The sequence below is a fragment of the Cornus florida genome, unplaced genomic scaffold (assembly GCF_030987335.1).
Source record: "Cornus florida cultivar Cherokee Brave unplaced genomic scaffold, ASM3098733v1 CherokeeBrave_3.0.0_Hap2_Chr11, whole genome shotgun sequence".
In the NCBI taxonomy this organism is placed as follows: domain Eukaryota; kingdom Viridiplantae; phylum Streptophyta; class Magnoliopsida; order Cornales; family Cornaceae; genus Cornus; species Cornus florida.
Genome location: NW_026775581.1, coordinates 49,672,620 through 49,744,708, shown reverse-complemented (window position 1 = coordinate 49,744,708; position 72,089 = coordinate 49,672,620). Strand labels below are relative to the sequence as shown.

The following is a 72,089-nucleotide window of genomic DNA, read 5'->3' as shown; positions in this document are numbered from 1 at the left end:
AAATACAAAATAAATACAAGTAGCAATGATGCAAATATTGAAAATATAACTTTTTAACTATTAATTACATAATTACCTAAAGTGACGGTCTATAGATTCCAAAGATTTCGTCGAATAAATTAAAGTAATTACTAATTAGTAAAAGAATCTATATTTCTCTCATGCTTAAGAGTCAAACACTACAAGAATTCTGGGCAACAGGGACGGACAATTAGGGACAGTTTCAAATTTGTCCCAAAAAGGTAGTTTATTTGGGACGGAAGGGGCAGTTTGTCCCAAATTACCCAAAAAAGCCTAAAATACCAAAAAAAAAAAAAAAAAAAATTCCCCCGTCTCCAATTTGTTAGCGCGAAAATTTAGCGCCATATTTATATTTTTTTTAATAAAAAAATTATGAAAATGGCCTTTTGGGACGGTAAACGTACCGTCCTTGATTACTTACCAGGTAATTTTACAAAACTATCCTTCTAAAACGACGTAGTTTCGATCAATTAGCATATATATATTTTGCCCACAAGGGAGACACTTGCGCAGAACCCTCTCAATTATATTAAACTTGTTCTGCCCTCTTTCTGAAGGATTGCCCTAGCTAGCTCTTCTCCTTCCGTCTTCTATCTCAGACGATGATGATCCCTCTGCCTTTACATGACATCTAGTGCTGAAAAACTTGTATGGTCTTCCCCAATATCGATCTCTTTCTTTTCAATTCAAGTCATTGCGAACTAATTTTCTCTTTCGCAAAAGTGGGTATCAACATGGAGGTCTTGAAGAGCCCAACAACAACAGCAGCCGGAAACGATCTTTCTTGATATCCTCTGCTCTCCTATCGACGAGTCCTCTAACACTCTCTGCCGTCTTCAACATTAATCCCACCGCCGGTAATTTTCACTCCTCAATTCCCTTATTTCCCAATTAATGAACCCTAACTGCGTATACATTCACTATATACACATATATACACATGCATATAATTAACATAAATGTTTTAGATGCACAAAACTTGAGTGTTCGCTTTATTGTTCACTGCTTAACAACCATATTTGTACTGAAAATGAAATTAAGGAAAAAAAAAATGTAACAAAAAGGAAAACGGGGGGTGGGTTCAAAGATCAATATTTAATTTGGTAAGTAGTCATGCATGGAACTCTGTATTTGGATTAGGATCAAGTTATGATTAACTTTGAATATTAAATTTTTGGTGAAAATGAGACAGAAAAATTAAAAAAGAAGAATTGTAAAGGTCTTCTTTGAATTTTTATTTTGATTTAGAATTGTGGAATGCTGGAGAAGATTTTTAAAACTTGAAATCAGAAGATAAGTTCTTGTCGCGCTCATCCTTCCAAATTGTACATTAAGCGCATTAATTTGGACTTCAATTTTCAATTTTCTTATGGTATTACATTAGGAATTTCCTTATGGTAGACGTGCTTTATGTCCCAGTTGGTGGGAAGCCGTACAGTTGGTGTGTGAGCTTCTGTTGGAGTCGCTTACTTACCCTCTAACTTCTAATCAAACTTCAACCAATTTCCAGGCTAAAAATATATATTCCTTCTGCAGTTAAGTTTTCTAAATTTTCTCAAACATATGATTGTAATGCAAAACATAAACTTTACTTTTAAAATAGTGGCACTTTTTTACCTTTCAAAATAGAAGATCTAGGTTTAAATCCCTTAAAAGAAAAAAGTGGAATGTAAGAGTGAGTTTCTATTAAAAAAAATTATTAAATAAAATAAAATATAAAATAAAATAGAATAAATTTTCTTATATATATATTTTGAAGGAGTTATGCTATATATTGCTATTATGAAGTAAAATAGACAATTGTCTTCACTTCTTTTTCTTTTTAATCCATTGAGGAACCTGATATCTCGCGTACTTTGAGAATAATATAAAATTTCATAATTCGTATAAGAGTAGATTCTTTGCACAATCTATAAACTAAGCTACTTCATTAATATAATTTTCTTGCTAGAAAGTCGATCCTTTTTTGTGGGTTTTGTTGATTGATCTTAGTAATATATAATTTGCAGTTTATTGGCTTCTTCTTTGTCTAATTGGGTGAACATCTAATTCATTTTAATTGGGAGGCAGCAAAGTCAGTCCATCAATGGTGGACAAAGCTTCTTCTTCCTTCTTTGTATTCTGATCTCACCCACTTTCCTACTCTAGATACTCCCTGCAACAGGTCCGTCATCTTCTCACAAACCCAACTTTTTCATTTTTTAATATTCTTCTTATGGCTTTGGAAATATTTTAATTTTGCATTAACCTAAATGGTACTGATGGGTTTTAACGTTTTTTTTTTTTTTGGAAAAAAAAAAATCTTCCAAAAAAAAAATCATAACAAACTAAATTTAGTAGTATTATAAATTATTGGCCTGAGTTGTATCCATCTTCTTTTGGAACTAAATTTTTAAAAAGTTTTATTGGACAAGAAAACAGAATGTATAAACAAGACTTTATATCCCATTGATCTTCTTATCCACAAGTAGAGTGCAAGTTAGTTGTAAAGCTAATTAATTGATAACTATAGCCAACAAAACAAAACAATTTTTTTTTTTTTGATAACTAGAGTGTATCATGTAGATAAGAAGAAGTGCAAAGTAATTGTCCAAGGACAAATGTTATTTTGAAACTGTACAGCTTAATCCATCACTTTGCCTTTTCCAGTTCTGCAGACTTGGTTCTAGCTTCACAAGATGTTTAAGAGAGGGTTTTGTTTTGTTTGTTTGTTTTTGTTTTTTTTTTTCTTCTTTCATTTTTTAGTTAGTATTATATAAAAAATATATGTATATATATATATATATTTATCTGACAAGGAGAAGGTGTCACGCCCTGTCTTGGTGCGCACGAATTGGTTAGAGTGGTGCTGAAAGTCACACCAACTAGGAGAGTGCCTCCCAGGTCACCGCAAATTGATCCAATATCTGGGACTTTTTCCCTAATTATGCTTGACTCACTAGCTATTTATTAAATTGTTATTTGTCACTAAATTGTTTCTTGGGGATTTTTTTTCCTATAACACTTTAAATTCAACAAGTGACTCGATGATCCCTATTATTTTGTATTGCTAATCTTACAGTTTTAAAAATACCAAATTCAAGCTTTATTTTTCAAAAGATTACTGAGCTATTTTAACAATTTTTTGGTAACCAATTGTTATAGAATGCAACAGTACTTGTGTATTGTGTATTTAAGAAAATCTCTAATCCCCAGCATTACTGATCCACTTGAGCAGCCAAAAATGTTATCAATTCAATGGATTTGTAAATTTTGCATTAGCTCAAAATGTTTAGTTGAACGCATAAAGTGCCCATCCTTTATATTTTTGGAATACCCCATCCATTTGTCTCAGTTGATTGGATTGATAGCTTGGAATGTTTTCTATCATTTGCTTCTTTGCTTCGTGCTGTAGATCTTCTCTATAAGGATTACCAGAGCGACTAGAAGTTCAGTGTCACTACTTACTCTTCTACGGGTGTTGGAAGTGTATTTTATTTTCTATATTTAATTTTTTTTTCCCGTTGCTTTTTAGATTTGTATATTTGCTTTTTGGCTTGGTGAGGCTAGAGTTATCTCTTTATTTATTGTTTTGTGTGTATGGTGTAATTTGTTGAGTATTTTTATATCTAACTCAATGTGCTTTGTTCAAAAAGTAAAAGAAACCAGTTCAATAGATTTAACACACATGTTTTTTATGGCTTTATATATACATATATGTGTGTGTGTGTGAGTATTTGTATTAGTTCACATCTAGATAATGAAGTACTAGGAAATGGGGCTTTTGTTTTTGATCTCTTAGGTTTTGGTTTCGTCTAACATTGTGATATATAGTTGAAGTTATGGACAAAACTCTATGATTTTGTTTTGTATTCTATACAGATCTGTTCATGTGTTGCCCAAAAATAAAAACTTGTTTGAATTAAATCTGGGAAAAAATTATCTTTAGGAAAAAAAATAATTATTATGTTCCTTCATTTTCTGGTTGTTTGGGAGGCTATAACAGATTTTTTTATTTTTATTTTTATATTCCTGGACACAATTGTAGTCATGTTAATTCTTTCAACTATTGGAAGTTTCAAGGCTTTATACATAATTGGATTCTCCAATATGAAATTGACCTAGAGCGGGTACATAGATCAGCTTTGCTCAATTTCCAAATTTTACTTTTATACAAGACTACGAGTATACTGATCAGAATTCATGCCAAAATTTAGAAGTAAAAAAGCAAACCCAAAGACACCATTTTTTATGTTGCGTAGATGTGTTCTGTCCCACATGGGATGTAAATTAGGTGATCTTGTGATTTTGTAATTAAACAGTCCAATTTTCAATGTCTTGTGATTTCTTAATTTCCTGTTCTATTTGTTTCAGTAAATTTGTCTCCATGTGTTTTGATTAGATTTTAAGTCTACTTTTTTTTTTTTTGAATATCTTGTTTCTATATACATGTGGTTTTGTTTGGCTTTGGATTTGAACTAAATAGTGTTGTTTTATCCTCCTTTTGGTTCAGATTTAGTGATTTTTCATTAGAAATTAGTTCACATCTAGATAATGAAGTGCTAGGAAATGAGGCTTTTGTTTTTGATCTCTTAGGTTTTGGCTTCGTCTTAACATTGTGATATATAGTTGAATCTGTGGACAGAACTATATGATTTTGTTTTGTATTTTAAAAGAATTGTTTGTTCATGTTTTGATTGATGTTATTTTTAAGCTTCATTGTTTTCTTCAATTTAATTTGTTTAAATGAAAGGTTCTCTTATAAATATGTTTGAATTTAATCCGGGTAGATATTATATTTAGGAAAAATAATAATTATTATGTTCCTTCATTTTTTGGTTGTTTGGGAGGCTATAACATTTTTTGTCCTGAACATACTTGTACATAATGTGTTCAAAATAAAGTTGTTCCTTACATATATATATGTTTATAACACATTTCGACATAATTGAAATACAAAATAATGTGTTAAAAATTAATAAATGTATTTCCACACAATTGCATTTATTTTAATACATTATTCATGTTTCTATTTAATGGGATAGGACCATGGATGAGGAAATTGAAAGAGTTATACATACACATATATATTCAATATGCATCAATTCTATTGTATCCATAATTGATTTTGTTTTTGATGAACCAGTTACATGGATAAGTCTTGGATTCATCATCATGCTAAGGGTAGTGAAGGGTACAATAGAGGCATAAGAAACTTCATAAAGTTGGCTAACAGACATAAAGATGGGCAGGGTAGGATCAGATGTCCGTGTCGTTTGTGCAAAAATACTGTGTATAAGCCAATTAAGGAGGTTGAAAAACATCTATTTCAGTGTGGGATGTACAAGTCGTATACTAATTGGATATGGCACGGGGAGGGTACTGTTAACATCACTAGTACTGTTAATACAGAATATGATGTTAATACCGACAATGGGGATAATGCCGATGAGGGACGTGGAAACGAAGACAATGTATTTGAACTGCTGGATAATGTACGAATGGGAACATTCACTAATGCAGAACAAGCAGAAGATCCACTTGAAGTTGATGTGGGAGACGAAAGATTTAAGAAATTGCTAAATGACGCACAATGTGAATTGTGGCCAGGTTGTCAGAAAAACTCTAAGTTGTCAGCAATATTAAAGTTGTTCCATATGAAAGTTGTAGGCCGAATGACTAACAAAAGTTTTGACATGTTGCTTAAGTTGCTAAAAGAGGAGTTGCTTCCTGATGACAACACGTTGCCAAAGTCATATTACGAGACTAAAAGCTTGTTACGTGACTTGGGTCTCGGATACGATTCCATCCATGCATGTAAAAATGATTGTGCTCTATTCTGGAAGGAGAATGAAGGTAAAGAATGTTGTCCACAGTGTGGTGAGTCAAGGTATAAATCTCGCGAAGGTAAAGGTAAGAAAATTCCTCAAAAAGTTCTACGATACTTTCCTTTGAAACACAGGCTTCAACAATTGTTTATGTCAAGGGATACAGCCGTAGACATGCGGTGGCATAAGGAGAAACGCGTCAAAGAGACAAATGTGTTAAGACATCCAGCTGATTCAAAAGCTTGGGAGGAATTTGACAATAAGCATAGTTGGTTTGCTGCCGATCCTCGTAATGTTCGTCTCGGGTTAGCATGTGATGGTTTTAATCCATTTGGTAACATGAGCAATGCTTATAGTATGTGGCCTGTAATTATTGTGCCTTACAATTTGCCACCTTGGATATGTATGAAGGAACCATATATGTTTATGTCATTGCTTATTCCTGGTCCTAAATCACCTGGTAATGACATTGATGTGTACCTGCTACCGTTGATCGATGAGTTGAAAGAATTGTGGATGGATGGTGTGATGACATATGATGCCTATAGCAAATCTCACTTTAACATGCATGCGGGGTTGATTTGGACTATACATGATTTTCCGGCCTATGCGATGACATCCGGATAGATGACAAAGGGTTATATGGCATGTCCAAATTGTAACAAACACACATGTTCTTGTTATTTGAGTCATGGAAAGAAGATATGTTACTTGGGAGCTCGTATTTTTTTGTCATCCGAACACGCTTATAGGAAGCGTTATAAGCAATTTAATGGTGAGAAGGAAGAAAGACAGCCACCAAAGCAGTTGACTGGTGATGATATTCTAGAACAACTTAATCTCATACCCGAGGTTAGATTCAGAAAAGGACCAAACAATAAGAAGCGGACTCGTGGGAAGGAGGAACTTAATTGGACAAAAAAGAGTATATTCTTTGAATTGCCTTATTGGAGAACACTTTTGTTGCGGCACAACTTGGATGTTATGCACATAGAGAAAAACATATGTGATAACGTATTGGGGACATTAATGAACATTGAAGGAAAGACGAAAGATACGTTCAAAAGTCGGATGGATTTAGAAGAAATGGGTATTAGAAAAGAACTTCATCTTAGGCGTAATGGTGAGAAATTTGAGATGCCACCTGCGCGTTACATATTGTCAAAGGATGAAAAAAGGCAATTGTGTGATTGGTTAAAGTCGGTGAAATTCCCAGATGGTTATGCGTCGAACATAAGCCGTTGTGTGAATGTCAATGAATGTAAGATATCTGGATTGAAAAGTCATGATTCACATATTCTCTTACAGCGTCTCCTCCCTCTAGCTATACGGGGATTGTTACCCGTTGATATTTGTAATGCGATAGCAGAGCTTGGTTTATTCTTTAAGGAGATGTGTTGTCGGACCCTTAAAATGGATGTCTTAGAGGCATTAGAAAGGGACATTGCTATTATAATATGCAAGTTAGAGATGATATTTCCTCCATCATTTTTTGACATAATGGTGCACTTAGCTATGCATTTGCCACGTGAGGCTATCATCGCAGGACCTGCCCAATATCGGTGGATGTATCCCATTGAAAGGTGATGTATATTTCTAATAAATAAAATGTTTTGGGGGCATTACATGATATTTAATTATGTATAAGTATTTTGATGTGTATGCAGGTTTTTACATACTCTTAAGTCTTATGTGCGTAATAAGGCACGTCCTGAAGGGTCCATTGCCGAAGCTTATGTGGACAATGAATGTGTTACATTTTTCTCAAGGTTTCTTCAAAGGATTGAGACACGATTTAATCGAGAAGAAAGAAATCACGAGGGCGACTATCGTACCAATTGGTCCACTTTTTCACAGCTAAGGCAAGTGGTTCGTCCTTTAGGGTCTGGAAGTTTAGAAATATTTGACATTGCAAGCATACAAAAGGCTCGATTCTACGTGTTAAATAATTGTCCAGAAATTGAGTCATACGCACTGTAAGTTATATATTGTATTATTATTTTTTTTTAAAATTATCTACTTGTAAATTATAAAATGCATATATTAATATCACATAATTATTTAGTGCACACAAGGCTACACTTGAGCAAGAAAACACGGTTAATGTACAATCCAGACACGCAAAAGAATTTCCCAGATGGTTGGAAACACTGGTAAGTCTATAATGTGCTTGACATACCTACCATTTCTTTTAGATGTTGTGTCCTTGTGCATTAGTTTAACACTCTACAAATTTTTCATAGATAAAAGAAGAGCATTATCATAACAAGTCAACAATTAATGATGACCTTTATTCATTAGCGTGTGGACCTGAATCTCGGATACATCGATATTCTGGTTGCATTGTAAACGGAGTTAGGTTCCATACAAAGGAAAGGGAGAGAAATCGAAGAACACAAAATAGTGGTGTGTCAGTCAAAACAGAGGACCTTGATTACTATGGCGTCTTGACAGATATCATTGAGTTACAATACCCTTTGAAAAGGCGGGTTGTCCTATTTAAATGCGATTGGTTCAACACAAAGACTGGTATTAAGAGTGATACTTATTTTAGGAGCATAAACATAGCCCGTAAATGGTACAAAGATGAGCCTTTTGTGTTGGCTAATCAAGCTAAACAAGCCTTCTTCGTCAAAGCAGCAAATTACGAGGGACGTGGGAGGTCATTCAAGATATAACACATAGAAGCTCCTATGATGTTCCTGAAATGGAGGATGATAGCAAACTTACAGCTGAAATGTGTACTGCAGCATATCAAGAGGATGAACCATGTATTGTGGATAGGGTTATTGAGGCGGCAAACTTTGACATGGATCCACTCCCTTTGAATAGGGATGGCTTGGAGGTTGAAAGTATTGATGCTGAAATAATTCTTAAAACTAGTCAAGAATCACGTTATGACTTTGACTTTCTTGAAGACAATGATGAAATCTCCATTGAAGACAATTCAGACGAGGAAGAAGAATTGCTTAGTGAAGATGATACTGATTTGGATGACATGTGATGAGTTTTATTTTTATTCATTTTTTGTTGAACACATGCAAATTTGAAGTTAAATTGTCTTCAGTACTTGAACATTAAGTTTTAGAATATGTATTGTTTTTATCTTTTTGTCTTATTATTACTTCTTTTTTTCCATTCACATTATCTATTATTTTTCTTTATATTAATTTTCTGTTGTCTTGTTATTTTAATACTTCTCCCTCTTACTTAATTGTTACTCTCTAATCTATCGATTTTTTGATTCGTTATAAAGATTTTATTCGCCTTTTGCTGTAATATACCATGGCATCCAATGAACCTCGTCGCTCTTTGAGATCTAACAATGAACTCACCCAAAATGCTCCTGCATCGTCCCAGCCACAACCAATAGTGGAAGGTGATATTTTCTAATCTTTACATTTACTACACTTGGTCTTTGAATTTACTAAAAGTAGGTCTCAAAATACTTTTACAAGTTACTTTCATGTCTTTTATTTTTCAAGTTCTTCAAGAGAATTCCCGAAGCGTGGAAAAGCTGTAAACAAAAAAAAATATAAAATCAAAAATTACAATGGGGGTATCATTCCGATTAAGTTTAACGACGATTATTCAAAACCGGTGGAGGAACATTCAGATTTATGGGAGAGAGAGCTTGGGATCATTGCTCGTGATTACATTCCACTATGCTATAACAATTGGCTGAAGATTCCGAAATCTCATAAACAGTTCTTATATTGTAAAATAAAGGTTTGCCTTAATTAATGCATATCTTTGTGTGGGATTTCTTTGTATATTTAGATGATATGAAAAATAATTTGTAATTTTTCCTTTTTTAGCTTTCCAAAATCAGGATTCTGTTATTTTTCCTTCTTTAAAATGATATTTATTTATGGCTTATTCATGTGAAAAACTACAAGAAGAATTCGGAGTTGATTGTGAAAAGGATTCAAAAGCTAAGGAATGCGCAGATAACGCATTAGCCATTGCTCATAGGAAGTATAGGTACCGTTTGAAAGAACATTTTAACCAATTCGAAACAGAAGAAAGTGCACGCCGCAACACACATCCTGAAGTAACTTACGAGGACTGGCAGATCTTGTGCAATAGGTGGATGTCAAAAAAATTTCAAGTTAAGTTTACTACATTTTTTTCTATTTATATCGTTTTCCAAAGATTTCAACGTTTCATTCTTTCCTTCATTTGTTGTGTCATTTTTCAATTATTTTGTAGGAAATTAGTGCCCATAACAAAGAAAACAGGTCAAAGAATGATGTGATACATTATGCTGGGTCAAAGTCGTTTGCCAAAATGCATTATGAAGAGGTATGTAATATCTAACACTATACTTAGATTTCTTTATTTTTTTTTCTTTCAACAACCATACCTTATAATATATAAAAATAATTAATGAAGAAACAAAAGGAAGCTACTTTAAATGATGAAGATAGTGATGAAGAGAATGAGGATCGTATCGTAGGACCTGCCATCAAAATGTACAAGAATGCACATTTCAAGGAAGGGACTGGATGGACTAATGATGATGCTCGCAAAGCATATGTAAGTTATGAAATCTTTTTTTTTTTTTTTCATAGAAGTTAAATCATCTAACTTAACATGAAGATTCGCCAATTTTCATGGTCTTCTCTATGTCTCTATCTCTCTGCATACACATATATATAATAATGATTAGGAGTTTTGGATTTTTTTTCATAAATCTAGGTGTGACATTTTAATATTAATCTCCGTGTCACCCCTTATCCCTAGAAATCTTCTCTGTTGTTAAAACTTAGAAGTGGCTGGGAAATATGGGAATGATTTTTGTTTTTCTATAAATATTTTTTTTTGGGTAAGTGATCCAATATGATCAACAAACAAGGGTACTTGCTTCATTTGAAAAGCATTGGTCTGGTTATATAATTTGAACATTGGCTTAGTAGGTGTTTAGTGTACAACTTTGAAGTTGTGTATAGAATCACTAGACTAGTTATATAATTTGAACATTGGCTTAGATAAAAATTGCATTGACTTTTTCCCCAAAGAACATATTGTGGTTATGTTATGACTGCATATTTCTTTGTCCCTAATTTGTACTATTTCGAGAATTATTTTGACCATCTTCCGTCATAAATGATAACTGAAAGAGTTAACTAGATAGCAAGTTATATCATGTGTTACTTTTTCAGTGTACTGGACATAGATTATTTGCGTTTAGATGTGGAGATTAACTGTAAATTTGCTTGTCGGTAATGCATTTGGGCATACACAATATCTAGTATTGGTTTGAATTAACTGCCCTTGTCGGTAAATTTGCTTCCACTTGCTTTGCTGGCAAACTTTATGAATACAAGTAGTTGTGAATCTGTTTTGATTCTGTTAATGTTTTGTATTATTTGTTCCTATTTGATTCTCTATACTTTTAAATTTGACTTGACTTAAATTTAATTAATTATAAATTAATTGATTTTGGGTATAGCTTTTCTGAATTATTGTTTCAAGCTTGGCTAGTTGTGTGTTGCGTCTTTTAATAAAATACTTGCTCAACTTGCAAGGGAGAATATGTAAAAGCCTCTTTCATTTAATCAAAGTGAAAAGCCCTCATTCCATCAGTCTATTCATAGCCTCATCCCCCTACCCTATCCCCCACTTTCCAAGCTAGTTTAGTGCCTTTTTAGTCTTTTCCCTTGAAAAGGGCTCACTTCAGATAAAGATAGAAACCATTAAGTCCAAGTGTCAAAAATTCATATCTAATCATTTTATACACCAACTCTCTGGGAAGAATATACCCTCCTGTTGAAGGGGTCCAGTAAAAAACTCTCTCTCTCTCTCTCTCTCTCTCTCTCTCTCTTGCACACATTTTTCAGAGCATTGTTGACACTAATATTATTTAAACTTTAAGGGTCAAAGTTGCAGACTCTTTGTTAGCCTTTTAAGTCTCAGTCCCAAAATTATAGAGGGCTTGGGAAAACAAAATCAACATAGGGAGAAACAATTTTATGTAAATCACAGCACTCAAATGGCTTGAACTCAACTAACCTTAGCTTTTAGGGTTTTGTGTGCGTATAGCACTAATTCAATTTCAGTCCTGTACCACCAACAGTTGTCACAGCTTTGTCTTCATAAAATACACTTGCTGGTGCATAAAAAATTCTTAAAGCAGCAAGGTAAATCAATTTGCAGCTCACAAACAGAACTGAAAAACTCACAGCAGGCTCAAAACAACAGCATTGAATTAACATTAATATGAAGGGGTAAAACTGGTATTTTGCCTACACACCTCTGAAAGCTTAGGTCCACGGCTCTGTTTCCTCACCTTACACTTGCTCAGATTAACCACCACACGAACACAGCAATTAATATTCAAGAAATAGCTCACAAACTGTCCTCAGCTACAGTTTCTGCAGAATTGCTTGACTGAAGTGTATTTCTGGAATTTCGTATAATCTCAGGCCTGAATTGAGTTCTCACAAACTAGAACCATCATTACACATATGCTCTGATGTAGAACACACTAACTGAGGCATAACACTTTAATTTTAGTTTTGTGATCTCAGTGTATTAAGTTTAAAACCCTTGCTTATGAGGTTTAAGATGTCAAAACAAGCACTGACCACTTTTTAGGAAATAAACCAACTTCAACAGCTTATAATCATTAACACAATCATGTTCCAAGGGTACACAATCAACTCACACCATGATTTGTATATATATAACTCAGTTCTGTTACTTAAACCAAAAATCAGCAACAATAAAGAAGAATGGGACCTCAAATTTAGCTACAGCACTTATATGCTTAAGAACAGGTTTTTTGCAGCTTTAAATAGATAGAATATACTTGCCTTAACCTGTACAAACCTCTGAACTGTCCTTCATAGATGGTGAGGCTCTGAATCACTCTTTTACACCAGAAAATCAGCAACACAAGCCCTCCTTTCTGTTCAACACATCTACAGCTTCTTTATGAGGATTTCAGTGAATAAAATAGACTTGGATAAACCTGAAATCACCCATTAAACACTCACTATATTCAGCTTCGAGCCCCTTTTGCATTGCAGCCTATTTTAGCTCAATATTCCTCTCTTGGCTGTCTTTTTTGCAGGCTACTATAAGGATGCTTTATACCAACTTTTTGTCACACTGAAAAACCCTAGTATAGCGGATAAGGATGGCTAGATCCACCAATAGCATTAGAGAAAGTATTATCCTGACATTTTCCAGCATATAGAGGGACCTCAATACCCATTGACACATCACACATTCTTGTCTTCTAGTGCACTCACATTTTACAACAAATATGTATATACTGTATACTCTAGCTCAGGATAATGCAAGATTGTTAATTAGCTTTCACTTTGATAAATTAGATACTTGGGTTCTCTATGCTAGATGACACCAAATTGCTATTTAGGCTGAGATCTTAGCTCTTTTGGAAATTGTCAAGGTTGTTTTGAATGTGGGGCTTTGGCAATGTTTGATATAAAAAGATTCTAATATTGTTTTTATCTTTAATTATAATTGATTCATCCATTCCTCTTAAAAAAGGAAAATGCAATAATATTATTTACACAATTTTTTTTTTCCATGAAACCAATGGTTTTACTTGCCTAATAACTGTATGGAAGACTTAACAAAAGGTTTTTTCTTTTGCAGTTGTTGTAGTTGAAAATTGCTATTACTAAATGATTTCTGACTTGGAAAATGTGGAGGGAATTATATTGAAAAATATTGATTCACTTTCAGAGATAATGCTTTAAATTTTGATGCTCTAAAGTCTTCTTCTCATCTTGTTGTATAGATATGAAAAATGTCGTCCTATGTCCATTTATCTTTAGGTCCTGCTATTTGTAATTCTCTTTTTTATAACATTTAAGTAATTGAATATGGTATTCTTTATTTTCTCAAATAATGGTATGCTTACCTATTTGATTTATTTAGGTCTTTTTTCTCTTAAATGTGTTTACTAGTGGGTATAAATGTAGCCTGCAGTTTGACAGAACCTTGCATATTATATTTAGTAAAGACACAACCCATGAATCAAATAAACAGTGACTTAGGCCTTTAATTTTTTTGCCATGATTGACCTCTTTGTGTTTGTGTAACTCTGTTTTTGTGTTAGTGATGTTGTTACTGGAGGAATTTTTACCATTGCATAGCAAACTTATCACTCTTTTCAATTATTTGAACTAAAATTCTCATCATCCTTAAAGTTAAGAGTGCTTCAGTTTTGCCTTAATTCCAAAATAAAATTGGTTTTCCTGATGAAAGCAATATAAATTATTACTTATCTAGGTTACATCAATTTCTCTATTAAATTACTTCATTGACATTTCAAAATACAAGATAATATGGTTGCCCAATCAAAGGAATTTATTAATGTGGATGCTAGTAGTCCAATTCCAGTGGATGAGCAGATATTAGAGAATTGTCTTGGAAAAGGAAAAGGTACTTATTTCCGCGGGTTTGGTCATGGAAAGAAGGCTCCACGAGGACGTAAAAGGAATGCCAATATTGCAGAATTGGTGGCAGAATTAGAAGCTGAGAGGAGGAGGGCTGATAGAGCTGAAGATTCCATAAATGATTTGAAGGCAACTGTGGCTAGTCTTGCAGAGAATCAAAACAGAATGTCTTCTCAACTTATGTTCACACAATTTGGCACACATCGACCTTCGTTTGGTAGCCCACAGCAGCAGCAACAGCCTTCAACTGATGGACCATTTGGCTGTCTATTGAATAGTCCTCAGCCACCAATGTTTGGGGCATTTGGTCATCCGTACCAACCATTTCAATCCGAGCCTGCAATACATGATCAATGATTTCAGACATTGAAGTTTAGAAACTAAGTTTTTGATAACATTTCCTAATAGCTAGGCACACAAATAGGTGGCATCTGCTGCACCTCTTCTAAAGGCAGTATAAGAAAGTCAAGTGTAAGGCTAAGAAAGTTTTTGATTAGAAACTAATTTTTTGGGATTACATATGATGTTTTTTTGGTACAGTTTTTAGAATTGCTAGAAGTGTAATTTAAACAACCTATATATATTTTAATTATATATTGACATTAACTTTAGTTTGTGTAGAAGCAGATTATGAATGCAGATTATGAATATATATAGCAGGCAGATTATGAATGCAGATTATGAATATATATAGCAGGCAGATTATGAATGCAGATTATGAATGGATGAAGATATGAATCAAATCACTGATCAAAGGTAGAGGAGTTTCAGGTTGTCAACAGCGGATGGGAAATAAGAACAGATGTGAAAGAGTCCGAGGCGCCAAAAAAAAAAAAAAAAAAATACATCAATTTAATTCCGTCCCTAATGCTCAATTGGGACAGAATAAAACTTTGTCCCTAATGCTCAATTGGGACAGAATAAAGCTCTGTCCTTAATGCTCAATTGGGACAGAATTTAAGTCCGTCCCTAATGCTTAATTGGGACAGAATAAAACTCTGTCCCTAATGATCAATTGGGACAGAATTTAAGTCCGTCCCTAATGCTCAATTGGGACGGAATTTAATTCCGTCCCTAATGCTCAATTGAGACGGATAAACAAATTCAGTCCCTAATGCTCAATTGGGACGGAGTTTTATTCCGTCCCAATTAGTCCGTCCCTAAAACCCTTTTAGGACGCTGCATATAGAGACAGTTGCATCATCCGTCCCAAAAAGGTATTGGGGACAGTTTGGGCACCTATAGGGACAGTTTTTTTTGTCCCTAATAGCACCATTTCTTGTAGTGAAATGCCATGACAATGATAGGGAGCAATTGCATACAACGGCTCTTACAATATATCTCAACCTAACGTGGATTCAGTTCAAGTCTTAGTTAATAATGACTCCATCCATAATTACCGACTATGAACTATTTATGATTACTATTTATGTTTATGTATTGATCGTCATCACATACATATATAAATATCTATTGTAATCAAGTAGACTCTATCAATTCCATAATGAATCGAAACATAATACATTGATTTCACCAATTGTATAAATCATAAATATTTCAGATATGTTAGGACATATAAATCCCAACAGCTCCCACTTGCCCTTATAGCCAATTCTAATTGCATCTAACTCTAATGTTATTCAGGTGACGATCAAAACTATTGATCGATAACACCTTTATTAATGGATCAACAAAGCTGTGTTCCAATGCAATGTTCTAGCCACGAGAACATTTTCTTACCAGACAATATCATGTAGGACATGATACTTCCTCTCAGTGTACCTTATTCCTCTATGGAACCTTGGGTCATTGGTTTGGACTACTTCTGAACTATTGTTGCAATATAACTCGATAGGCAGGCTAGTATGCTCCACAACTTCTAAATCAGTGAGATCAAAAGGCTTTCTTTGCTGCCTTTAAGGCTGCAATCTACTCCACCTTCAGGTTTGAGTTAGCAGTTAAAATCTGCTTAACAATCTACCAACTGATTTCCCTTCCATTGAGTGAACATACACCAATTCATGAACCTCATAGTATCTACATCTGATTTAAAATCAGAATCAGCATACCTGACTAGGACTATATCATCACATCCATAAATGAGTATGAGATTATTGGTTCTCCTAAGGTGCTTTATTATGTTTTTCACAATAGACCAGTTATCAAGTCCGGGATTGGACTGATATCAACTGACTATCCCTACATTGTAGCAGATGTCTTGTATGGTATAAACCATGGCATTTATGAGACTCCCACATGCCGAAGCATATTATTCCTGTCTCATTTGCTCAATCTCCTGTGCTAGTCGTGGAAAACTACTTACTAGAGAGAGCAATCCATATCAATAAAACAACAACTCATTCTCTAAGTTTTGTATACCAAACCTAGTCAAAACTTTATCAATGTAGGATTATTAAGATAAGCCTATTTTCCTTTTAACTTGATCTTGCTAAAAGCTTGATCCTAAGATTATAGCTTATATCGTGAAGATCCTTTATTTCAAAGTAATTGAACAACTACCTCTTTACTGATGACAAAACTTCCACATCATTAAAAATGAGTAGGATGCCATCAATATATAGAATTAGAAAACATAATGACATTACCTTGTACACACATGGTTCATTCACTAAGAAATCTTCTGGTATCCTTTTGTAGATTAACTTGCCTTCCAAAGGTATCACTCTACTAGAAAGTTCTACAAGATCCCAGATTTTATTAGAATAAATAGATTCCAACTCTGATTTTATAGCAACTTGCCAAAACGATCTGTATCCATATCGGTTCACGCTTCCGTGTAGCTTACTGGGTCCAACTCATGTTTAACAATGATATCCATAAAAGTCTCACCAAAAAACATGATTTTTTCATATTGGATAATAATCCTCCTACTACAATAATGTACCGATGCAGGAATCTGTGTACTAGATGATGATGACGCATCAATAGGGAATTCATATATAATTCTTAATCTCTATAATAAGTGTGTTTATATATGGTTCATCTAGTACTCATACCATATTCTTTAACATTATGCTACCAGGTATGTGATTCATAATATGATCCTCCTATAAATAAACAGTAAGTGTAAACAATCAACTTTTATCATTGAGATCATAAAATAATCCATCCCAGTGCCTTTAGAGTAGCCATCAAATCAAGTATGCCTATGGTTTGCTTATAACTTACTTGTCCATATCAAGCGCACATGTGCAAGACTACCCCATATATGCATGTGATTAAAACTAAAATTTAGTCAAAAACACAACTCAAAAGGTATATCCTTGAGATAGACTAAAATGGAATGTAGCTTATAATGTGCATAAATATTGTTAAGGCTAAACTCTAAAATGAAAGAGATAATGTAGCATAACTGATCATAGATTTAACCATGTTAAGCATAATTCTGTTATTCTTATTTAACACCTCAATTCATTGAGCGTCAATTGTGAAAAATTGGTACACAACACCCTCATTGACCATATAGTTTTTGCACTATCTCAAGAAATACTCATATCCACGATCAGATCGAAGTGTTTTAATAAGTTTACCTAATCTGTGTTACACATCAGTCTTGACACTCTCGGAATATACCAAAAGTTTAAGACTTGTGTCGCATCAGGTAAATGTATCCAAAACATGAGTAGTCTTGCATAGATGTTCATAAGACCACATATGTCAGTGTGTACTGACTCTAATTATTCTTTAAGTCTATTTCATTTGGCTGATAAAGCCCTTAGGGATATTTATCATTCAATACAAGATTTACAGGTTGGTTTAGGCTCTCTTGTCTCACTAGGTAATAAACATTCTTTGACCAATATTTGAATCTCATTTTGACTGATTATAACCCATTAATAGACACTAAAATACAATGAGTCAAGTAACAAATATTCTCTTAACATTCAATCTAGAAGATACAACATTATTTTCTACATCACGCAAATATTAAGTGCTAGTGGTTATAGTATAATAACCATCTTTCAATGCACTAGAAGCAATCACACATTTATTCAATTTTATAAAAGCAGTTTTATCAAAAGTAATAACACAGTTTTTATAAACCAAAAGTAAAACAAGAATAAGATTGTATCTAACATCTGTGCATAAAGATAATTCTCTAATACTAATATCCTCATACTCTCTAATTTCATATGTAATACTCCCACTGACTTAGCTACAACCTTGGTATCAGGTCAAAAAATAAATATATGTCCATATCATCGAGGCTTCTGGATTCCTGAAATCCTTGCAACGAATTACAAACATGTTTAGTGGCTCCAGAATCTATCCATCTGGAATTAATATATACAACCACGTAACATGGCTCAATGATTAAATATACATTTAACTATGCCACGTCATTACTTAGACAGTTCATCCTTGAGTGTCTTAGTTAGCCACAAAAGAAACAATTGCCTTTGCCTTCAACATACACTGCTGTATATCCTTTAACCTTTTGGATGCCCATGTTTTGTGCTATCGTAGTCATATTATTATCCTTCTTCTTTTCCTTTGCCCTTCCATTTGGGCCAAGAAGAAGATGGTATGAACTAGGTTAGATTGATAGGAATGCCCATACTTTTGATTATACCTTTATATGTTACTAACTCTATAAGAATATCAGCGAGTGTGAACTCAAATTGGTTCTTTATTTATTTCACTTAAAAGAGTCGAACGAGTTTGGTAACAAGGCAATAATCATGTCAATTTGAAACTTACCACTCAAGTAAGCCTTATTGACTTCCAGTTAATTTTTAAATAATAAACAATCATTTTCAAAATACGATCTTTTACTAGAGTTCCTTAAGCTATCTCAATGGTATTCAAGTATAACACATTACCAAGGCATACACTCTATCTAATCTCACCAAAATATCTCATTGACATTTAACATGATGCTTGAAGAAAATAAAATAATACAAATGTTAGCTTTGGAGCGTATTCGAGATAAACTCTAGAATATTGCACCAAGTCATATCATTTGTCTTATTTCACTTATTAAAAGCATTAATGTCAAATTGAGTATCTTAAAGTAAAAAGTATTAGTTATAGGAGTAGTAAATACATTTTGTACCCTTACGTTGTGAGTAAAATATCTAAATTCCTTTTTTTAGTCCGTATAAATAAGGCCCAGTTGCATTGAATATGTTAGTAAGCAGATAAAATGGATTAGACACAATATCTAAATATAAATGTATTCATACAATAAGCAAGGTGAATTATTAATACTATCATGCATATTTAAAATTAAAATGAGTTTGTCAACCACATAGTATAATAAATCTCAATAGAATAAGAGTTCATTATCACTATTGGTGAACAATCCCTTTTAATTAATGTGGATCCCTCAACTTCGTAGCATAATAAATTAAACAATTAATACGTCAATAACTTATCCTGATTGAGGAGTTTATTATTACTATTGTTGAGCTTTATTTGCTATTAGGTGAACACTTCCATTAAAATAATATGCGGGTCTCTTAACCACTGTATGACAAATTGGATAACCAATACGCTAATAATTTATTTGGTAGGCGAAGTTCATCATTGATATTGGTAGGCAAATCCCATCATTTCTATATCTCTTAAGACAATGCCTTGTCTATATATATATGAAATGATTCTCGATTTTGTTTAGCCTTTCTAAAATCACCTAGTGTGGACCACTCCGTTGGGGAGGTAACACTATTGATTTTAGATTGAGTGTATAACGTTATTAATGCTCCAACGAAAAATAAAACATTAAATAACTTGTCATTATAATCTAGACTTTTTAAATCATGCGTAGAGTCTTATTTTTAAAGATCTAATTACAATGAATATTTAATATTTTTATTTTCATGAAACAACCATTCTTGTAATTCTTAGACTCTTCAAATCATGCGTGGAGCTTTATTTTTGAAGATCTAATTACAATGGTAATAATAACGAAGGCCATGGTGTAATGTATAAAAATTCCCTCTCCCACTCAAGTTTTAATCATTCATAAGTAGGGTTTTTCATTTATTCACATACATGATGCATGCAAAATACCTTGATTTTAATCCAATTAAATTTAAAAAACAGTTGGACATTAAATGATTCACTAATATTTAATTTGTGGCAAACCTTTTAAAAAATAAAATAATTTTTCAAAAATAATTTTTCATTTTCCCTTAAGTGCCCTCTAAATAATTAGTAATCAAATCCAATTAATTTTCATAATTTAATTAATACTTCCTCCGTCCCACTTTAATTGCCGCCTTCTGGAACCGTGACTCACAAAATATGTGAGTCACGGTTCCCGATGGCGACAATTAAACTGGGATGGAGGTAGTATAAATCAAGTCATTTAAATAAATATCATAAATCTAATGCATGAACAATAATTAATTAACAATTATTTATTCAATGCATTTCATACATCACATAAATAAATATATGACATAGCCAATAGATTTAGCTTTTAACATTCAAAATTAAATAATTATTAAGTGCTATAATTATTGCACCCAATTAAACTCCCACTATCTTTAAATAATAGAAAATAATGTTAAAATTCACTTTAGGGTAATAATTCACTCTTTAATGAGTAAAAATAACACAAAATAATTATTAAGTGCTATAATTATAGTGGACCTCTAGACTTGTTTTAGGATTATTTTGTGCTATTTTCCCTCATTAAAGAGTGAATTATTGCCCCAAAGTAGATTTTAATATTATTCTCCATTATTTAAAGATAGTGGGAGTTTAATGGGGTGAAATAATTATAGTACTTAATAATTATTTAGTTTTTAATGTTAAAAGCTAAATCCATTGGCCATGTCATTTATTTATTTATGTGATGTATGAAATTCATGAAATAGATAATTGTTAATTAATTATTGTTCATGCATTAGATTCATGATATTTATTTAAATGAATTGATTTATATTAATTAAATTATAAAAATTAATTGGATTTGATTACTAATTAATTAGAGGACACTTAAGGGGAAATAGAAAATCATTTTTGAAAAATTATTTTATTTTTTAAAAGGTATGTCTCAAATTAAATATTAGTGAATCATTTAATATTCAAATATTCCTGCACGCACTTGTGGAAGTTGGCAGCGCGTGGCACACGCTGCTACTAGCCATGTGGCGCTGGCTTGCCTAGCACGTGTTCCTCACGCACCATATGGTTGGTGTGCATGAAGCGCGCCATGAGCCCTGCCGCACCATATCTATTTTACTCGCCATCTTTGATCCAAGGTTGGTTGGTGCGGGCGCATGTGGACCGCGCCGCACCGAATCCCTCGGCCACCTACTCCGGCACTGCCTTGTCAGCGGTGGCGCTCTGGCCGCCTAAAAAACGCCGAAAATTCTAGAAAAAAATTTTAAAAATTCCAGAAATCATAATTTGGGCTAAAAAATTCCAGAAAAATTCTAAAAAATTCCAGAAAATTCCTAAAGCCAAATTAAACCCTCTTGGATCTTCTTGAAGCTTTATAGCACTCTTTGATGAAGATTACATGACTTTAAATAAATTTTACAATTTGAAATATAATGAAAAAAAAATTAAATTACATCGTCGAACTTTCAAATGGCTAAATCAAAGCCTTAATTATATTCATCCAAAGATAAATTTTCATTTAATTAACCTATAAGCTTCATCCATGGCCTAAACATCCATCAATATCATCCAATCACGAATATATATACATCATGATCATATATTAATATGTACATATGCATATATAAATTTGGATCCATGAATAATGATTTTCTTTAATAAAAAATATGAACTCTATACATAAATCAAATCTATCTCTAATACCACTGTTGGGAAAACATAAGTTTTTTTAAATTTTATGAGGGATTTTTAAATAAAGATCTTGATTCATGTGTAAAGATCGACAAGTTTTTGTGCATGAAAAACATGATGATACATTCAATTTAGGAATTGAAAACTTACATCAAGGTTTGAGTAAATCTTAAATCTCTCCTCTAAAGTGAATGTTCTCACTTATTGTAGATCCCTTTGCTAGATGCCTTCTCCTTGGATCTCTATCTTCTTGGTAATAATCTTGCCTTTAGGAATCACCTATAAGCCTCCATAAATGACCTTAGAAAGTTAGGCTTATGGGAGCCTCTATTAGATGAGAACACTAACCCTAAAATTCTAGAGAGAGAAAATATTTTTTTGTCTTCTAAAATTATTTTACAAAGCGTAACCTAAAATATATATGAACTCCGTATATATACAAGCAACATAAAAATAATAATTAAAGATACTATGTTTTTCTCAATCTCTAAAATTAACGTGATATCTCAAATCTAATAAGTCTCCAATATTAAGTTGGGCTAGGATTGAGAATCCTTTGGGCTTATTATTTTCTAGGCTATAATGAATTAATAATTGGTCCGGTTTATGAACCCAATTAAATTAATTCATTAATTAATTTCTACTCCACAAAAAGAAATTAATTGAACACCAATTAAATAATAAATAACCTCTAAATCAATATTGCACTTTAACCCCTTTATACATAATTAGTTATTGGATAAATAAATCAATCAATCTGACTACTTAATTAATATATTTATTTTGGTACCTTTAATTATTTTCGGCTCGATCACAATAAAACATTTGTTTGACAAAAATAATAATTTAAATAAATAAATATATAATAAATCATTTTGTCTAAAAACACACGAAGGCCTTCGAATTTACTTTGTGATCAATCATAATCAATACAAAATAAATACAAGTAGCAATGATGCAAATATTGAAAATATAACCTTCTAACTATTAATTATATAATTACCCAAAGTGATGGTCTACTGATTTCGAAGATTTTGCCGAACAAATCAAAATAATTACTAATTATTAATAGAGTCTATACTTCTCTCATACTTAAGAGTCAAATGTCATGATAATGATACGGAGCAATTGTATATGACGACTCTCGCAATATATATCTCAATCTAACGCGGATTTAGTTCAAATCTTAGTAAAAAATGAGTCGATTATAAACAATTTATGATTACTATTTATGTTTATGTATTGATTGTCATCACATACATATATAAATATCTATTGTAATCAAGAGGATTCTATCAATTTCATAATAAATCGAAACATAATACATTGAATTCACTAATTATCTAAATCATAAATATTTCAGATATGTCAAAAACATATGTCCCATTAATTCAAATAAAAATTTGCTATGGTAGCCATATAAATCCCAAGATCAAGAAAGAAGTTTTCTGTTTTTGGTCCACGTACGAATACTGTCGCTAGCTTTTCCGGTTTGGGTCTCGGTTTGCTCTAAACAGGAACTGAAACATGCGGGACCGGTACTCCCTGCTGGGTCAGACCAAGTTTGCCGGAAGAGGATGGACAGAGCTCGCCGTTTGTTCACCAGAGTCACATGCATGTCTTGGAGCTCACTGGATGGTCATCGAAATGGGTCGCGCTGTTCTGGGTTTCACAGAAATTGCATTCATAGCTTGCCGGATTGTTTTGCTACTATAGCTCTGTCACCGGAATTGTTGTTCACCTCGCTGGGTTGTTCGGTCATTGATTGCAGCTCACCGGACTTGTTGCTGTGGAATGAAGATCACGGGAAAAGCTGGATGCTTCTGAACTGGAGTGCACTGGTTCAATCGTCGTCACCGGAGCTAGTAGTTGTAGTTTTCGAGCTCACGATTGTGTCGCGGTCACTAGAATGGGTATGTCTTCAGTCTTCGCAAGAGTTTGCACCGACTGAAGTAAGCTTTCTCTATATTTGCACATACAAGATATCACCCGAACCGTGGTTCATCTTAACTAAAACTTGGGTGGGCAGGTTGCTATTGGGTCTTCGACCAGTCCACCGATTCAGTTGACAATTTGGGTAGGTGAGTCCCCGGTTGTGGCGGCGGCAATGTACCCAGGGTTAGGGCAATTTTGGAAGTATAAAGGTTATTTTGGAGTTTTCAGTTCATAAAATGGTCATGTGTCTGGTATGTGACTATTAAACGGCCCTTTACCACCGGAAAGTTGATCGGAGGCCTTCCTTGCAACATTTTTACATTTAACATGGATTCATATATACAAAATAAATTTCAGGAATGTGATTCGCACAAAATCAAAACGATAGAGGTGATTTAACCGTTAGAGAAAGAAGAGGGGTTTGGGATTGTTGGTTGCAATCATTAATTTTTTTTAATGAAATAATAATTGCTACAGTGAACACTTTTTTATGGAATAATAATTGCTACCGCTACAGTAGGAAAATAATTCCTATAAACAGTGGATAAATCATAGAAAACATATTTTTATTACTTTTTGTTTCCTTTGTTAAATTTGAAGTACTTTCTAAATGACCAAAAGTAAAATTAGATCAGTAACTTTTGATTCTCGGTTTTAGGAATTGATAGTAAATATATATATATATATATATATATTTTAACCCTATTAGTAAACAGGCTCTTATAGGCTTCATTTGCAAACTACCCTATCAAAATTTTATTTTCTTTATTTCTTATCTGTATAGTTGAGTCTATACATTCTAGTGGTTCAAGTTCAAATGTTTGGCTTAAGTCCGAATCATTTTGAGTGAGTCCAAGTTGTGTTAGAGAGACTATAACATGGTGGTGGTTCGGTGGATTTTTTGGTTTGAAGTGTTACTATCAATGAAGAATTTTTTGGTTTGAAGTGTTACTATCAATGAAGAAAAGATCATTATATCTTGAAAGCCGTACAGCTCCTTGTAAGACATAATTTGTCCTAAGGACATAGAATTTAATATTTATTTTATAATTCTAGTTTTGCATGTTGGTATAATTCTTGTCGGATGTGAAATAGTAACATATAAGAATATTATTTTCTCGCCGATAATAGTGATATTTTCCAAATTAAATTCAAAGGTGGTGTTTGTTATTATGTTCTTTTAAGACCATTTGTGGGTGTGACCGACACTAAGTGATGCACTTTTTTTTTGATAGTTAGCACATAGCTTTGAGCACAGCTTTGAGCAGAGTCACATACAAGTATATATACTTTAAACAGTTCGGATTCGGATTGATCATTCAATCTGAATTCGATAAGGCTTGATCTAATTCGAGTAGATTTGAATTTGAAGAATATTTTGATTCAATAGTCTAATTCGATAAGGATATAGTTTGCATTTTTTTTTTTTAAAAGAAATTAATGTCAAAAAGAATGACAAGCAATGATTATAATAAGAGAAATGATAGGTTTTTCGATTACAATTGACGATTCATCCTTCAAATATAATGTGGTTGGATGACATTGGAACTCTTAAAATAAAATCCCGTGAACATCTCTTTCTTTTCGACTCATTCCCAACCACGTTGTAATCGGAGAATGAGTCGTCAATTGTGGTCGAAAGACATATCACTTCTCTTATAATAAATATGATAGAAAGTCAAAGATAAATAAAATATGGAAGAAGAAGTAAAAAGATAATACGGAGAAGCTCATTTACTCTTTTGATAAAGAATAAAAAGTAGGAGGAGGAAAAAATAGAGAGGGAAGAAGAAAAGGAGAAAATAATGATAAAATGTAAATTTTATGTATATTGTAAATTTGACATATTATAATATATTTATGAAGGATCGGATTATTATTGGATTGAAGTTACTCTATTTGATTTGAATCGCTAACGGTTTATCGGATTAAATCATCAATTCATATTCGAATTATCAGATCAGATTCAGAACGATCCATCGGATTAAATTATCAATCCATAACTAACAGGCCAGTGATCTAGCAGTATCAAGCTCTTACTTTCTAAAGTGAGGTTAATGGTTCAAATCTCGATGAAGGCATCTGTGTGCAATTACCAACTAAAAAAAAAAAATTATCAATCCATATTCGAATTATCAGATCAGATTCAGAACAATCTATCATATTAAATTATCAATCCATATCGGAGTTAACGAATCAAATTAGGATCAGATTTCAGATTAAAAACTTATCTGATCACTAATATTTAAAGTTTAAAAAGTTATGAATGTATGTAAACTGCCGCATGTTAATGTATTGATAATTCAATTTGTGATAATTTAAAGAACTTTCAAGTTAGAGGATTCTCATCAATCAAATACAGATTGATCTGAAATATTATACAAATCTAATATAGAATCTATGAGTACATAAGATATGTATTGAATAAATATTTTTTTTAATGGAACTTCAAATGTAGAAGTCAAATGAATCTAATAGGAAGGGGTAATACAAGAAAATATACAATCAACTAACATTTGTCAAATTTTGAAAAAGAGACCAGAGAAATGACTTGATTTCCTTTTGGGGAACCCTTCAGTAATGGTTGAAAAAACAATCACTCCACATCCCATAACTGTCACTAACACTAATCTATCCTTTTTATTTAATATATTTTTCTAATTAATTAGCTTAGTTGTTCTTACAAAACTAAAATTGAGGGATTCAATCATTTCAATCAATATTTATCCCCCCTTATAGACTCATTCACTATTGAGCATAGGGCTATAAACGAATCGAATCGAGTCGAGTAATGGGATATTCGAGCTTAGCTTGGTCAGGCAATAGGGTTGTTCAAGCTCGGCTTAAGTTCAAATCCAACCCACAAAATTAATTCTGAGCTCAACTTACCTATGTTGACAAGGCTAGAGCTCGGCTCGATAGTTTGTTTACCTCATTTATTTGTTTTATTTTTTTCTTATTACTTTGCATCTAATAGATCTGGAACAAAAGAGATGTTTGAGAGGCAAATAAATTTTCAGCAGTAAAAAGAGCAAAGTTTGAAAGAGAGAGAGATAAAAAATGATAAATTTGGTTGGAAATTAACGTATTAGAGTTGATTCAATTTCCATGGAAGATGTTGCACAAGGAATGGGGGTTATCTTGAATCCACAAATATAGGGTACCTTGAATTCACAAAGTTTGAATAAAAATTACAAAGCAATTAAAATATTATTGATAAAATTGAATGATGCAGTACATGTTTTTATAATAAAATAAAATTCTAAAACTTTAAAGGAAATTAATTCCTATAGGAAAATAGAAATACAAGGGAAAAAAAAATTAAAAATATAAAATAAAAATAAATAAATAAACTTAATTTTAAAAAATATTAAAATCTGTCACACATCAGTCTCCTCTATTTTAAAAAAATCTCCCCTCGAGTTTAATTATATATGAGTATGAACAAAATTTTATATTACTGGGGACTTAATCTTGAGACTTGGTAAAATTGTTGAGTCATGGTAGCAAAAAATATTCAAATTTGAAAAATAACATGGTCTATACATGAGCATCCCAATTTATGGGCATAGAATTTCCACCTTTTTAACATCCACACAACAACTGCCCCACTCCATTGAAGTCAATTGTTTTGTAGTAGCTCCCGTGAGTGAATATTTACTTGGCAACGAAGCTTCTTTCATGGGATTACACCGAAGCAGCACCTTTCATCTCCGTTGGCTCAGATAACCACTTAATCATCAACTAACCCACCTTTCAAATCTTGCTCTTCTGTTGCCATATTAAAGTCTTTTCCATCATCTCTTTTTTCGCATTGAATTCCTTAATTGCATCAACTTCAACTACAAGAGGTGGGACAACAAAATTTGTTCACAATCAATCTCTACGTGAGAATCATTGATTGCTCCAATAAAATTACCATCATCCTTGATGTGGTCATTGACACTGGTATACTTCGCATGGGCCGGAAGCTCACGTGAAGGTACAGGAATGTTAATCATGTTTGGTTGGCCGTGTGAAACACTATCAGCGTGAACTCAAATTGGTTTACAATCCTGTTTGTCAATAATCCCAAGTTCAATGAATCTTTGTTGAATTTGCAATGTCATAGGCTCCATCCGATCCAACTGTTGTCCTTGAGTCTTCGTAGCTGCCCAAAAGGGCTTGCACTCCCTGATCATTGTCGTGAGGGCGGTTGTTACCAAAACGACCAACCACCATCAGATCAGGGTACGACGAGGCTATGATACCAACTGAGTAAGGATTAGATGTTCACATGAAATGGGGGTTATCTTGAATCTACAAGATAGGGTACCTTAAATTCATAAGGTGGTAACTTTGAATCCTCAAAGTTGAATAAAAATTGCAAAGTAATTAAATTATTATTGATAAAATTGAATGATTGATTTTATATCTCTATTATTGCATTACATGTTTTTATAATAAAATAAAATTCTAAAACTTTAAAAATTCTTATAGGAAAATAAAAATACAAGTAAACAAAACTAAAAATATAAAGAAATTATCTAAAATTAAAAACTCTCTAAAAATATAAAATAAAAATAAATAAATAAACCTAATTAAAAAAAAAAAAAAAAACTAAAATCTGTTCTACATCAACAACTATCAACAATAAGCTCCAAAATCTATAAACAATAAGCCCCAAAAATCAATTTGAATGAAATCCAATTGAACGAAGGAAACAAATGAATTTTTGGGAGAGAGATGTCATCGGAAAAAATGGCCATCGCTGGCCATTGAAATAGAAATGCTAGGGCTAGATAGATAGATGTACACATATATAATATGTGTGTAAGGAAAGGCAAGAATAAAAATCAGAAGATTGAAATGCTAGGGTTACATAGATATATGTACATATATGTAATATATGACGGGTGTTGCCAGGAAAAACAAAAACAAAATAATATATATGATGGGCTTGGTCATCTTGGGCTTCACTTAAATGGGGTTCTGTTTTGTAATACAAAGAAAATTGTTTGGGTTGGGTTGGGTTTCATAACAGATTTTGTTTTGTAAATGGAACAAAATATATACACACATGTATATATAATACATTTTATAATATATATATATATATATGTATACATACACATGTATATATAATACATTTTCACAGGCCTTAATCGAGCTTTGTTAACGATTGTGTTCACGGACAAGCGAGTCAGGTAGTGATATGTTTGAGCTTAACTTATTTATTAATCGATTTAAAAAAATCTGTTTGAATTTAATTTATTTATTAAACAAACTAATATGAACTGAATTTTTAGCTCAAACTGTTTGTAAAAAATTTGATTCATTTACTGTCCTGATTCGACACTAGTCCGAAAATAGGAGAATATGTCACTTGAGTCGGCACATCCATAAATGTAATTTTTTTTTTTTTCTCTTTTTAAAATTGTTTACTTTTTAAAAGTATTTATCATTTTGTAAATTGAATAGGACAACACTTGTCCCAAACTACCACACAAAGGGTAGGCCAAGAAGACAAGAGTCAAAGTGGCTTTTCAGATTACAGAACAGGCAAGCGTGAAGACAGAGACACCCGTCCTAATGTAACATACGGTACATTTGCTCGCTGATTGCAAAGAGAGAGCTTGACCGATAACTAGTAGGGCCCAAATGCAACTTGTCTAATGATGGCCTTTCGAACTCTCCAAAGAGCCCACCCCCTCCAACCTTTAACAGAAAATTCTCAACTTCTCATTTCTCTGTGTCTATATATGCACACATATAGACAGAGAAGTGATAGAATTTAAGAGATGGGCATGCAAGCCCATACATGTTATCACCATCATCAGTTTATGAAACCACTAGCATTACCATTACCATCATCATCATCGTCATCAATTTCAGTACGGTCAAATTGTTACAGTGACTTCAATGGCGGGAAGAGGGAAATTGATCAGAAGAAAGCCTTTGGAGTACTAGTTGAGAGATGTACTGGGTTCTGCTGTAGTGTTGATTTGAGGGTGAGAAGAAGAAAAAAAGAAATTGGTATTGTTGCATCATCATCCACCAATGTGGCTGATGGTTGGAAACCCCAGAAGGGCTCTAAAGCTCCTCTCCTCAGCGACGTCGTTTGGCCTTCCGCAGGTAACTCAATGTCATTGGAGAGAGAGCTAGGAACGTCTAATTTTGATATATGTTGGGCTTAATTGCACAAAATCTCTTCAATTATAAGGAAATTAGGAGAAAACTATTTGTAAATTAATATTTGGCAGCGTTGAACCCACGGCTCAGAATTTATATATATATATATTCTAAACCGACGATTCAATACTCCCAATGCAATATATAAGATTTGATGTATGTTTGATAAAGTTGTGATTTGGAAAACAGGGGCATTTGCGGCAATGGCGATATTGGGAAAGATGGACCAGATGTTGGCAACGAAAGGCCTCTCAATGACAATAGCACCTGTAGGAGCTGTTTGCGCTGTCCTATTTGCTACTTCCTCCGCCCCTGCTGCTCGGGTACCTACTGTCTCTCTCCTTTCTTGTGTCTATATATTTATATACAGGTATATATATATATATTCTTAGTTAAATATATATATATATATAAATATATATATATATATATTTATTTTAACTGTATATATATATATTTATATACAGTTAAAATTTGGTATTTAATACTGTAAAATTTGCAGCAAGGTCATTTTGGGGGCAAAACTGAAATAATGCATTTACTTTATGCCACAAAGTGGTTTGAGTTAAGACAATAAAGGGCTAGTCCCATAGGCAATCACCAATGCAAGATTTAGAAATGGTTAAATGTATCTATGGATGTTTCGAATTTAAATCCGCAACTTCCGGTCACATTTCCTGGTTCCTGCATTTGGTGAATTTCATTGCTGTAACGGTAAAATCAATAATGTGAAATTGTTACCGGAGAGGATTTGGTCCATCACAATACTAGCCATTTGAACTGGATTCAAATTCAATGGTGAATTTTATACATTGTGATTTTATCGGAATACCCCCGGTTTCAATGTAGAAGCAGAGACTGTTAAAATAAAAATGAAAAACGTCGTACTGTTTATAAAGGTAGGGTTACTGGATATATAAAGGCATTGTAAGCTATTTGACTACAATTGAAGGATGTTGTTGAGGAATAATCTCTCTCTTCCTCTTTATTTATTTATTTATTTTTTTTTTTTTAAAGGTAATTTGAAGGGATTACATACATTAATAATGTGGAATTGCATTGACAAATAAGCAATAGTATAAGATTACTATTAAAGCAGTCATTTGCCCAAAGAAAGAAAAAATTAGTGAAGAAATTCTTTGTCCATCCACTATGATGATGATGTGCACAATACTTAGACCAAAAGCATACATAGTTGGTATGCTGAGTGGATTCCTTGCAAACTGAATGTTGATTGTACTGGGCAACAGTGAAGTGGCTTATAACTTTATAATTATCCCAAAATTTATTTATGTTATGCTTACGAGCGTAAACCTTTTCTTGACTGGCCATTGCGGCTCAATTTTGGTTATTTATTGATGATTGCCGCTTTTACATGGAAGCTGTTTCATGTTCTTCCAATTGCTTAATAAGTTGCCTTTTCCCCTATTTATGTGAATCACATTGTGGCTCTGGAGAGAAGAGAAAGACTGGACGATGAGCTTTTGCGAGAATTGGTTTAAAGAAGGATAGGCTTATGGTCCATTAAAATATTCAAAGTTCTATAAATCTGACTAAAGAACTCATGTCATGCTAGGTTGAAGCACAGAATCATAAAATCCTTCATGGTGTCTTGGTGGTGAAAACTTAAGACGATTGTCACACTTTGTAATTTTAGTCCATTTTATATAATGACCAACACCACTAGAGAAACAAGCAAAGGCCTTATAGGCACTTGGTGATGATTAAATCAGATTGTTTTAGTTTTAGTTTGTGTTTTTGATGATTGAAACAGATTTTATGTCAGCAACAGGAAGGAGACATCTTGTAGTAACAAGTTTAGCAACCTCAGAAAATTTCCCGCGATAATCAAGATGCTCAGTTTATCTTAATTCTTTGGTGACCAGACAGGCAGGATGGAAAGAGGTGAAGTGCCATTATGCTCATGGGCAGCAATTTCAGTTTCCATAAAAACTCTTAAATATGGTACTCCTAAAACAAGAGAAAATGATATTTGGCGAAGTGTAGAATCATTGACAAGAAGGAATGATTTTTGAGATGAAAGCTTACTATCTGATCGAAATTGATTAAGAGGGTATATTGTACTTCAGAAGTAGGAGAACACAAGGCAGTAGGTGCATGAGTCGCAAAGGAACAGTAACAGTTCTGAAAATGAAAAAATGGTAGACAATGATGAGATCAAGTTGCCCAATTCAGAGTTGAATTAGTTAATCAAAGGAGATGATGGCTTAGTAAGAATGGCATTGGTGTTGTGTCAGGTGCTATTAGGTATGAGATAGGGGAAGAAGCCGGTTCAGTTTGCTAGGGAGAAGTCAGGATTGGGATTAATGAGATGAAAAAATGAGGCATTTAGCAATTGTAAGTTCGGGTTGGTGGGGAAGAGTTTTATATCAACACAGGAAAGTGGACTCCTGGAAAAAGATGCTCCAACGGTGGTAAACCGTCATAAGTATCAAGTTGGATATTGGATTTGTATTTATATACAGGCATTTGAAAACCATTATAGCAGTTTAATTTGTCAGGTTTAGCATTTAATAGAACTTAGGGTGGATTTTTCTCAAAGAGAATGGGAGTGGAAATTTGTAATAAAAAAAAGATGCAGTGAGTGAGAAGATACTCACAGCCCAAATGAGAGGTAAGTTGGCCTGTGTTGTACAGTATTGTATGAGTTATCATGTTGTACCGTATTGTATGAGTTGTCATGTTGTATGTTGTACAGTATTGTATGAGTTGTCACATGTGTACAGTTAGTATTGTATAAGTTTTCACCTACCCTTCATTGCCATATATAGAATTACCATGTATAGGGTTTACTCGTTCTCCACTCATCTACTCTCGTAGCTTCTCCTATATAAACACCATTGTATTATTATATTACTCACTCAATAAGATATACATTTTCATATATTCTCTTTCTCTCTCTCTCTCTCTCTCTCTCAACATGGTACCACAGCGAAAATCGATCCCTCTTTTATTTTATTTTTTTTTAGTCTTATTCAGACTGCGATCTTGATTCCCTCTCGGTTTTCTCTCAGCAATCGCTTCTCAGCTATCTCTGCTTGGTGATCTCAGTTCTCGTCTCAACAATCTCTCTCGGATCCCTCCTCGGCATTCTCTCAGCAATCTCTTCTCGACGATCACTCCTCGGTGATCTCAGTTCTCGTCTCGGCAATCTCTCTCAGCTCCCTCCTCGGCTTTCTCCTCGATAATTTATCTTGGGTTCATCTCGGCTAAATCTCGGTTCCCTCTCGCTACTATATCTCATTTGTTCGGCAGCTCTTGTGATGGATACTAAGGAATCTCATCTACTTGGGTCAATCACCAACACCAAACTGAAGGGCTCAAACTACCTTTAATGGTCTCGAGCCGTAAAGGTGTTCTTACGGGCTCGAGGAAAACTGTAATATCTTAAAATCAACCAAACGCAGGTTGATAATTCTATATATGGTAATGAGGGGTAGGTGACAACTCATATAATACTAACTGTACACGTGTGACAACTCATACAATATTGTATAACAGCCTTTAAGGTTAGAAAGATGTGTAGGCCATTTTGCATTCTAGCAAGTCCAGTCCTTTTCTTCATGGATTGGTCTTGAATGAAGGAAATGTCAGAAAGAGAAAAAGAAATGACAAAACACTTGAAAATCGATGATCTATGAATGAGGCAAGATACAGAAGAACTTTAGATCTGAGATTGGCCATAAAATTGGAGGTCCCAAGAGAACAATGCTAGAGGTTGTTGAAGTTACTGCTCATTGAATTAGAGCTAACCTTTTTCTTGATTCAGAGAGTTACCATATTTCTTATAGCGATTTTCTTTGGTACAGGCACTGTGACTACAAAAGATATAATGAGGATGAGGGCAAAGCTGATGGTGAGGGTCAAGTCATCCGCAAAGTTGGAATAAATATTAAAAACGAATTGATATAAATATTAAAAACCTTGGTACCACTTTATACAAAACGATCAATTCAGTTTTACTTTACCAATTGATGAAGTAATTGAATTAACTCTATAAAAACAAACTAACTAACTAACTAGGAAAAAAATAATAATAATAAACAAACTTACAAGCTTGATGGATTTTATAGTATGTAATTCAACGTTCAAAACATTCAATCATACATGATAAAATAAACAGACCCATCATCATGAATAAATAAAGTAATATAAAGTGCCATGAGTAAGGTTAAAATGCACACCATATTTTACGTGGAAAAACCTACCCAACTGGTAAATCAAAAAATAATGGAGGATTTAGTCCAACAAATTAATCCACTACTAAGAAAGAGATGCAACCCTTGATCTGTTCAATACACATGAACTCTATTCTATCTTGATTCATAGGCTCACTTTCCATATAAGTGAATAAGGAAATTACTTAACGACTAAGAATTCCAAAACTGCCTTTTTTGTCTCTATCGATCGACACTTGTAGAGAGGTCTATTGATGAAGGTATAACGGCATATCTATTGAACCCTACTAGAGCAATATTGGTTGATGCTACATTTAAATGTTGATCGATCGAAGCTACCTCTGTTGTAGATTAACAATAAAAGCACAATATGTTGGAGATAAGGCATCATAGGATACAAACCAAGATATGGGATGTTTTATACAACTATGAACACTCTTACTTTAGGCAGTAGGGACATCAAGATCAACATGAATGCTATTGGGAAAATAATAAGGAGTATCAATATCATCTAAGGAATTGCCTGGATCGAGGGAGGCTTCCTGGTCCTAGGGTGATTCAATGACTTGTTTTGCCCTCCTAGGGTAGACAATTGGCTGCTTTCCTACTACAAATCATTAGTGTCAGGAGGACTAGACATAGGCACCTCAGTCAGAAACTCCCCCTTGAATAGGAACATGCAAAGAAAGGGGGCATTCTCCATGAATGGACAACGGATTCTCTACCTGTATAGGAGTCTCTCCTTATGGAGAATCCCAAGCAGTGGAAAAAAAAAAAAAAAAAAAAAAAAGGAACAGACTCAAAGAATATAACATCCATGGAGACAAAACGATGACGACTGGTAGGGTTATAACACCGATACCCTTTCTAAGTGGCAAAGTATCCAAGAAAGACACATTGGATTGCCTTAGGGTCCATTTTGTCCTTTCGATGATGAGTGTGAACATAACCAACACAACCAAACACTTTCGAAGGAACAGTAAACAAGGCAGTGTCATCGTGTAAGACAGAGAAAAGGGATTGATAGCCAAGAACCTTAGAAGGCATGCGATTGATAAGGTATGTAGTTGTTAAGGTTGCATCAACCCAATAACTTTTAGGCACTCCCACCCCATTTAGAAGAGAACAGGTCACCTTCATAATATGACGATGTTTTCTTTCAGCTACACCGTTCTGCTGTGGTGTATCGACATAAGAGGTTTGATGGACAATCCCATTATCAGCAAAAAAGGAGGCAAGACCATCATACATAAACTCACCTCCATTATCAAATCGAAGGATTTTGAGGGAACAACCAAACTGAGTACATATCATCCTATGAAAGGTTTTAAAAAAGGAATGAAATTCATCTTTGGTTTTCATAAGATACAGCCAAGTATATCGACTAAAGTCATCATGTTTGTAGGTTTCTTTTCTTTCTTTAGTATTACCAGTTGCTAGTCATGTATTTTGCAGTTGAAAGGCATTTCATCGAATTCTTTTGTCCATTCTACTTTTGGAACTTGTTGCAAATAATAAAATATAAGTGAAGAGAGAAATGGAACAAGAAGAACACAAAGATATTACGTGATTCTGCCACTAGGGCCTACATTCACTGTACAAAGAGCCCAAAGGGCTACATCAATTTTATAATATTCTTTCTTAATCGTTGTATACATTGATCACCTCTATATACATGTGAAGGAATACAAACATGTGATTAATATGATATTGAAAATATTTCTAAAATCACTCTCATGATTCACTCATATCAATATTCTGTCAAGAAGTAATTTAAGGACTTAATTCACTCCGATAATGATATTCTCCAAAAACAACACCTTCCAACACTCCCTCTCAAGCTGGAGCATGTATGAAAATAATGCTCAGCTTGCATATCAAATCATAAAACGGATTTTTTCCCAATGATTTGGAAAAAGACAACAAAACTGTTGAAGACACGATGAAGGCAAAAAACAATGCTACCGAACACACCGGCATCCCAAATAAGTAATAAATAGCATCAAGAGACCCTTAGCACGTTTCGGACACTAAGGGAATATGGAAAAATATGGGTCCAAACCTAGGAAGAGATCCTCCCTACATAGTCGCACACACCAGGAGAGTACTCTAGTGTTTTTCTGTACCTAGGCAGTTGCGACAATAAAGAAGAGATAAACTAGGCTCTGATACCATGTTTTAAATAATAAAATATAAGTAAAGAAAGAAATGAAACAAGAAGACACAAAGATATTACGTGGTTCACGGCGAAGGCGAAGAACAATGCTACTGAACACATTGACAGCCTAAACAAGTCACAAATATCACCGAGAGACCTTTAGCACATTTCAGCGACACCAAGGGAATATTCCAAAATAAGGTTCAGAACCTAGGAAGAAATCCTCCCTACACTGTCGCACACACCAAGAGACTACCTTAGGGTTTTTATGTATCTAGATAGTCGTAGCGAGAGAGAAGAGAGAAACTAGGCTTTGATACAATATTGTAAATAATACAATATAAGTAAAAAGAGAAATGAAACAAAAAGAGCACAAATATATTACGTAGTTCACAACGAAGGCAAAGAATAACGCTTTCAAACATACCGGCAGCTCAAACAAGTCACAAATAGCACCGAGAAACCCTTGCACATTTTTGACACTAAGGGAATTTACCCCAAAATAGGGGTCTGAACCTATGAAGATATCGTCCCTACAATGTCGCACACACGAAGAGACTACCCTAGGTCTATACACAGTCGTAGCAATAGAGAAGAGCGAAAGTAGGCTCTAATACCATGTTGTAAACAATAAAATATAAGTGAAGAGAGAAATGAATCAAGAAGAACACAAAGATATTACGTGGGTTTATATCCACGACACAAAGAAGCCAGAGGGCTACATCACTTTTATAATATTCTCTCTTAATCTTTATATACAACAATCACATCTATTTATAGGTGAAAGAATACAAACATAGGATTAATATGATACAGGAAAGATTCCTAAAATCACTCCCATGATTCACTCCTATATTCATATTCTCAAAAATAAAATCTTCCAACACAACTGGCTAATGAATAACAATACCTTTACATTCAAAATTGCTTAACTCTGAATTCTTGGCAGTTGCAGAACAAAATGAAATTCAAATGCTCTTTAAAATATTTTTAACTAAACAATATTCTCTATATCCTCTATGAGCAAAATTTGCAGTCCATTGTAGATCTCTGGTGAGTATACACTGTTTGAAAGATTCTTGTCTACAACTAAGTTAAGGAAGAAAAACACTGTAGTCCAACCATTTCAAAAGCAGGCATTTAAAATTGTTCATTTTCACATTGTAAATTACCAAGGGCTATAGTCTAGTGGTATTTCCTCGCCTTCCAAAGTAAAAGGTCTGATGGTCCAAGTCCCCCATGGGGACAAAACGGGTGTGTGAGTGTGTTTCTTGCCTAGTAAAAAAAAAAATATATATATGTGAAGTTCTCAAAACAACACAAAAAATAACGTGTTTTCGACCACCTAAAAACAAACACAGGTTTTCTCAACAAGCTCTAGGGTATTGGTTCATTTTTATATTTTTGCTTGTTTATGCCAAGATCTGCACTACTACTTTGCAGAAGTACAACATGTTTATGGCTCAAATCGGATGTGCAGCAATTGGTGTTTTGGCATTATCAATTTTTGGACCAGGTTGGCTTGCTCGAAGCACTGGCCTTGCTGCAGCCATAGCTTTCATGATTTGCACACATTCCATACATCCACCAGGTAATAGCTTTTGCTGCATAGTTCTGACATTATGGATTTCATATTTGAAGTACTAAAATGCAGATTGTAATATCATTGTGCAGCTGCAAGTTTGGTATTGCTTTTCATCGATGGAGCAAAGTGTCACCACTTGAATTTTTGGTATGCATTGTTCCCTGGTGCCACTGGATGCATTCTCCTCTCTTTGATTGTAAGTTTCGCCCCCTCTCTGGTCCTTGTATTCTCGATTTAATGGCCAACATTAATTAGGAAAAGCAGAGCAAATTTAAAAATGTCGTAACCACCATCCACCATTCCAACCTTGTTCCAAGATTTGAACTTTCATTTCTTTTCCTATGAATTCTCAGCAACCAAATGGAGTGTGATGTTCTTTTCTCTGATGTATGTGGAAGTAACTTAAAGAATGAATGAGATATATGTTGCAAATTTTATAAATAGTACTCTAAATTAAAATCATACTGAACATTATTAGATTCTTCTAAGTTATGTACCATTTGATCATCCTTGGAAATTTCATGGCATTTCCCTCAACAAGCATATAACAGTTAATTTCCAGGATAAATAAAACTGGTCTAATACAGAGAGAATTTTCATTCCTCTTTTATTTATTTAAAAAAAATTTTTATTGAATTTTTTTTTTTTTAATCTTTAATTGTTGCAGCAAGAGGTGGTCTGTTATTTGAAGGACAATTTCAAATTTTGACATGTTACAAATGCATATAAAGCCCTATTAAGCATTGTTCAGTCTTTCATGCACAAAGGGAACATCCACTAGAATGCGATGGAGCAACTACCCGGTGTAAAAGTGACTAATCTCAACAAGACAGTGAAATCCTAATCACGAATATAGTTGTACTGAAGGAGGTTCTACACCGATGAATGTGAAATTGTATTGTCATCCACAAGAGCAATGCTGACCATGGGAGAGTAATCGCTCTCTAGAAGTTGGAGCAGTATAGAAAATGATTTTTTTTCCTGCAGATGTGTGGTTTGTATTGCATTCAAGTTTCATTGCCATACATGAACATCCAAAATGTATATTCTTTCTTGTCAAATCTATTCATCATGTCAGATGTTAAGCCAAGTTAGGCTATTGGCAATACAGTTTCTGTTCTATTTGTTGTTACATACGGTGTGAATAGAGAAGTTTATACACACACACACACACACACTTCAGTTATGTATGCAACTCTCACACTTGCAAATTGTAATTGTGAGACAATTGGCATGAAATTAATGTACTTGCTAAGCATTACATCAAGATTACCCCTGTAATGCATCAAAACATGAAATGTCTTCCTTGTGTGCATTTTGAATTATCCAAACAAACTAGGAAGAAAAAATTACCCAAACAACACCTATACATAGGGTTGCTCAATGTGGATCAATTTGGTATCTTATTACTTTTCTTTTTTCTTTTCTTTTCTTTATCTTTTTCATATTTAATTAATTAGCTTTTCTAGTGGACTGTCTTTTTCGAAATCCAGATTGCAAGTCTTAAAGCAGTAACACCTTAGAAAACTCTTTTTCATTTTTGTGGGGTTTGCTTTGGTATTCACTATTCACTTCACAAAAAATGGGCCAGTGGTTGCATATCCAAGTACCAACTTGTGTATCATTGAAAAGTAATCACAAATTCAATGGACCATACAACCACAATGCACTTTGATACTGACAAAGTCCATTCCCTTCTCAGGGATAGCTAAATATATATATATATATATATATATATATATATATATATGTTGTGTGTGTTTGATCTCTTGTTGTGTTTTCTAAAATCTTTTTACCCACCTGACCCATTAATTTTTATTACACACAAGCCAATAATTTATAAAAATGTGAAAAATGTCCCTGAAGTAATTATTTACCCGTGGGCCAATTTTATTTTATTTTATTTTAGTTATTTTTTCTTTGTTTTTGTTGTTGTTGTTACACATAGGCCTATAATTTATAAAATTTTACAAAATGCCCCACAAGATAATTATTTTCTAAAAATCTCTTTAATTTTTTCTTTCTTTTCATTCTTACTCTTCTTCTAATTTTTTTTATATTATGTTGAAAAAAAAAAAATGTTGCAAAATAAATTTGTTGCCAAAAGGACCCTTAATGTCATTATTTTACGTTCCATTTTTTTTTTCTTTAGCAATTATTTTATGAATTAGTAAATGTTATTATTCCACCATCACTACACTTCAATTTTTCGGCTTATTGTCTTGCTGCACCATTAGCTTGAAGAAAAAAAAATATATCCTCTTTAATACGGCAGGCCCCCGAGAACGATATCCTGGCAACACATACATACATATATATATACATACATACTGGGTCGGAGCCAAGAATTTGGTTTGGGGGCGCATGTTAACACTGACGAAATAATTTTTTTTCAAACAGGCCAAATATATAATAGTGTAACAACAATACATTATAATAAGTGAATAAAAAATGAATAAGAAGAGAAAAAAGAAAATGAAAATGAAGGTTATTGCGCATAAATTATGAATGAGTGTAAGAAAAAAGAAATTTTTAAGAAGAAAAAAAAATAAAAATAAAAAAAATATGAGAGAATTTTGAAAGAAAAATAGGTTTTAATTGTAGAAATAAAATCCAAAAATTTTTGTAATTTACAAAAAGAAATTTGAAGAATAAGAAGGAAAATAAATAAAGAATTAAATACGTTTTTAGAAATAGATAATTTTATGGGAGATAATTTATAAATTTTATGGGGGTGTTTTATAAATATTTACAAATTATATGCATAAAATAAAATAAAATTTAGTGGATTTAGGGGTAGATGAGCCATTTTATTAATTTTAGGAAGGCATTTTATCAATTTTTTCAAATTTATGTATAAAAAATCTAGTTGGGGCAGCATGGGTGGGGGACAGCTGAAATCACTAAAAGGCCCTCTGATTTTGAGGTCGACTTCATGATAGTCTAATTCATGTAAAGACCGGAGTTACTCAAATTCAAGCTCTCATTTTTCGAATATTCTCAAGTTGATTGGCTCAAGCCCTTCAAGTGACGAGAAAAGAGCTAAAATGGAGGAAGAAACTTACAAATACATGACCATTGGATCAATAGTCAGGATACTATGATATCTACTACTTAAAAAAAGGTGAGAGTTTGAATCTCTCCAGACCTATTGTGAGTGCGTACATACTTCAACTTTAGAGAATACAAAATAATAATAATAATAATAATTATTATTATTATTATTATTGTATGAATGATGAAACGTTTGGCATTGGACAAGTGATCATAATTTGTTCCATTGACTTCATTTGATTTAACATCCACCAACATGTTGGAACGGCCCAAAAGATTGCGATGGTGACTTAGGTTTCTGTCAATTCTTTTCTTGTCACCATTAAAAGTGTACTAGGTTCAATCAAGCTCGTGTGAAGCCAATATAAAAAATCAATACAACGAAAAGCAAATCCCTTAAAAGAACATTTCACCAACCAAAAGTTCTGTTATTGGCATTTCAATTTAATGGACTATATGCACTACATTTTAAATTCCGTAATTTTTGTATAGATATAATAAAACATGATTGAGATCCAAAACGTACTGGCTAGTTGCATCTAAACATGAAGGATAGAGAGCTTCACTCTAGGCTGTAGAGATATGGTCCATGGTCTAATACCAGCCATTCACTTCTATGTGGTACTTATGGTACCCGTTTCATTTAATTAATTAACTCACAATTCACTCGATCAGATAAGGTCCTAAATGTAAGGATAAAAACCCTCTCCTGTCATACAGTAACCGATTCCAATTGGTGCATCATCTATGATCCTAGATGTGCCACGTTGCTCGCCATCAAAGTCCCTAATAAAACATGATTGAGATCCAAAACGTACTGGCTAGTTGCATCTGACATGAAGGAGAGAGAGCTTCACTCTAGGCTGTAGATATGGTCCATGGTCTAATACCAACCCTTCACTTCTATGTGGTACTTATGGTACATATTTCATTTAATTAATCAACTTATAATTCACTCGATCAGATAAGGTCCTAAATGTAAGGATAAAAACCCTCTCTTGACCGATTCCAGTCGATGTAGCATCTATGATCCTAGATGTGCCACGTTGCTCGCCATCAAATTCCCTAATAAAACATGATTGAGATCCAAAACGTACTTGCTAGTTGCATCTGACATGAAGGAGAGAGAGCTTCACTCTTGGCTGCAGATATGGTCCATGGTCTAATACCAACCCTTCACTTCTATGTGGTACTTATGGTACATATTTCATTTAATTAATCAACTCATAATTCACTCGATCATATAAGGTCCTAAAGGTAAGGATAAAAACCCTCTCCTATCGTACAGTAACCAATTCCAATCGGTGCAGCATCTATGATCCTAGATGCGCCACGTTGCTCGCCATCAAAGTCCCTAATAAAACATGATTGAGATCCAAAACGTACTGGCTAGTTGCATCTAAACACGAAGGAGAGAGACCTTCACTCCATATAGATATGGTCCATGGTCTAATACCAATCCTTAACTTCTATGTGGTACTTATGGTACACATTTCATTTAATTAATTGACTCATAATTAACTCGATCAGATAAGGTCCTAGAGGTAAGGATAAAAACCCTCTTTTGTCGTACAATAACCGATTCTAATCAGTGCAGCATCTATGATCCTAGATGTGCCAACCCGGAACGTGAGTATTACCGTGTGGCTCAGGTCCCCTTGCAGAGGAGTGAAGCCCCTCTTGGGAAGGTGCAAGGGTTTGGCAGGTTACTATAAGAAATATGAGTTGTATGTTTTGTTTGTTTTGACGTTAAATATTTTTTTAATAAAATATATATTCTTTTAAGTAAAATATATATATTTTTTATTTTTACTTTGTAGGTGTTTGGCAAAGATTTACGTCGAGATTGAGGTCGAGACCTTTAGGGTAAAATAACTTGTCAAAAATGTATGGATAAATTATTTTTGTTAATTTTTAATATATATTTTTTCTTCGTAAATATTTTACGTCCAAACAAATGGAGCGACAATATTTTTGCATCGAAGGGTAAAATTGTTGTTGAAGGGGGGTTTCGCAACGGTGGATTTTTCCCATCGCAAAAAGGTGGATTAAGCTGTCATACAAAGCCCGAAAGCAAGGCATGCAACGTCAAAGAGTTCACGCCAATGCATTTGGGCAACAACATTTTAGACCTTTCGTGACAACTGTTTTGGTCGTCTATTGTCTTTCTACTCTAGTTTGTTGGAAATAAAATAGGAATACTAAGAAGATAAAGGGCTTCTTGGTTTAGTGTTTTGAAAACAATTTTCTGCTTTTAAAAACATGAATGCTAAAATTATAAGAAAATTCGTTTGGTTGATAATTTTCTTTCTGAAAATTTAATTAAAAAGTTTGTTACTAGAGAATATGTTTTTATAGTTCTATGAATATAATTTTCTGCTTTTTGAGAAATGTTTTAGTAAAACTAAACCAAACAGTCCCAAAGCCTCTAACAGGAGAGTAGCAAATCAGAAATGATTGCTTTAAGCATCTAATGCAATTTAAACTCTATTTAAAGTAAATTTCTCTTTTATCGCCATGCCATTTTCTACCAAAGAGACTAGAAAATACTATAAACTCACCGAAAGAAAACTTAGAAAATATAAGCTTAGAAATAAAATTATACTGAATAATAAATCAATAATTGAATTTTTTTTTTTTTTTTTTTTTTTTCTCCCGCTCTTTCATAACGCTTTGCCTAACCAAACAAAACCATGAACATGTGCAAGATTTCTCAAGAATTTCCATGTTTTAAGTAAACATACACAGCGAGTAAATTTGAGATATAAATACATACACATGCCGGACACATGCAATTCGCAGAAAAATTCTGATGGAGTGATCCCAAGGAGATTCGAATTAAACATCCACCTAAGGCCTGCATAAATAGGCCCACAAACACTCAGCTAATGGATGGTACATAAACCCTAGGCCAACCATAATTCTGGGTAGGCTCGACATGAGAATGCAACAATTTTCACTTGTCAGTACACAAAGAAGATAAGAGAGCATTCCAGAAGCCCAAAGTGCCTAACAAAGGCATTCTTTACAACAGTGGGGTCTCCTTCCAAACTTGAAAACAGCATGCTCACTCACAGTGTGTTCCACCAGTCCAGACAATAATAGTTTCTTGGAGCTCCTGCACCACCCGTTACATATGAGCATATTCAATTAAAGTTACTTTAATTAGGGGAAAAAAAAAAAAAAAAATTTAAAGTCACTTTATCTTGCTACTTCATGGGGATATAAAGTAAGGTGGGGTGTTGATTAGTTGCTCAAAGGTTCAACCTCAGACTTCAGGATTCATGTTTGATTCTATATAATAGGATTGAGAAATCCTCTAGGCTCTTCAGATAGAGGAAACTATAAAGACTTGATATGAGTACGTGATATGAACACAATATGATACGGATATGTGATATGAACATGACAAAATATGAATGGCGATTGACGAATTTTTAAAATGCAAAATATGAATATAGCAATGACATGGCAATGTATATATTACATTAATGTAGATATGGAAATTAAAATTTATGTTTGTCACGTTATTACTAATGTTTCCCTATAAAATTATGACAAGAAGCCGAAAGCACTATCGTGACTTCAAAGCTACCTTTGAATATGGTCATTTTCAACTAAAAACTCTCATTTTTATTCAAAGTTTCTAACTATATACATTAAAACACTCTCGTGACTTCAAAGGTGGACTAAATTAGCCATGATATACTACTTTTCTTTACAATAATAATAAATAAATAAATAAAAATCTGCATTTTTTTCTAACAATTATACGATTGCATTATACTTTTAAAAGTTCGATATTACCGTTCAAGACTTGTAAACATGTTTCACTAACTAACTGAAAAGTATTAGATACGTGACTAGATAAATACTAAGAACTATAAAAAATATGTTTAAAATAAAAATAAAAAATCAGTTACAAATTTTAAATACGGTTAAGAAATATCAGACACATCCATGAGTATCCGAGGGGCTAGGAATTTTGGTATCTGAACACAGACACGATACAAACAAAGTCAAATGATTTAGGACCATATACATTAAAAACTACTTTGCAATAAGATGAGCTAGATGATTAAAGTTAGGTATGATATGAAAATTTCACATGTAGTCTTCCCTCTTTAGAATCCTGTTGAATTCACAAGTAACTGCTAAAGTCTGGAGGAATTATACTCGATACAGGAGAAAAATCTTCAGATAATCTCAAAGGAATCCTTAAAAGTAAATTCAATCATCCTTAAAAGCCATGTTAGAGAGTATATTCTGACAGATTGGAGAATAAATCTACAACTGTACATGAAAAGATGAAAAGAAGTCACTGTAAAATGCCTTTTTATTGACTGAGAAAGCATGCCTATCAGTCTATCACTGTACCACACAAAGGCAGGTAATTCTACTTATGTATGAGCAGCAAGAATATGGATTATTCAGAATTGATGCCATTCACTTCCCAATAACATAAGCAACTAGTTTTCAATTCAGTATATATACCTGTTTATCAATAATAGGGTATAATATCATTATTCCATGCCACCACACCATGACGCAGACAACTAATTATCTCTAATCAGACAAAACTACAAACTTGTAATGTTTCTATTTTTTCTTGCTAGTAGCCAAATATGGCACTTTAGTTAAAATTCATATTAAACTCATAATCACCTAGTTTGGAGATGTCTTAGAACATGCACCCACAAAAAAAGGAATTACACATGGCCCACAAGGGACTCTGACAAGACCAAGCAACACTGCTTGATGAATAGGCAATTTAGTCCAACAATTCTAGTAGCAGAAACAAGCATTTTATGTGGTTGGAAGCTTTACAAGGACATGTTAATGACAGTGTCTTTGGTACTACTCTGGTAAGTGATTGGAGGTGTGGGTGTGAATGAGGATGTGGGGCATGTCTAGAAAGCTGGAATCTAACTTGCCTTCAGACTCAATACCAATCCAGTATCAGTACATTTAATCATCTAGTCCACTTGCACATGAAATTTCATTTCATCTTGTGATTTCTATCAACTTATGATTCACAAATCAGAAACATTATCATATCACACTTGTCTGATCAGGCAATCAAGGAACACCACATATGATCCCCATCTTGCAAGGCATTCCATCCTTCAGGAAATCACCTTCTTTCACCTCATCACCTGTATACACAAAATATACGGGTATCTCCCATGTACTTCTTTCTTTTTATTTATTTATTTTTTCAAAAAACTGCAAAAGTACATGAATGTTTATTGCCCCGGTGTTTGCCAAACTTACGCGAGGTGCTAGGAGGATAAGAATAGAGATGGATATAACCTTCTATATAATTTTGCACAAATTTGGCTGCCCTAAGATTGAAACTCACATCCCCATGCTAGTCAGTTTAAGTTGGTAAAGGTTCATACTTAACCGCCACCTTATCCATGTATTTAAACCATAAAAGGAAAATAAGAAAAAAATTATTATCTTTTCTTAGTTTAATTTTTCTCAAAATGTTAAATCTTTCTCATAAAAAACAAAGAGTAGTGATTTAGGGAGCGAATTCGGTAGTTGACGAATTCAATTTATGTGAGAGGGTGGTGGGTCCTATCACACGACACCATGGTGACATCACATGATGGGATCCACCACTTCACTCACATAAATTGAATTCGGTAATTGCCGAATTCGGTTCTTAAATCAATATTCATAAACAAAAGTTCCAAGATAAGAACTCGGTTCTCAAAATCATTATTCATAAACAAAAGTTCCAAGCGCATGCATGCACAGACAAATGCACAAATGGTTTAAGACTGTAAACCAACATTGGTGAGGTAAAAGGTTCTGTGAGAATGTATAGTCATTTTCAATGGCTCTAGACTTTTCCATTCAGGTTGGAACCTACTATCTTCTTGCCATATAAATATGACTCTTTTGCTCTGTCTTTGTTTCAAAAAAAAAACATTGATCAAGTCTCTTATACCCAGAAATCTCGTACAATTGGGAAAGGAGATGGTGGTTTTCGTGTTCTTAACTTTTATTTTCATCAACTTCTTTTGTGCCTTGGTTTTCTCCCTCACAGCTTTTCTAAATTCTTTTTTGATTATCTTGTAGGATGAAGCACCCCAGCTAAACGAATGGGAAGGTTACGTAGATTGGCGAAACAGACCAGCCTTGAAAGGCCGTCACAGCGGCATTCTTGCTGCCTCCTTTGTCTTGGGTTAGTAAAGCTTCTACCAACAGCACATTGTTCACATTCTTACTAGTATGGAACCACTTATAGAAGGAACTTAAAAAAAAAAAATCAGTTTCAACCTTATCATTTCATAAACTAGCAAATAAACGATAGAACAAAAACTTATGCGATCTCTTTTTATTGTGAACCTTCAGTTGTGGAGGTATTGGAGAACCTAGCATACCTGGCCAATGCAAGCAACCTTGTGCTTTATATGTCCAAGTACATGCATTTTTCCCCCTCGAGTTCTGCCAACATTGTTACCAATTTCATGGGGACGGCCTTCCTCCTCGCTCTCGTTGGTGGCTTCTTATCTGATGCTTACTTCACCACCTATTGCATCTATTTGATAAGTGCTACAATAGAATTTATGGTAAGAATAACATAAGCTTAAGCTTCTTAATCCATTTTTTATTTAATTAACAAAATTAGATAGGTTTGCTATTTATGGTTGAATCTTCATGGCTTTAATCAGTTGTGTGCATGCTACTGCATATGATATCCCCAATATCAAAACAGATACTTGGAAATAGAAAAACCATTTTTCAAATGGCAAGATGGGCATCAGTGACAAGAATTACAAGTTGGACAAAAGAGCATCTTGATATTTTAAAGTGGCAATTAGTGCCAAGTGCCGCAAGTTGGAAAAGCGAGAACCTACTAGGCTTTGTGGATCCCGTTTTGGCACACTTGTTAGGTAGGGCATATTCTAGAGGTGAATATGACTTATAACTCATGTACCTGTAGGGTTTTCTTCTAGAACCTACTTAAAAATAAATAAATAAATAAAAGGAAATGCCTTAACTTGAGGGGAGTCCAGGAACCAAACCACATCCACCATTAATGATATTTGAGAAAGAAACAGAAATAATAAATGAGTGTTAATGTGCCTCGTACTAGTTCTGTCAAATCAAATTTCGTGGGTGATCTAGCTAGGTCTTATGTGACAGTTGATAGGTAAAAAGAAATATAGCTCCTGATCATGTAATATAGTATGCAACAGTGACATGTTATGTTGTACCACCAAAGTGATGCTTCAATTAAAAAGAACAAGCACTATTTATTGAATAAAAATCCAAAGCAACCCGAGGGTGAAATTATGTACCAAATTCAATTTTTAAAATTTGGACTTCAGCATTTGATAGAATAAACCTACACATTATATCTAACACTATCAGGTTATTTTGGTTGTTTAACCTTGGATGAAGTGACAAAAATACTCTGGAAGGAGCGTGTTGCACTTCTCTAGAGTCAACAAGTTAGATTATAGAAAATTTGCCTTCAAAATAATGATCATCCCAGCTACTACGTAATATCTTGTTTACTTAGATCAACTGATTTGAACTATTGGAACAGGGTCTGTTAATACTCACAGTGCAAGCTCGTGTATCAGCACTGAAACCACCAATCTGCACGTCACCCGACAGAAACACTTCATGCCGAGAAGTTGATGGAGGGAAAGCAGCTGTATTGTTTACAGGCCTCTATCTGGTGGCACTAGGTGTTGGTGGGATAAAAGGCTCCCTTCCTCCACATGGGGCAGAGCAGTTTGATGAGAACACGCCGAAGGGAAGAAAACAGCGGTCAACATTCTTCAATTACTATGTGTTCTGCCTCTCCTGTGGGGCACTAATTGCTGTAACTTTTGTGGTGTGGATAGAAGACAACAAAGGCTGGCAGTGGGGTTTTGGTATCTCTACTGCTTCAATATTGATCTCCATCCCAATTTTTCTTCTTGGTTCTGCTACTTCTAGGGCAAAAATTCCCACAGGAAGTCCCTTTACAACCATATTCAAGGTAAAATCAGATAAGTAGCTTTACAAACTGCATATCCTGCTTGACTGAAAATACCTTTTTCATTGTTCTTGTTTACAACAGGTTTTGGCTGCAGCAACTTACAACACTTGTGTTTCTCGGAATTCCAGCAATGCCGCTACGAGCATGAACATAGGCCCATCGAATAAAACTGAAACCACTGAGGAAGAACGTCAGGCTAAAGAAACGGCACAGTTTCAAACTGCAACAGAAAATCTGAAGTTTCTTGATAGAGCAGTTATCAAAAATCCTGCCCACCCTGCATTGGAATGCACTGTGAAACAAGTCGAAGAAGTGAAGATAGTACTTAAGATCCTTCCTGTCTTCATATCTACCATTATGCTCAACTGCTGCCTTGCACAGCTCTCCACCTTTTCTGTCCATCAAGCAGCCACCATGAACACCAAGATTGGCTCCTTAACAGTTCCACCAGCCACTCTGCCTGTATTTCCTGTCCTCTTCATCATGATCCTTGCACCAGTCTACAACCATATTGTCATCCCATTTGCCAGAAAGGTAACCAAAACCGAAATGGGTATTACTCATTTACAAAGAATTGGGACTGGGCTAGTTCTTTCCATTGTGGCAATGGCTGTTGCAGCTCTTGTGGAGGTGAAGCGAAAGAGGGTGGCAGCCCAATCCGGTCTCTTGACTTCTACCAATACTCTGCCCATCACATTCCTTTGGGTGGCCCTGCAATACTTGTTCCTTGGTTCAGCTGACCTTTTTAGCTTGGCTGGCATGATGGAGTTTTTCTTCACAGAAGCCCCAATTAGCATGAGATCTTTGGCCACAGCTCTATCATGGGCTTCGTTGGCAATGGGGTACTACCTCAGCTCAGTGCTCGTATCAATAGTCAACAGAGTCACTAAAACCTTTAGTCACACACCATGGCTCTTTGGTAGCAACATAAATCATTATCACCTTGAGAGGTTTTACTGGTTGATGTGCATATTAAGCGGTTTGAATTTTTTGCATTATCTCCTCTGGGCCAACCGCTACAAGTACAGACCAACATGGCCTGAAGATCAGAAGGAAATACAGACAGTGAATAAGTCCTCAGATGTCTAAGAATCAGTACCATCGATTTACTTGAGGGCTGAGACCTTCCTATCCGCCAATTATGGAGAGAGAGTCCTGGTTGTCAGTCATCTACTTAAATCTTGCATACTATGTTTCTCTTATTAATATGTTGGCCATTTTCTTCCTCAATCCTTCTTGTTCTAATATGATTATGGATTATTTATATGAAATTAGGAAATGTAATACTACTACGAATGTTTATAATCTTGTCTAGTTTAGTAGTACAACCTCTGTTTTTTTTTTTTTTCCCCTTCCAGTAACTATATATATGTGTATATATATATATATATATATATATATATATATATATTCGAAAGTTCAAGGCAATGCAAACACACCCAGTTACACTATATTTCTAGAACAAAGAATGTCATATTTTATATATATCATTAACTTAACATGTTTGGATTTTTACAAAGAAGGGGATTCATATTCATAAAAATAAAAAATATCATTTAACTTAAGATGTTTGGGTGTTGCCAAAGAAGTGTATCACGCCGATATTAATGTCTAACACGTACTCAAAAAGCACATATTAAAAAAGGGCAACGCTCCATATTAGGTTTTCAAGCCACTCATTATCAAAATCTTCAACACAAAGAAAATGTTAATGTCACTTATCCACTTGGACAAATAAGTATTAACAAGTATATACAATCAAAAGAAAAGAACATAGATGTTAATCCAAAACCAATATTTAGATACCCTTTACATTGAATTTTAGTGGGACCACAAATCAACAACCATTGAAGCTGATGTGCAAGTACAGAAAACAACTTAAGCAAGCCCATGAATCATCACAATCACAGAACAATTAACGCTATCAAAATTATTCGAGAAATCTGTAGCGAAATTAGTATAACAACACGAACACATAAGCATCATTATCAAGCATCAACAGAAACACCAAAGCATAATGAGAATGAATGTAGTATAAATAACAAAATTATTGGTAACACTACAAAAATAATTCTACCTTTAAAGGCACTTAACATAGTTTCGAGTGTTAATTGAATCAGCATTTTCCAATTAACACATACAGAAGATAATGAATCAAATTTACAATGGGCAGAAAAAAATCTGGAGCAAGTAATACAAAACGAACAGAACGGAACATTGGGTTAAAAACAATTATATACACATACACACACACACACATATATATATATAGTGTGTGTGTGTGTGTGTGAGTGTGTATATAGATAGATTGAGATGGCGGAAGACCTCTGTGGTGTCATTCGTCGTTGATCGTAATCTGAAGACAACTCCAACTATTGCTCAGCAAATTGGAAATGATAGTGAAAAGGGAAATACTTTGCATAAATGCGACGAAGAATTTCAAGAGTGAAAAAGAGTCCAGAAAGTTACTACTATTATAAGAAATTTTTGCTTTGCTCTTCCAAAAGGGGATGTAGCTCAGATGGTAGAGCGCTCGCTTAGCATGCGAGAGGTACGGGGATCGATACCCCGCTTCTCCATTTTTCCTCATTTTTATGACATCTTGTCTTTCAATTAGAAGCAGCCATGTAGAACAATAAGTTGAAAATCCTCACTTTTTTTTTTTTTATAAGTTAACCCCCCATCTTGATTGTACGTCGTTTTGATAGTTAATCTATAAGATTACATTTTACATCATTCATATTATACATTAAAATTTAGGGTCATTGCTCATTTTACTTCAATAATACGAAGAACAATACTTTGTGAAATATCAAATGCTATCAAAAGTTATAGCACACTGGTATCTTCTTTACTTTTTCATTGTGGAAGGTATATATATATATATCAAATGTTAAGTCTGCCTTAAGTTATATATATTTTTTTTCAGCCCCTGAAAAGTAAACTCAGTGGAGTAATGCTATCAAGAGAGGCCGAAGGATCCTCTGCTGTAGGTATCTTTGTAGTTGCCTCTGCAGTTATAAAAAGGGTGACATTTGACTACTTTTTTTTTTTTTTTTTTTTTTTTTTTTTTTTTTTTTTTTTAATGCTTTGTTTGGTAGGAAGGAAGGGAGAAGTGTAGAAAGAAAATAGAAAGGAATGAGCAAGTATTCTTTGTTCAGTAGAGATGATACAAGAAAAGAAAGGATAATAGGAGGAGTGTGTCATTATTTTTTCTTTACAAATTTCCATCAGTCTAAAAATGGCGGAATAGATGGATGAAGAAAAGTGTATTATTATAGAAGTTTAAAATTAAATACTATTTTAAATTACACAAGTTTTAAATTACAGTAATATTCTCAGTAAATTACAATATTATAGATATTACTGGGCATAATGGTAGAAATAATTTAAAATTTTATCTTTCATTTTCTTCTCCCTTCCATCCAATTTTTTTTCTGTCCTACCCTAAGAAAGCATATATACGGATACTGGATCCGAATACGACACAAAACGGATACGGCAACACGGTAAATCTTAAAAAATTAGGACACGAACACAATGGGAACACGACAACTAAGAAATATAATTTTTTTTATATATATATGATGTTGTACTTTAAGAAATTACGAAAAATAATATAAATAAAAATCTCATAATGATAATAAAAATGTGCTTTGCTGAAAAAAAAAAAAAAAAAATTGATAGAAAGAGGGAGGAAGAAAAGTGGACTATTATAAAAGTTTTAAATTAAATACTATTTTAAATTACACAAGTTTTAAATTACAGTACTATCCTCAGTAAATTACAATATTATAGATTTTACTGGACATAATAGTAAAAATAATTTAAACTTTTATTTTTCATTTTCTTCTCTTCCTTCCATCCAATTTCTTTCTGTCATACCCTAAGAAGCAGGGGAACAAATACGGAACCCAGATACGACACAACTCGGATATGACGATACGACAAATCTTAAAAGATTAGGACACGAACACGGCGGGGACATGATAAACAAGAAATATATTTTTAATATATATGAAGTTGTATTTTAAGAAATTAAGAGTAATAATATTTTTTACAATCTCATAATGAAAATAAAATTGTGTTTTGCTGGAAAAAAGAAAGAATGATAAAAATATGGAGGAAGAAAAGTGGACTATTATAAAAATTTTAAATTAAATACTATTTTAAATTACACAAGTTTTAAATTATAGTACTATTCTCAGTGAATTACAATATTATAGATATTAGGAATTTAGAACATAATGGTAAAATAATTTAAAATTTTGTCTTTCATTTTCTTTTCTCCCTTCCATCCAAACGGAAAATCTTTAAAAATTAAGACACGGACACGGTGGACATGACAAATAAGAATTATATTTTCTATATATATATGATGTTGTACTTTAAGAAATTAAGAGTAATAATATTTTTTACAATCCCATAATGAAAATAAAAATGTGTTTTGCTAGAAAAGAGAAAGAATGATAGAAAGAGGGTTAAGAAAGAGAGGGGGAGAAAAAAAAAAAGAAAAAAAGAAAAAGAAACTAAGGGACAAAGAGGATCAGGGTTTTGTTAGAAAAATAATTAGGCCTTGGTTAAAAATAAAGGTAAGAATTCCATAGAAGATAAAAAAAAAAAAAAAAAAAAAAAAAAAAAAAAAAAAAAAAGAAAAAAAGAAAAAGAAAAAGAAAAAAGGTTCATGGGAATAGAGGAAATAGGAAAAAGTGAAAAAAGGTAATTTATTGTGATAAAAAAAAAAAAAGAAGAAGAAGAAGAAAGAAAGAAAGAAAAAGAGAGTATTTAGGGTTTGTGAAGAACAAGAAGAAGAAAGAAAAGAGGAGGACGAAAAATAAGAGATCAACGAGGAGCGATAGAGAGAGACTATTCATCGGTAGCAAAGCTTGGTCTGTGGGACAACAAAGAGTTAAAAGATGATCGTGGAAGGGTTCGAACTAAAAAATAAGAATAAATATCTAATTGTTTGAATATAAAATTATTTTATGAAACAAGAAGTTTTTAATTAAGTATGTAATTAAACAACTCATATATTTACACTTAAACTCAACATTGTTTCTAAAACTTTTTGAAAAATTCTCAAAGAGTAGGACACTCGTTTCGAACACGAATCCATGGCTTGCCAAAAACGTGTCCACGGTGTGTGTGTCCGGATATTCAAAAAAATATAAAATATTCGGACACGTTTTTTGGTGTGTTGAACACGTGTCGAGGCGTGTCTAGCGCGATTCGAACACTATTTTAGCATATTGAACAAGTGTCGGGGTGTGTCCAGCGCGATTTGGACACGTATTTTGGAGTGTTGAACAAGTGTTAGGGCGTGTCCAGTGTGATTCAGACACATATTTTGGCGTGTCTGACACATGCCGAGGTGTGTCCAACGCGTGTCAGTGTCTGATATGAATTCTTTACCCTTTTAGACGTGTTCGTGCTTCCTAAGTATTTCAAATAAGTGTCAAATCTTGCTTCAATCTATCAAATTAGGTAAAGCTAAAATTACCTAATCCATTAACTCCTCAAAAGTAGAAAAATATAATAAATAATGATATTCCTTTAATAACTCTAAGAGAGAATAGAGCAATTTGAAAATGCAACACACTGATATAGAAGAAATATGCAAGAAAGATATAGTAAAAGAGTGAGACAAAGAGAACTTTCATTCACTTCTGGTGTATATTATGCAATACACTACACTCCTTTATATAGGGAGTTTTCACCACCTAATATACTGTACTTTGCTCATCACACTTTCTTATACAAGGTACGTAAACCACTTCAATACATAATCTACTAAAGCACACCATCATCTGCCATTGCACTTATACATGGGGTAAATGGTGAAATGGACCCCATTATATTACAATACTCCCCCTTAGGGTCCACTACACTACACTACACTACACTAAGAATATGCCCCGTTAAAACCTTATTAGGAAAAACCCAGTAGGATAAAAACCCAGCAAAGGAAATATTCTTGTGTCACTAAAAATGGTATTGCATAGTTTAAAACTGTCTCATTAAAAACTTGCCAGTGGGAAAAAACCTTGGCGAAGGAAAAATAGTACAACATGTCAATACATTTTCAGTTAATTGCTCCCCCTCAAAAGTAGCTGCATTAATTTAGCATGAAAGATTCTCTAGTTGACGCATTCCAATGTTGTACACTAACTTCTTAAATGTTGCAGTCAGCAATGCTTTAGTGAACAGATCTGCCAAATTATCACTCAAACGTATCTATTGTATATCAATGTCATGGTTCTTCTAGAGCTCATGTGCGTAGAATAACTTTGGTGAAATATGCTTGATTCTGTCCCTTTTGATATAGCTTCTTCTCATCTGTGTAATACAGGCAACATTATCTTTGTATAATATTGTTGGGCTATCTTTTATCAAGGAGAGCCCATACGATATCCAAATATGTTGCACCATAGATCTCAGCGAAACACACTCCAGACTTGCCTCATGAATTGCAAGTATCTTAGAATGATTTGAAGAAGTTGCAGTTATTGCCTACTTCATAGATCACCATGGTATAGTAAGTAAACAGATATCCTGTTTGTGATCTTACTTTATGTGGGTTGGAGAGATAACCAGCATCTGCATATCTAATTAATTGGGATTTTGAATCCTTTGAATAAAACAATCCCAAATTAGTTGTACCACGAAGGTAACACAGGACATGTTTGACCCCATTCCAATGTGTCCGAGTTGGTGTAGAACTGTATCTTTCTAATAAGTTAACTGAAAATTCTATATCAGTTCGTGTAATGTTCCAAATTTTTCTGGATTTTTTTGAATTTTTATTTTATTTATTTTTCGTGCCTCATTTTGCGTGTCGCAGGCCCCGAAGGCCATTTTGATCATTTTTTGAGCGAGGGTTTTAGAAATATATTTTTTTATTTTTAAGTTAATTAGGAGTGACGGTGTCATTTTTAGAATTTTTCGGAAGTTGGGACAATTTCTGGACTTGGGAACTTCTCCTGGTTTTGCCATTTTAAGTTAGGGGCATTATGGTCTTTTTGCACATATATACATACATACATACATACATATATATATATATATATATACCTTAGCGAAGATATTTTATGGGACTAGCATGGCATTGTGATAGAAGAATGAGGGCAAAATAGTAAACTAGCTTAAAGTTATAATCACCCACAAGATGACACTTGGCACCATGTGGACCAAGAGTTCAAAATGAAGACTAAACCTAGTCTTCCTCTTCTACCCCATTCGGCCAAACCCCTTTACTCTCTACAATTTCTCTTTCACTCTCTATATCTATGCACACTTATACACTTACATGTTTCAAGGCTAAAATTGAGGGGTTTAGAGTGAGATTTGAGAGAAGGCCAAGAAGGGAATGATAATGAGTTTGGAGAGGGCTACCATTTGACACCAATCTTTCTAGGGCTTAGAGGGATTTTGAAATTGGGCTTGGCTAAAGGCTTGTTTGGTTGCACCAAATTGAGGTATTTAAGCCTTCAAACTTTGCCTTTCGTTGAGTTAAAAAATGCTTTGAATGTTTCTATTTTACTCTTTTATGTAAAGTAATGAAAAAGAGGATGTTGGCATCTTGATGTGTGAGAAAGTAGCCATATATGTGTTGAAAGATTGCCATTTCATGTTATTTGTTAAATGTTGGTTTAATTGAGATGATTCGTATCTAAAGCATGCTTATGTTATGTAAATGTATCATTTTATGTGGAGTTCAATATGTTAGTATGTTTGTGTTGCCATGGTTTAATTGAAGAGCATATCTGCAACTAAAAGATAGTAAAATACTATGCTAGTATTCCTTTTGTGGAAGCATGCCATGCTTGTGTTTGATTCTTAAAAATGCCATGCCATGATTGTAATGCACCTAGTTTTCAAAAGGATATAATTGAAATTTTTATTGTGTTTTAGGTGTTTATGTGGCTATGTGTTTATATAGTTTCATGTTTTATTTAAATTGATTTAATTTGTTAATTGATTTGTTGATTAATTGCTTGTGTGTTTTAATTTATGTAAATAGTTCTTGATTGAATTGTCTATGTGTTGTTTGTTATTATATGCTTAAATGATTTTAATTTATTATAATTTTATTTGGAAATGATTTAAAAGTATTTTATTTTGATTTTTATGTTTTTTAAAAGAATGGAATTGGAAAGGTAGTAATGGACCAGCCAAAGGGTCACATAAAACTACTAGGACAGGAGGTTTGAGGGGTACGGATATTTACCCATATATGGATGGTGGTATATATTTAATTGAGTATATACGTATGTAAGGATAGAGTAGTATTATTATTCATAATTATTTATTATTTATGTTAATAATAGGAATTTAGCAGGTCGTATATATAAATATATATATATATATATATATATATATATATATATATAATTATAAATTATGTATATATTTAATTATTATATTTTATGTAATTAGGTTTTATTTTCTTTTCGTCGGTTTTGGATTTCAATAAGGATTAGGGTTGGAGTAGGTTTAACCTATAAATACATAGGATGTCTGCAATTGGGTTGGAAAAAACCCTTATAGCAGCAGAGAGGGACGTGAGAACATAGAGAGAAACTGAGAGGAGGAAAAGCTAGGTTTCAGGCAGAGGGCTAAACCAAGGAGGAGGAGGAACAGGGGTTGGCTCGTGGGTTAAACTAAGAGCGGCAGAGGAGGTTCAATGGCAACTAAGGTCACCGGAAAAACCTGGGAAGAAGATGGTTAAAGGTTTCAAACCGAAACCTTAAGAGGCAAGTTCTATTCTGTCTCTCTCCCTTTGCCCTGTATTCTGTGCATATCTAGATGATCTCTATGATTTTAATCGGATATTAATTGAATCTTGCATGTTTTATATATATTGAATTGTTTATCTGTGTGTGTTTAAATTCACTTGGGAATTGTTCTTGCAAATTTGGGTTTCAGTTTTGAACTTAAAACATGTTGTATCGGTAATTGATTTTAGAGTTCTTTTTACTGCAAACTGATTTAAATAAAGGACTAGAATGATTTTGGATATTCTTTAGACTCTTAAAATCAGTATTTATGAGAACAGAATGGCTAGAAATGGCCGGAGACGAAGCAGATGAAGCGTAGAAGTGCAGTATTCTTATAAAGGGAGAGAGAGCTGGCTCCAAGAGGTTGGGAGCTGGCTCCCCACTTCACAGAGCCAGCTCGAAGGTCTAGGGATCCGGCTTTGAGGTGGTTGGAGCCTGCTCCATTGTCTTGTGAGCAGGCTCTGTTGTTTTAAAGTGTATCGGGACTGTTTTTGTGCACTGTTTGGTTAAATTTGTTATTTTGAACTGTGTTAGGAAAGTAAGAGGTTTTTAAATATTAATTCATGGTGTATTAAAGCCCTAGGATGCAACATTTTATTTATATGTTAATAATTTTTAAACAATATGAAAGTTTAAAACAAATTACATGCTGTTCACGGATGTATCGGATAGAGAGGATTTATTTGCGTAAACTGTGTCTAGTAATTAAATGGATTGTAGCATGGATTCCAAACATTATATTATGCTGTATTAGAACCCACATTGTATAATTAATGTCTTTGTACTCATGGATTTAACAATAGGAAAGTTTAACTGATATTGCATACTGTTAACGGATAGACAGGATTAAATTGTTTAGTTTGGCTTTAACAATTTAATGGACTATCGTATGATTTATAAATCATGTTTTGGATGCATAATGGGGTCATTTAATTATCAGACTTGTTTGATGTTTACTTTGGATTTTAATTGCTGAGATATTAAAACTCTGTTCTGTAATTTTTGGATTCTAATTGCTGGACTATTAAATAATGTTTTAGCAATTAAAGGGATATTATTTTGGATATTAGTTGATGAACTGATTAAATTCTGTTGTTATCAACTATATGGATTATGTGGATTTTTATTTGATGTACTGTTTGAAGTGTTGCATCATTTATGGATCATATGCATTATATGCACCGGTATGGAACGATGGCATATTGGGGACGGATTAGATCAAAACGTTAATTCCTACTTATTCATACATACGGAATGGATTAACTAAAACAGTTAAATCTTACATGGTTGCATGTCTTGTCAACTAAAATAATTGAACGACATATTGGATGTTTGTTTATATTTCTGCATTATGAAGGAAATGGGTTTAATTAAAACATTTAAATCCTAATTTTATGTTGTGTCTTAGCAATGAACAGTTGAGTGGCACTACATTGATTTAGATGGGAATATATATATATATATAATTTATGAGACCACGATATGACCTTGAGTCTCAGGATTGTTGGTTAGAGAGTGTATATGCATTGGGATGCGTAACTGGTTATGATGGTTGAGGTATACCCTGTTAGGTCTATGTAGTCATGCCCACCTTTGAGTGCGTTTTGCATGTTACATTCTATTCAGGTTGAGACCCCCATTGTAGTCCAATGAGAGTCCTGTAGTGTGGATATATATATATATATATATATATATTTATTTATTTATTTATTTATTTATTTACGGACTATATAGATATGGTTGAGATATCTAGAATGTATCTGCGTATTGGGTCTTTGTTTGGATTGTAGTTAGGATAGAACTTGTTCGTGGGTCTGACCCACTATTATTTTGGAGGTAACGGATGGTTCCTGGTCTTAGAGTTTGTTCGTGCTAACCAGGGACGGTCACTCATTCTTCCGACGACGTAGGAGTTTTCTTCATGGTTTAGCATTGGATTTTCTTCAGTTGTTCGTTTGTTAGTGTTGGATTTTTATTAAGGGTCCCCCAGATGGATTCCCGAGTTGTATTAGAAATGAAGAAGTTGGATGTATCAGAATAGTTTCTTATTTATAAAATTTTACTCCGAGGATTAAGTTTTGGGTTTATCATTTTAGTTTTCTTTTAGTAATTTTTATTTATTCCTTTTTATCATAATTATATTCTTTGTTCATTTATTGCTAATTGGTTTGATATCCTCGGGTAATCAGGCGTGGGCCTGGCCAACCCGCATCCAAAAATCTGGGGGTATCATAGTTGGTATCAGAGCACTCCTGGTTCAAGTGTCCTTAGGAGTGTCTTTCGTTATAGGACTTCCGCGTTACGTCTCTTAAAACTTAGAGCCATATTAGGATTTGTTGTACTCTATTTACAGTTCGTTAGGAGGAGCAGAAGTCAATTAAAATTCTATAGTTATGGAATAGTTAACACTAGGGGGAGGATGGGGTCCATGGCGAAAATGATACAGACCCAAAGGAGTACGTTATCGAGTTTTTTGCCAGAAGCAGAACTTGGGATTGAAGGTTCAGTTCCGGAGTTGGCATTACTTAGAAAGTATAAGCCAAGGAAGGATTAAGGTGTAGGTGTTAGGTCACCGCATATCGGGGCTTACACAACTTCAGTTGTTCTCACAAAGGAGACAAACGAAGAGTAGGAGTTCAAAGAAGATCCTAAGGGAGGAGATTTCAGCGTATCCAAGAAAGAGGATACTAAATCTTGATGATGAAGGATCGCATGAGGGTGATCTTATTCACCAATAGTATGGTGAATGATACTAGTAGAGTTGGTATGAACCAATCTACATATAGTTAAATTTGTGTATCATCTCTAATGGAGATAGATAAAAAGGTACTCTTCAGGAGTTTGAGAATCGGATAGAGTTCTTATCAGAATGAAGCAATGATTTGATATCACGTTTCAGAGATTATGGGGATTAGGTTGTGATGTTCTAAGTTGCTTTATAAAGCCACGATAGACAGTTTGTGTTCCGCGTATAAGAAGAATAAGGGTTAAGCCCTTTGGTATTTGCTTAGGCAAACGAATGTTGCTTTTAAGCTATGTTGAACGGATAGGTTTCGAGGTTGGATGACTACCTACGAAACTATAAAAGGAGATTTTGTGAAACAATTTTTGCAAGTTGAGTTCAAAGGAGGTTTTCTTGTTTAGAATGGACGATAGCTAGAGTAGAATTTTATTTTTGTTTTATTGTGTGTGTGATACGTGTTTCGTTTTTCGTTAGTTATTCAGGATTTGGAGTATAGTTTAGTTGGGGACACAAGTATGTGGTCAGCCAACTATTGTTTTAATAACATGGAGTAATAGCGCTATCAAAGCTAGGATTGTGAGCATGTGGTCATGGGATTTGGTAGATATACATAATTATAGCCAATCTATTAAACCTGGACATGTATCATTATGGTATGCTACTTGGGATGAGATAGTTAAACTATCAATATGCGCAAAATAATCTAAAACAATTAGTTTGATATGCTTTACACTAGATATGGATTTGTTTTTTTTTTTTTATCACCCCCTAATAATGGTGGATGTTAATGTGGCGGTATTCGTTACGCTGTGGTAGATAAAGATCACTGTAATACCACTATGGTTTATCAAAGGTGTCGAAGGTGTAGAACATCTTCTTGGAAATTTCAGAAGTGGTCACCAAGACGGAAGGAGGATTTCATATTGGTAGGTACTTATTAGAATGACGCCGAGAGAGGATAATGGACTGATTAAATCTTCATCAGTCTATTTGTAACCAAGACACTATTCACGAGGGTGTCATTTAGAGGAGTTGCTGGTGTTGTACTTAGAAGAGGAACCAAAGTTTTTACACTATATAAAATGTGGAATTTTTTTTTTAAGGGTCATAATTCGCAACAATTAGCTGTTGCTACGACATTGATGACTATATGGAGGATGGGAAAAGTTCCATATTCATTTGAAGTGAGATAAGGAGTCAAAGTATCACTTACTTATATTAAAGAAGTATGGTGTGTCAAGGACAAGAATGTGAGACCGAACACCTATATAAGGAAGAGGTACATGGTGTATGTGGAAAACTTATAGCTAGTTGACTTTCGATGAATAGCATTACCGGTTGACTTTCCATATCGGTAAGTCTATCATAGATCAGTGGTGCATGGACTTAGGTTGTGGAGTTAGCTTTTGACGATGCTTCAAAATTAAACAATGGGTGCAGATAGAAGCTAATGGTATCGGACTAATAGTACTTTCGGTGGACAAATTTGAAAGAAGATGCAAGGATTGAGGTTCACAATACTTAGTTCTTTCTTCATCCGAGTGGAAATATGATGCACTCACGATATGGAGCAGATTTTTGGAGGATAGGCAGGAAGAGGGACAAAATGATTTTGTTTTCAATTCTAAAATTTATTAAATAATCAAGAGGAACCATCAAAGATCACTAGATCCATGTAGACATTTTATATACTAACGTGGAAATGATAAAGCATTTTCACGGATTTAGTTGAGGATTGCTAATTTTACAAAAGGGTCAGGAATCTGGTTGGGATATTGGTTAGTGTTTAAATTAATCAACTCAATTCTGGTTTATTTTGAACTGGTAGGACATCAGTTCATATGGATAGAGTGGATTATGAGACGACTTAGATGTATCAAAGTGGTGATTCACACTTTGCATTTAGTTTTGTCTAGTGGAGGGGAATATAGAGGTGGACGCTCTCAACAACCGCTAGGATATTTATTGTAATGACCCGGTCATTTTCTTACTTTTCTTTTTCCTCAGAATTTCACAGATGAATTTTTTTCGTTGAAATTTCTTGTTTGAGTTCAGTTTCTCGTCACTTAGTGTCGTCTTGAGTGCTCAGAAATGGTTTATGAGACTTTTTCCTTTGGATAGACAACTTCCTTTGAGGATCGAGTCATTTCCACATTTTTTCGTTTTTCGACACTATTCATTTTTCGTCCTTTTTCCTATTTTGTCCTTTTCCCTATTTTGTCTTTTCTCCGTTTGTCACTTTGTTGGCATAACCTCACTCATTGTGTTTGGAGTTGGTTTTTGACTTCACATATCTTCATTTTAAGTGGCTTCCACGAAATACGTATCTTTACTTTTGCAGAAAAGTACTTTGGTTGCTCTCGGTGTCCATAGAGGCATGGATGCATAGTTTTTTAGAATCTTTTTCCTTTCTTGGGGTGTTTTTCATAAATATATTTTAAAGATATTTTATTTCAGGGGTATCTAAGAAAATATCTTTTGGAAGATATTTTCATTCTGGGGCAATTTCGCAGTTAACCCTTTTTGTAGGGGCCATTGTGCAATTAACGAAAGTTATTGCAAAATATCTCGTTTGGAGCCTGGATCCTCGTACGAGATTCATTTTCATATTTTGTCGAGTCGTGTACTCTTAGAAATTCCTTCCGGTCATTTTCCTCCAATATTAGGGTTGCTGGCCCCTGTTGCTGCCAAACTTGTTCGGGGCATAACTCTCTGCTCGGGACTCAGTTTTTGACTCCGTTTCTTCCATTGTTTATATTTTCTCATTTTGAATATTTTTTGTTCATGGAGTTTTGTTGTTTGAGTGCGTTTACTCAAATTTTACTTTTTCGAACCCGGCGGGGCCCGTTCGGGGCACTTTTTGAGATTTTTTATAAATAGGAGGTTATAAAATTGAAAAGCCATCTTCTTCTCTCATCAAGCACAACCAGAAGCTCCCATGGCTTCCCAAAGGGGGCTGCCACCCTTCTTCTCTCAAGTAAACCTCCTTCCCTTTGTTATAAGGTTATAGTGCCTTCGCGTTTTGTGCTTGTCTTGACGGCGCGCATCTTTTACCTTTATTAGAACCCCGTTTTTGGCCAAATCTTGAGTTTAGGTTTGAAGTCAAGTTGTGATTTTGATGGGGCTTCTTGGGGGTTCATGTAGATCGTGTTGTCCCCGACAAAACCCCGAAGTTTCGTCGAATTCGGAGCGGTTTCATTTTGGTGGCTTTTGATTTTCATCTCAAATTAAGGTAGGGGATGTCTTAGGTTTATATTATTGTTTTATTGATTGTTTTATAACCAAATACAACTTGTGAGCATGCCTCATTCAAATTTTTAGAATTTAATTTATTTATTTTCTTTGTTTAGGATTTAATTCTAATGATGGTATATAGTTTAGAATTAAATTGTGGCATGCTAGTAAATTAGGCCTTGGTGAGTTGTGTAACATATATTAAATTTGGGGCATTTGAATAACAATTACAAAATTTATTTAATATTTATCTTTTGTGAAAGATTAATTTACATAGTTGTATCAAGTATGAAATCAACTTGTAATGTGATATTAAAGTAGGCCTTAGTGAGTTCTTTAACATATGTTAAATTGAGGACATTTGGATATGTTTGAAAATCTAGAGAAAAATTAATTAATTAACTTAATTAATTTTTATTTTAAGTGTGTTAGTCACTTAAATTGATATTAGATGTAATAGGTTAATAATTTCTTGAAATGTAGTTCGTTTAATTACCTTGTGAGCATGCTACTAACTTGTTGTAGAATTAGTACTTGTGGGCTCTAAAGATGGTGATTTGATTTAGCATGATATGTGATATTATTGTCTTACATAGCTTGTTTAAATATATCTTGGATAGGTATATAGCTTGTTAGAACATTACAATTGTTTACCTTGAAAGCTTGTTATTAAATTGTTGCTTATTTAGTACTTGTGGCTTAGGGTGGTAATGTGGTTCAATTGTTGTAAAATATTCTTACTTTATGTATAAATTGCATAATAGAGACTTGACATGTCATATGCTATCTAGATTTGAATTCTAGGACATAGTTTGTGTCGATTCAACCTTATTTGTGCATGGAATGTGGTAACTTGCATTTGATTTTGTATAAGTTTTGAACTTATTGATTTTGGAAAGCTTATGAGGACATAAATTAATTGATGGCTAGGGTTTGGCTCTAGTACGTGGACAAGTGTCCTCTAAGTCATAAGTGCGCACTAGGTGGTACCTTGTGGGTCGTAATTACTCGAAAATACCTGTTTGGTCTAGCGACCACATGTCCTAGTTTTTGTACTATTTGATTTTGCATTTAATTTCGAGTTGTTAATCATGGATTACTTGTAACTTGAGAATTGATACTTACTTTGGGTATTAAATCCTTTTTTGTATACTTGAAACTGTATACTTGCTTCTTGTATTTAGATCTTATTTTGTATACTTGCTTCTTATATTTAGATCTTATTTTGTATACTTGAAACTGTATACTTGCTTCTTGTATTTAGATCTTATTTAGTATACTTGAAACTGTATACTTGTCTTGTGTATTTAGATCTTATGTACCATACTTGAACTTGTATCTTTGGTTGTGTATCTAAACCCTAATTAGTATACTTACGCATTGTATGTTTGATTTATGCAATCAGACTTCATTATGTATACTTGTGTCGTGTATGCTTGTCTTATGCGTAATTCATTTAGCTTAGTTTACTTGTGCCTGTATACTTGATTCATGAGTTTTCCCATGTTAATTGTATATTGGTATATGCATGCTTAGACATTGCATAACTTATTAATATGGCTTAGTATACTTGTAAATGCATGCTTATATATCGTATATCATGTTTTAATATTGACTTGCATACTTGAGCATGTATACTTATATGTCGTGGTTCAATTCAATTGCATGAGTAGCTTAGGATGTTCCTTGAGTCTCACTCTGACATAAACGTTAGGTGGTATAAGCCATTTTGACATGTTTCACCTTAAGGTGATATAATTGTAAAATGCTAAGTCGATGCATGCTCATCTCCTACGAGTAGCTTTATGTTACTCACCCATGTAGTGGGGACATTTTTCAGGTATAGGGACCTTGATTTGGGATACACACTATGCCATGGAAGTTCATAGACTTGAAGCATCATTTTCATAAAAATGTTGGCATGAAATCCTATTCGTAGCTTTGTATGCCAACCCTTGTAATTTTGTTCTAAATGTGTAATGTGTACATAAGTACACTTTTTGTAATGAGTTAAGTATGTATGACATGAGTCCAAGGGCCACAAACTTTAAAGTTCAAGTGTATGCATTTAAAATTTCAAGTTTTGCCTTTGAAATGTATTTTAGCTAACCTTGAGGTTTGGTTTATCAAATCTTGTAAATAAATTATAATAAGGCCGTGGGCCATTGTAGCATGTTTAAAATGTCATATTACACTTCCGTGTATGTTCACATCATCACACACTTGCATATAATGCAATTTGATCATGCCATAGGGGATTCAAATAAGACTTAGGGACTTTTCTTCATTTTGGTGCATAGCAGGTTCATTTCCTCATTTTCGACCTGTTTCGGTCAACCGATGGCCTATATCAGTCAACCGATTCTTGGTTCAAATTGTTTGAACATCAAAATCTCCAATTCCAGTAGCCATTTTTTTTATCTTTAGCCTAGTTCGGTCGACCAATGGCTTGGTTCGGTCAATAGATTCTCTTATGGTTTTAGTTGAATAGTGTTTTGCCAATTCCAGTGGCCTTTTTCATCTCGAGCCACAAATCGGTCGACCGAAATGAAAGCTCATTCTTCTCCTTTTTCCTGGCTTGCTTCGGCCGACCAAAGCTACATTTCGGTTAACCGAAATGGGGCTGCCTTGTGGGTTTTGCTTGGTTTGTTGCCTAGACAGGTTAACTTCATTTGTTTGTTCCTACAGGACCTTGTTTATCTTGTTTGACCCATTCTATGGTACACATGGTCTAGTTTGAACTAGATCTTGCTCATTTGGTTGTCATTGGTGCCATAGGGTACCAAGTGATCTTTTCATTCTAGCTTTCGCTTCCGGTTATTCTTTTGAGTTCCGTGACCTCATGGAAGGTCGTCTTAGGGTCTTAGAGGTGTGTTTTGCCTCAAGAGACCATTATCTTGTTTCTTTTGCTTCCGTATCTGGATCCGTTATCGGGTCAATCTTCAGTTCATCACAGGACACTGGGTCGAAAAATCCAGGGTCGTTATAAGTGGTATCAGAGTTCCTAGGTTCGAAAACCTTAGGACGACAGGTTTTTGGTGCATATCATACTTGTGTTGTCATGCTCTATGTTTTTATTTGCTTCTTGATAACATGTTGAATGTGATCACATGTTTACATGCTTATGTGGACGTATGTTTAGAAGTCTACTTTAACTGTCTCAGTATGATATACGTGGTTATTGCTTTAGTATATTGTATGTGCTAGTCTGTCTAAGTACATTGTATATACTTATAGGTCTTAGCATGTCCTTTGTGCTTGTCTGCCTTAGCATACTGTATACGCTTGTCGGCTTCGGTACATTGTATGTGTTTGTCTGTTTTAGTATGTTGATTTATGCTTGTCTGGTTAGCATGAGGGTTATGCTTGTTTTCTTTGGCGTATTACATGTACTTTTCATTCTTAGTATGATTGTATGATGCATACATTGACATTCCTTATGTGATCCTTTACTACTTGTGTAAGTATGTAAATTATTGCTATATTACGTGTCAACTGCTTACTTTTATGTCTTGTTTAGGCATTGTGGGTTGTTCTAGTTTGGTTGGTTGAGATTGATGCTAGGGCATTATCTCTTGGGATTTCGTGGTGACCTTGATGTGATGACGTCATTGGGGTCTTGTTTCTAAAGTCATGGGACGACGAGTCGGATTGGCTCGAGTCATTCCTTGGGGATTAGGAGATTTGTTTTCATGAGCCTCACGGTGAAGTCCTTGCGTCTCTCCTTCTTAAAGTGATGGTTAGGGATTTGATAAGTATGTTGACCTGGAATTCTTCTTGTCTTGCCTTAGGCAGCTCTTACGAGCTTAGGTTGGGGTGTGAGTGTTTTTATGTAATTAATTGCCTTGGTGTAATTAATTACTCTCCCTCGTCATAGAAGACTTGGGGTTGCGTTTAAGGTTCCGATAGGATCCTGTAGAGTTCTTATCAAACTCGTCGGCATCTTGAGTTGAGTTCTCTTGTTGGTGTCACGTAATGGTTAGTATTAGGGCTACCCATAACCTCGTTGTTTGTTTTGTGTGGCGTTAGGATTCCATCTTGTGTTTGAGCCAGTCTTGGGAAAGACTTGTAGACTTGTGTTTCAGGGACCTTAATGTTCATTCTGGGAGATGATTCACTTCCTTGTGGTGAGAGATTGGACTCATCTGGGTTTTTGGGATTCACTTTCAGTGAGTTTGTCCTTTTGAGAGGCATTTAATCCCTTCTTGCTTTTAATTTTGTGGGATTGTTATTTGCATAGTTATTCTTACATGTTTATATGCCTTGTTGTTTTGAGCATACCTTAGAAACATGTTAGGGGATGTGACTATTTGATGGTTATGTGCTGGTATAGATGATATGTTTTCTATTTACTATATCTGCATGTCATGCTAGCATCATAGGCGATGTGTAGTATGTCTCTGATACTTGACCCCTATGTGATAGGTAGTATATTTGATTGCCCTTGTATACTATGTGTTTAGTTGATTGGTGCATGGATTTTCATTAACATTTAGTATACTTGTACCTAGTGTACTTGCGCGTTGTATATATTTCAGTTCATTTTGGTTTAGTATACTTGAGCCTGTATACTTGTCAACCATGGATTTAGTACTTCTTAGTATACTTATGAGTGTATACATATACACATATATATTGCATTTCTGTTTCAATTTTGCTTAGTATCCTTGTGTATACTTGCATATGTATATTATGTTTCATGACTACTTGTTTTATTAGTTCATTCTTTTTTATCATTCCATACTATGCTTGGGGTTGTATGACCTTGGTTGTCAAGATTGTGTGTGTGAGCTTGATCCGATGTCTGGATTCCTAGGCGTAGCCTTGTAGTAGGTTAGCTTTAGGATGATGTGGAGGATTTTGGGTGCATTGTCTTGTTAGGAGTCGTTGTGACTAGGGTGAAGGTGATGTTGTTTGATTTTATAAAGTCCGATCCATTGGCTTGAGGGCACAGACTTGTCAGGCTTTGGATTCGTGACTGGTATTGTTGACAGCGGTGTTTTGAGACTTGGGGTTGTCAGTTTTCTGGTATTGAGGATTTGAGGCCGTAAGTGTAGCGGTGCCTATAACATTGTTGTCAGAGTTTTGGAATTAGCCAAGATGGTCCGGTCGGACATCTTTGGACCATATCTCAACTCTCACAAATGCCTAGTTTCCGTGGTGCTCTTGGTAATGATTGTTTGACATTGATGTCATTTGTATTGATAGTTTCACGGGTGAGCTTGTTGGGGGCAGGTGATGAATTAGGGCTTTATAATGTCATGCTGCCGTACAGGTTATGTGTGGGCGAGTGCTAGTTGTCGTCAATGCTACCTTGCATTACCTAGCTAGTAATTTGAGTGTGGGCGGACACTTGACACTGTGGATGCTACCACACCTTGGGTATGTTGTGGGCTAGTTCTAGTCAGTATTCATGTTGCCATGTTGCTTCTGGTTGTATTCCTTGTTTCGATGTGTAGTTTCCTTGATTTCCTTTTGGGTGGTTGACATTAGGTTGGTATGTCAATTCGTTGGAGAGGTGTCTCACGGTTCGTGGTTTCGTGTCCTTTCGTTGATCTTGAGACCTTTAGAGTTGTCCTTGGGTACTTTATGATCTGTTCCTTGGTGTGACCTTGTGTATGGTCCTTTTTTGATTCTTCTAGGAATGTTCTTGATTTCGGGACGAAATGTCTTTAAGGAGGGTAGGTTGTAATAACTCGGTCATTTCCTTCCTTTTCTTTTTCCTCAGAATTTCACAAATGAATTTTTTTCGTTGAAATTTCTTATCTGAGTTCAGTTTCTCGTCGCTTAGTGTCATCTCAAGTACTCAGACATGGTTTCTGAGACTCTTTCCTTTGGATTAACAACTTCCTTTCAGGACCGAGTCATTTCCACATTTTTCGTTTTTCGACACTATTCATTTTTCGTCCTTTTCCCTGTTTTGTCCTTTTCCCTATTTTGTCTTTTCCCCGTTTGTCACTTTGTTGGCATAACCTCACTCCTTGTGTTCGGAGTTGGTTTTGACTTCACGTATCTTCATTGTAAGTGGTTTCCACGAAACACGTATCTTTACTTTTGTAGAAAAGTACTTTGGTTGCTCACGGTATCCATAGGGGCATGGATGCAAGTTCTTTAGAATCTTTTTCCTTTATTGGGGTGTTTTTCATAACTATCTTTTGAAAATATTTTATTTTAGGGGTATCTAAGAAAATATCTTTTGGAAGATATTTTCATTCTAGGGCAGTTTCGCAGTTAACCCTTTTTATAGGGGCCATTGTGCAATTAACAAAAGTTATTGCAAAATATCTCGTCTGTAGCCTGGATCCTCGTACGGGATTCATTTTCATATTTTGTTGAGTCGTGTACTCTTAGAAATTCCTTCTGGTCGTTTTCCTCCAATTTTAGGGTTTTTGGTCCTATTTGTCGCCGAACTTGTTCGGGGCATAACTCTTTGCTCGGGACTCAGTTTTTGACGCCATTTCTTTCATTGTTTATATTTTCTCATTTTCAATCTTTTTTGTTCACAGAGTTTTGCCGTTTGAGCTAAATTTTACTTTTTCGGACCCGGCGGGGCCCGTTCGAGGCACTTTTTGAGATTTTCTATAAATAGGAGGTTATAAAATTGAAAAGCCATCTTCTCCTCTCATCAAGCACGATTAGCAGCTCCCATGGCTGCCCAAAGGGGGCTACCACCCTTCTTCTCTCAAGTAAACCTCCTTCCCTTTGTTATAAGGTTATAGTGCCTTCGCATTTTGTGCTTGTCTTGACGACGCGCATCTTTCACCCTTATTAGAACCCGTTTTTGGCCAAATCTTGAGTTCGGGTTTGAAGTCAAGTCGTGATTTTGATCTGGCTTCTTGGGGGTTCATGTAGATCGTGTTGTCCCCGACAAAACCCTAAAGTTTCGTCGAACTTGGAGCAGTTTCATTTTGGTGGCTTTTGAGATTTTCATCTCAAATTGAGGTAGGGAATGTCTTAGATTTATATTATTGTTGTATTGATTATTTTATAAGCATATACAACTTATGAGCATGCCTTGTTCAAATTTTTAGAATTTAATTTATTTATTTTCTTTGTTTAGGATTTAATTCTAATGATGGTATATAGTTTAGAATTAAATTGTAGTATGCTAGTAAATGAGGCCTTGTTGAGTTGTGTAACATATATTAAATTTGGGGCATTTGAATAAGAATTGCAAAATTTATTTAATATTTATCTTTTGTGAAAGATTAATTTACATAGTTGTATCAAGTATGAAATCAACTTGTAATGTGATATTAAAGTAGGCCTTGGTGAGTTCTTTAACATATATTAAATTGAGGACATTTGGAGATGTTTGAAAATTTAGAGAAAAATTAATTAATTAACTTAATTAATTTTATTTTAAGTGTGTTAGTCACTTAAATTGATATTAGATGTAATAGGTTGATAATTTCTTGAAATGTAGTCTGTTTAATTACCTTGTGAGCATGTTACTAACTTGTTGTAGAATTAGTACTTGTGGGCTCTAAAGATGGTGATTTGACTTAGCATGATATGTGATATCATTGTCTTGCATAGCTTGTTTAAATATATCTTGGGTAGGTATATAGCTTGTTAGAACATTATAATTGTTTACCTTGAAAGCTTATTACTAAATTGTAGCTTATTTAATACATGTGGCTTAGGGTGGTAATGTGGTTCAATTGTTGTAAAATATTCTTACTTTGTTTATAAATTGCATAATAGAGACTTGAAATGTCATATGCTATCTAGACTTGAATTCCAGGACATGGTTTGTGTCGATTCAACCTTATTTGTGTATGGAATGTGGTAACTTGCATTTGATTTTATATAAGTTTTGAACTTATTGATTTTGGAAAGCTTATGAGGACATAAATTATATAATGGCTAGGGTTTGGCTCTAGTACGTGTATAAGTGTCCTCTAAGTCATAAGTGCGCACTAGGTGGTACCTTGTGGGTCGTAATTACCCGAAAAACCTGCTTGGTCTAGCGACCACCTATCCTAGTTTTTCCACTGTTTGATTTCGCATTTAATTTCAAGTTGTTAATCATGGATTACTTGTAGCTTGAGAATTGATGCTTACTTTGGGTATTTAAATCATATTTTGTATACTTGAAACTGTATACTTGCTTCTTATATTTAAATCTTATTCTGTATACTTGAAACTGTATACTTGCTTTTTGTATTTAG

General features: G+C 34.0%; 4 protein-coding genes and 1 non-coding gene across 7 annotated transcripts; all 5 read left to right on the top strand.

Annotated features, from left to right (window-relative positions):
* Nucleotides 1-5,150: 5,150 nt before the first annotated feature.
* On the top strand, nt 5,151-6,455 carry LOC132281052 (uncharacterized). Its single transcript, XM_059782788.1, has one exon. It carries the CDS (start codon nt 5,151-5,153, stop codon nt 6,453-6,455), a length of 1,305 nt encoding a protein of 434 aa, XP_059638771.1.
* On the top strand, nt 6,456-8,506 carry LOC132281051 (uncharacterized). The gene is made up of 4 exons (XM_059782787.1): nt 6,456-7,411; nt 7,496-7,804; nt 7,894-7,981; nt 8,072-8,506. The coding sequence occupies exons 1-4, from the start codon at nt 6,456-6,458 to the stop codon at nt 8,504-8,506; spliced, it is 1,788 nt and encodes a 595-aa protein (XP_059638770.1).
* A 21,175-nt stretch (nt 8,507-29,681) lies between these two features.
* LOC132286775 (uncharacterized) lies at nt 29,682-39,231 on the top strand. 3 transcript variants are annotated; one of them, XM_059789159.1, is made up of 5 exons: nt 29,692-30,100; nt 30,347-30,480; nt 37,958-38,105; nt 38,189-38,295; nt 38,767-39,231. In XM_059789159.1, the coding sequence occupies exons 1-5, from the start codon at nt 29,767-29,769 to the stop codon at nt 38,806-38,808; spliced, it is 765 nt and encodes a 254-aa protein (XP_059645142.1). In that variant the 5' UTR covers nt 29,692-29,766; the 3' UTR covers nt 38,809-39,231. The 3 variants fall into 3 exon arrangements, 2 of the variants coding, with proteins under 2 accessions (XP_059645143.1, XP_059645142.1); XR_009472857.1 differs by lacking the exons at nt 37,958-38,105; nt 38,189-38,295; nt 38,767-39,231 and adding exons at nt 33,193-33,895; nt 33,988-37,574 and having other exon boundaries at nt 29,682-30,100; XM_059789160.1 differs by lacking the exons at nt 37,958-38,105; nt 38,189-38,295; nt 38,767-39,231 and adding an exon at nt 33,193-37,574 and having other exon boundaries at nt 29,682-30,100.
* A 7,808-nt stretch (nt 39,232-47,039) lies between these two features.
* Nucleotides 47,040-50,469, top strand: LOC132285452 (protein NRT1/ PTR FAMILY 4.6). Its single transcript, XM_059787646.1, has 5 exons — nt 47,040-47,144; nt 47,244-47,349; nt 47,520-47,737; nt 48,721-49,161; nt 49,243-50,469. The coding sequence occupies exons 1-5, from the start codon at nt 47,055-47,057 to the stop codon at nt 50,248-50,250; spliced, it is 1,863 nt and encodes a 620-aa protein (XP_059643629.1). The 5' UTR covers nt 47,040-47,054; the 3' UTR covers nt 50,251-50,469.
* A 1,198-nt stretch (nt 50,470-51,667) lies between these two features.
* Nucleotides 51,668-51,740, top strand: TRNAA-AGC (transfer RNA alanine (anticodon AGC)). The gene has a single exon. It is a non-coding gene; the product is annotated as a tRNA-Ala (tRNA).
* The last annotated feature ends 20,349 nt before the right edge of the window (nt 51,741-72,089 follow it).

Excerpts from the sequence above, each read along its gene's own strand:
- LOC132281052 (XM_059782788.1), top strand. The coding sequence starts at position 5,151 with ATGGATAAGTCTTGGATTCATCATCATGCTAAGGGTAGTGAAGGGTAC.
- LOC132281051 (XM_059782787.1), top strand. The coding sequence starts at position 6,456 with ATGACAAAGGGTTATATGGCATGTCCAAATTGTAACAAACACACATGT. Across the intron at positions 7,412-7,495 it reads TGGATGTATCCCATTGAAAG|GTTTTTACATACTCTTAAGT; the intron begins GTGATGTATATT and ends ATGTGTATGCAG. Across the intron at positions 7,805-7,893 it reads GAAATTGAGTCATACGCACT|TGCACACAAGGCTACACTTG; the intron begins GTAAGTTATATA and ends ATAATTATTTAG.
- LOC132286775 (XM_059789159.1), top strand. The coding sequence starts at position 29,767 with ATGGGCATGCAAGCCCATACATGTTATCACCATCATCAGTTTATGAAA. Across the intron at positions 30,481-37,957 it reads CCTCCGCCCCTGCTGCTCGG|AAGTACAACATGTTTATGGC; the intron begins GTACCTACTGTC and ends ACTACTTTGCAG. Across the intron at positions 38,296-38,766 it reads GCATTCTCCTCTCTTTGATT|CAAGAGGTGGTCTGTTATTT; the intron begins GTAAGTTTCGCC and ends TAATTGTTGCAG.
- LOC132285452 (XM_059787646.1), top strand. The coding sequence starts at position 47,055 with ATGACTCTTTTGCTCTGTCTTTGTTTCAAAAAAAAAACATTGATCAAG. Across the intron at positions 47,350-47,519 it reads TGCTGCCTCCTTTGTCTTGG|TTGTGGAGGTATTGGAGAAC; the intron begins GTTAGTAAAGCT and ends GTGAACCTTCAG. Across the intron at positions 49,162-49,242 it reads CCTTTACAACCATATTCAAG|GTTTTGGCTGCAGCAACTTA; the intron begins GTAAAATCAGAT and ends TGTTTACAACAG.